The 72,089-nt window shown below is 39.3% G+C and overlaps 1 protein-coding gene across 6 annotated transcripts; it reads left to right on the forward strand.

The window, feature by feature from the left end:
- The first annotated feature begins 35,086 nt into the window (after positions 1-35,086).
- Positions 35,087-59,997, forward strand: KCNJ15 (potassium inwardly rectifying channel subfamily J member 15). Of its 6 annotated transcripts, none has more exons than XM_010723564.4 (2): positions 35,087-35,437; positions 57,907-59,997. In XM_010723564.4, the coding sequence occupies exon 2, from the start codon at positions 57,923-57,925 to the stop codon at positions 59,048-59,050; it is 1,128 nt and encodes a 375-aa protein (XP_010721866.1). In that variant the 5' UTR covers positions 35,087-35,437; positions 57,907-57,922; the 3' UTR covers positions 59,051-59,997. The 6 variants fall into 6 exon arrangements, with proteins under 6 accessions (XP_010721866.1, XP_085064572.1, XP_010721859.1 ...); XM_085208446.1 differs by having other exon boundaries at positions 35,091-35,226; XM_010723557.4 differs by lacking the exon at positions 35,087-35,437 and adding an exon at positions 35,444-35,511.
- The last annotated feature ends 12,092 nt before the right edge of the window (positions 59,998-72,089 follow it).

A 72,089-nucleotide genomic window follows, 5' to 3' on the forward strand; every position in this document is an offset into this window, starting at 1 on the left:
TGACTTAAGTGACTGAAAAATCTGCATGTGGTGAAATTGGCCTGACTTTACTGTTTTAAACAGGATGAGTTACCCAGGGTAGTTGTGCTGGGACTGGAGGCTCTACTGTCACTTCTTTGCTGAAGCCATTAGACCAGTGTCATGGTTTTATGATTTTTTGGTTATTGGTATTCTGCATCATAACGTCATGTATTATACTGGGAGTTAAAGTGTTAATGCTCCAGTTCTGGGTACCTGTCTCAGAAGAGGAGAGAGGACTGTTCCCCGGTGGACTGTTCGCTGTGTTTTTATCATTTTTGCTCAGGGGAACAGATACAAGGTCTTTGTAGGTCATGTGACGGTCCGTCTTCATCAGGGTCTCCTCCCTGCTCCTCAACTGGACTGCGCATCTCACCTCAGTGTTATGGTAAGGCCTATCCACCTTTTGGATATACTCTCTCATTATATTTGATTTATTAGCTTCAATTCTAATTATATTGTATTATAGTGTGTTATCTTGCATTCCGATATTATATGTAGTAAATTAGTTTGTTTCTCCTCAGATTGTTGCTGCTGTTTTTAATTATTTTGGGGCCCCTTGTTTCCCCTTTCCAGAGGCACAGATTTTGTGAAATCCCTTCACCCCGCTAGTCATGCAACCAGGCTGAACCAGCCTGCAAACTGTTAACAACCAGGAACTTCCATTTCATCAGAACTCTGTCTCCCTGAACTCTTCAGACAAGACCTCGATACTAAAAGGAGGATTAGAGATCCCACCTATGGGAGCCAAAGCCTAAAATCATTGAAGTTATTTTATTCTCAGGATGGCTAAAATTTTGTAGAACCTAGCCCTTATATACTCAGGGTGATCAATCTCTTGTAATCTCTACAATAGAATATATGTTGCTGGTTGAAGAGCTGTCCAACTCATTGGAATGCCTTCTGTGATATTTTGCAGAAGTCATCCACTGCTGCTTGCACCAGTGCTGTAAAACCATAGCAAGAGGACTGCTTCCCCTTAGAGTCAATGAAGAGTGTTGGTGTTTAATACAGATTTCCAAATTTCTGCTGAGTTTGAATGAAATGCCTCATTGCAAAAGATGATGATTGCAGACAAAGGTCTGTTTGTTCTCTAGTTCCTTATAGCTGATTCTATAGCAATGGCAGAAGTGAAGCTCCAGAGACCATCTCCTCCACAAAATGATATGTGGTTGACATGGGTTTTCAGGAAATGGCTTCCTCTTGGTTTCCCAGTAGTTGGCACAAAAGAATTGTTAAACTATTAGCATGAGGGAGATTGAAAAGTATTTAGGGCATTAAGCACTGTTCTACTAGGAAAGCATTCTGCATTAGTGGTAAAAATTATTTCCATCCCATTGACTCAAGCAACCAGATCACCGTCAATGCTAGTGGAAAAGAAAATGTCTGGAAGATATTCAAAGTGAGGGGAATTGAGGGATTTCTGATGTTGACAGTCAGTAGAAGGTAGTTTTTCAAGAGTAGATAGATCTATGTGGTTTTTTTTATCCCCAGTTCTCAGTTTAGAGCTTTGTTTTGCTCAGTACATGCTGCAGTTCATTCTGCAGCAGTCCCTTTCCACGTGAGAGGTATTACTTCACTCTTTGCCTGGACAGCAGGGACAGGTTCTCTATTATTATTATTATTATTATTATTATTGCTGTTGTTTATTTATTTATTTTGCAATGGTGCATCTTCTTTCTTCTATTCCTTCTGTGGCTTTTCTTCTGGTTCTTCTTCTTCTTTCTCTGCTAAAAGTGAATCACATAACAATGCTTATTCTGGCCACAAACCTGCCAGATGTTTTTCACATCTTTTATTTAAGAACTGATCATTAATGCTTTGCATGCAGGGGGGAGAAAAAGGCATAAGGCAAAAAAAAAAAAAAAAAAAAAAAAAAGTTGTTAGCTTTTTTTCATTATCTTTGGAAACTCTAGAGAATAAATATATAGAGAGGATTTTTCAGTACTGTTGTTAGAATTGCTCAAAAAATGTAGCAGTCAAACAAGAGCAGTTAAAAACAAAAGAAAAAAAAGATCTTGGTTGGCAAAACAACTGCATAGACAAAATGCTCTGCAAACTAAGTCATGTATATGATTCTCCTTAGCGTGTCCAACCAGGTCAATAATTAGGTAGCAGATCTGCCAGGAGCCATTGCTTTGAAACCTCAGCAAAAGATCCTAAGAGCAAAGTAGTAGTAATACTCATAAGATTCTGGAAAACTCTCAGTCAAAGTAAAATACATTGAACCACAATCTACACAAGGATGCTGAAATTTTTGTGACTCTGGGGTTTTCAGCTGCTTTGCTACTGCTCTCCAGGATAATGCCGACACAGACTAATGTTTTTCACCAAATGGTGCCCCATCCGCTACTACACCCACTGCTGATTGGCTATAGCTTGTTTTCCAGTCATTTCTCTGGCTTATATAAACTTCAAAACCTACCTAACTCTTTTTCTCAGTCTCACAGCTTGCTCTCGTAAGTTGCCTTTGAAGCTTTCTCCTAGAGGTGAGCAGTGCTATCTGAGCATTCTGGGTAGATTGTGGTACCTTACTATCTTTGCTTTGATATAAGTAACCTTTCCTCTCTGATGAGAGCTGTCAGTGCTACATCAGCAGTTCAGAGCCCGCTAGCCCTAAAGTAGCAAGCAAAACAGCAGCTGGGTGGTACACGATATTTTAATCCTCGGTCTGCTTTACGTTCATAAATGCAGTGGGAAGAGAACATAGTACACCAATTGTATTTAATTGATTTTATTAATCAAATAGAAAAGCAATTTCTAATGATCAGGGAATTGAAGGAAAGGACAAATTTGAGACTTTATTGAAAACAATTGTAAGTTTAATTTTGCTTGATACAAGGTTTCTGTGAGCGCTGCCAGACCACAGTTGCCAAATGCCACAGAATTTAAAGTCATGTTCAGTCACATACGACTAAGAAATTAAAATTATTTTTAAAACTGGATACCGATGTCTGCATGCAGACCTGTTCCTGATTCTGCTGGTTTCTTAATTTCCCCCTCTGGATTGTCCTTGTTGTTTTTATCAATTACAGTGCAACAGCACAGGTGTAATTCAAAGTGAAAAGAAAGCGCTTGCCCCTCATCTGTGGTACAGCAATTTTTCATGCCTCTGTTTCATAGAATCATCAAATTATAGAATCACAGAATCATAGAGTCATCATAGATTGGAAAAGACCTCTTAAGTTCACCTAGTCTGACTGTCAGCCCACCCCCACCATGCACGCTGATCATGTCCCTCAGAGCCACATCCACATCATTCTTGAACAGCTCCAGGCATGGTGACTCCACCACTGTCCTGGGCATTCTGTGCTCCAAGAAGAAATGTTTCCTAATATCCAACATCTCCCCTGGTGCAACTTGAGGCCATTCCCTCTCATCCTATCACTGTTACATAGGAGAAGAAGCTGACCCCCACCTTTCCACAACTTCCTCTCAGGTAGTTGTAGACAGTAATAAGATCTCCCCTGAGCCTCCTCTTCTCCAGACTGAACAATCTCAGTTACCTCAGCCTCTCCTCCTAAGACAGTATCCTCATATATCTGTGTACAAAGTCACTGAACTGCACTGGCGTGTACTGGCATTGTGTAGGGCTATTTCAGGGTCATATTCTGACCTCTGTCATTCTACAACAAGACATAAGTGTACCTGAACTTGCAAATGGTCCAACTGGTACTTCTGTATCCATTCTGGTCACTGCAGGATATATTTGTGCAAGTATTATTTGCATCTATGTAGTTCTTCCACAATAAATTCTTAAGAATGGATGCAAGGAGTAATCTTATGATCTAGCTACTAGACAGCGTAGAAAGAGGAGAATTTTTGGAAAGGGTGGTCCTTCAGCCTTCAGCTGATATAACTAAAAAGGAAAGAAAAATAATCTTGTGAAACAAAACATGAATCCTTAAGCTCTCCGTAGGATTACACAGACTTTTGTGCTTGCTATAGGAAGATGAATCAGTGGCTAGCTTGTGGAATAAAAATATTAGGAATTTAGCTAGACCTTACAAAGTTGTTGAAGCTTTTAATAAAATCTCACATTTTTATATATATTTGCATGATGAATTGTAAGTCTTCCACCATAAAACATGCCACTCTTTCTGTGATCCCAACAAGAGAAGCAGAAGATTCCTCGATTTGTTTTTTCAAGGCTTAATCCACGTTATAGTAAATCAATGGAAATTTAAACTAGCAAGCATGCAGTCTGTAGCACAGCAGATCTAGGTAGTCAATTTGTATGTGGAAGTGTGTAATAAGGAGGGACATTTTAAATGCAGTGTAGCTATTATATTACATTTCTATGGATGGCCAGCTAGCCAGATATGCACATAACTGAGAGGAAAGCATTGCAAGCTGCTAAGATGAGTTGGGTAGAATTCCATGTTCACCTATACTGGGCAGCCAAATATTCTGTGTGCTACAGCATGTAAAATTCATTTCCAGGTGCAACAGGCTGCTAGTCAGAATCTCATCTTTCAGTAAAAGTAAACTACACTAAAAGTTCAGGATAATAAATAAGGCAGAAAACAATCTCTTTGAATACACTTTTAATTCTACTTTCTTTTCATCTCTTCTTTTTATATCTTCCAAGAGTGAATGTGTACAAGTCTATGGGGCCCGATGACATTCATCCCAGAGTCCCAAGGGAGCTGGATGATGTGGGTGCTGAGCTGCTCGCCACTGTATTTGAAAAGTCCTGGTTGTCTGGTAATGTTCCTGAGAACTGAATAGAAGGAACTATCACTCCCATTTACAAGAAAGGGAATCATAGAATCACAAGGTTGGAAAAGACCTATAAGATCATCTAGTCCAACGAAGGAGGACTTGGAGAACTACAGGCTGGTGAGCCTCACCTGTGTTCCTGGGAAGAGAATGGAACAGAGAACAAGTGGATGATACAAAAAATCAACATGGCTTCACCAAGGAAAGGCCATGCCTGACCAACTTGTTGGCCTTCTGTGTTGCAGTGACAGCATTGGTGGACAAAGGGAAGGCAATTGATGTCATCTAATCAGAGCTGTGAAAGGCCTTTGACATGGTTCCCTACCACATCCTTATTTCTAAATTGCAGAGATATTGTTTTAAAGGGTGGACTAGTCGATGGACAAGGAATTGTCTAGAAGGTTGTATCTGGAGGGTTGTGATCAATGGCTTTATGTCCAGGTGGAGCCAGAAGACATTCTCAGTGCCATACATTTTTCTACTATACAAAAGCACTTTTAGAGCAGTCACTAATATGTTTTTTTGTCTTAGCCTGCTTGGACGTTAGGGCACTACAAGATGTCTCTTAGTTCCTGTTTGTAAGTTAGCATGTCCTAGAGGCATTTCCAAATAAATAGTTTGCATGTGATTAAATTGTTAGAGAGGCTGAGAGTTTCATAAAAATGAGAGCTGTTACCTGCTTTTTAGACCTAGTGCCAAAGAATGTGCCTAAGCACTTTGAATTTTACGGTACGGATGGAGCAAGTGTTTTGCATATACATATGTTTACCATTTGGAAATAAAAGCAGTATGATTTTTAACAAAAAACCTACAAAATAATTTATTTCCTATTAAACAATGACAATTTTTTAACAAATTTGCTTTACATAAAACTGCACATGCCATTTGAAACCAAACATGAAGATGATGTCTTAGATAACCACAATGGACTGAAGATAATATTGGGTGATCTTGATCTTTTTGGTTAACCAGATACAAATACAAACCTTTCTAACCCTGAACCCATGCTTCCCACTCAGACATATTTGATTTTTTCTCTCTCCTATAGGTTACTAGTGTTCTGGACATTGGAAGCCAAAAAAAGATTTAACAGAACTGAGCCCTTACTTGAGTATAGCATGTGCTTTATTTTACCACTACACATGTAAAGACATACCTACTGCCCTACTGGATCAATATCTTAGTGGGAGAACTTGAACAGCATGCCTGATTCTGTTTTTAGTCAGCTGTGACCAAACTGATGCCTACTGCATGAGTCTTAAAAACATTGGCCTCTCCTATCTACCATACTTGAATTAGCTGCATAAATTTTTTAATATGGATGGAAAACAAAAGGATATTCAGGAGATTATGACACTTGTTTGCAAATCTAGACCAAATCTAACAAAATTTTCATCCAAAAGACTAGGGGTTTAGCATCAATTACTTGAGAAATAATGAATAAGCAGCAAATATTACGTAGAAAGAAATAATCTGTAGGCAATACAAAGTGGAGTTGGGACCATCACCATAACTATCCTTGACCAGATCATTAGATTAGAGATGGCTCTTTACAGAACAATGCATAAGGCTGAATACTGAATGCTCATGTTTACAGTCCCCCTTCCAGACACTTATGACTTGTTTTGAAGAGAAATAGATTATTTTTAGAGCAGCATGAAACAGAATGGTGGATTACTAAGTGCCTTTTTCACCTTAGTACAGATATTTGAGAAGGAGGAATAGCATTGTTTTAAGATATATAAATATTTTAATGAATCATATACTATGTCATTCTCCTTCTTCATTTCTCTCTTACGGGGGAGAAGATGGAGGTTCTACTCAGGAGTTCTCTAGACTGCTTTGCAAATGCAATGATTTTTTTGTCCTGAACTGCCACTTCATACTTTATTTTCTAAAATAATTTTTCCATACTATTAACAATCTCTAATTACAGTTTCAATAATATATGTCCCGTATCATCTAACTTTTCTTTCATTCAGCAATTAAACCTCTTGGCTAGGCTGCCGTACTCATACTGAAACATACCCAAAGAATGGGAAGTGGGTTGCCCCCTGGAGTTCCCTGTCTGCATTTCTCTGGAGGGAGCCAAAACCACTAGTTTATGTGGCTACATGGGTTATTTTAGATAAGATGAATCCCAATGTGGCATGAGCTCTGAGAAGAAATTATTAATCCTCGTTGCTTGCATTTTGTTAGGATGTTGATACATCTTCATACTTCCTTTCCAAAATGTCTGTGGAGCCATCTGATCTTGCAGATGGTCAGCTACTGTTCCCTACTCTGTAAATGAAGGCTTGAAGTTCAGCACCTTTGAAAACCAGGTGTATGATGTGGCACTGTGTACCTTGAATTCCTGTCATGTGCATCCAAAGGTAAGATTTAAAAGAAATGAGACAATAAAAAGAAGCAGATGCTTCAGAAATGTTGTTCTTAATCTTTATTTGTTCTCTCAATTTACAGTTGCCAGATAGCTATATTGGAGTTTGTCAAGGGCTTTGAAATCATGAACGCACATGCTGCAGTCAAGCAGTTTTATCTTGATTTACATGTACTCTTTGGATTTCTAATACTTATATTACTGCCTGTTTGTTACATGTGATAGCTACAAACTGATGGCCCCACTGCTGGCACGAATACTAACTAGGTTATAAGCTTACTCCTAGCAAACTCTATTGTTTGTAGCTGATGTACTGATTGGGCAGTAAGAAACCGGATGATGGGCAGTAAGAAACCGGATGAGGTTCAACAAAAGCAAGTGTAGGGTCTTACACCTAGGGAGGAATAATTGCATGCACCAATACAGGCTGGGGGATGAGCTGCTGGAGAGGAGCTCTGCAGAGAGGGACCTGGGGGTCCTGGTGGACGACAGGTTGGCCATGAGCCAGCAGTGTGCCCTCGTGGCCAAAAAGGCCAACGGCATTCTGGGGTGCGTTAAGAAGAGCGTGTCCAGCAGGTCGAGGGAGGTGATCCTCCCCCTCTACTCTGCCCTGGTGAGGCTCATCTGGAGTACTGTGTCCAGTTCTGGGCTCCCCAGTACAAAAAAGACAAGGATTTCTTGGAAAGAGTCCAGCGGAGGGCCACAAAGATGGTGAAGGGCTCGGAGCATCTCCCCTATGAAGAAAGGCTAAGTGAACTGGGTCTGTTTAGCCTTGAGAAAAGAAGACTGAGAGGGGACCTGATCCAGGTTTATAAATATCTGAGGTGTGGCGGCCATAGTGGTGAGGCCAGTCTCTTTTCAGTGGTACGTGGAGACAGGACGAGGGGAAACGGACATAAGCTGCAGCACAGGAAGTTTCGCACGAATGTGCGTAAGAACTTCTTCACGGTGAGGGTGACGGAGCACTGGAACAGGCTGCCCAGGGAGGTTGTGGAGTCTCCTTCTCTGGAGATATTCAAGTCTCGCCTGGACGCCTACCTGTGCGACCTGGGGTAGGGAACCTGCTTTGGCAGGGGGGTTGGTCTCGATGATCTCTAGAGGTCCCTTCCAACCCCTACAATTCTGTGATTCTGTGATTTTGTGATGTACTTCATGCAAAATATTTTTAGTCCTAATATCATGTCTTTCTATCAGGAGTTGGTGTAGGAGGGGATTTAGCATGATTTGAGCAGTGCATACTGGACAGTTTGAATTTTTCACTCCTGATTTACCCTGGCCAAACTCTTTAGAAAAAGTCTTTAACTATTCCTTGGAGAGAAAGAGCTTTTGCTTGAGATACAGTAAGCTTAACAACACAGGATCATTACAGATTTTCCTGGGGTTTGTATTTGTCCACTCTTGCACTTGAGATCAACAATTTGGATCAGAGGCATTTTTATGTTTGTACATTTATTTTCACCTTGCAGTAGAATAAATAGAATATTTGAATTTGATTATTTCCAGTAAAATGTAAACTGGAATATAAACCTTTCTTATTTCTGGGATTTGTTTGCCAAGAAAGAGAAATCAAAGCACATGCATTTAGAGAGACACCACCAGCAGAAGAATCAAATTAATAATCCAGGATGTGCCAGGGCTATCCAAGTGGTCCCTGTATCAGTGATATTAGAACTCTGCTATCTCCAGAGCAGCGGATTCCGAACAAGTCAAGGAAGGGAGTTCACCCTCTATGTCGGTGTATGAAGCTAATATTTTCCACCATTCGTGACGTCAACATGATTTCAAAGGTGCTCTAGCTAAGTATCTAGCATTTCAGACATTCGTCCATCATCTCTAACATATAACCTAAAGTCCTCCATGTACAAAATGTGATAGAAATGTATTGTATCTGCTTCCAATAATCTGGCAAAAAATGCGTAACTCTCATTTAGGATTTCCAGCACTTTCAGTCCTGGATATAATCTGAATTTGTTATTGAGTAAGAATGAAAACTAAGGGCATGTTTTGGTTTCTTTTTCAACTAGGTTTAAGTACCATTTGTCTATGAAAGTATCATTCAACAGTAAACTGCTGTAATAGTTTCCCAGCAATGAAAGCTTGGTCTGAATTAGTCAACTGTTATAAGAAGTTTCACTTTGTAGTAACTGCAATATTCATTTCTAAAACAAAAACCAATTGCTTCGTGCTTTACTTTGTAACCAAAAATGTATTTTCTATCAGCACAGTGTCACTGATAAATCTAGGTTTGCCTGCTTCCTGAAAGTAGCATTTAAAACAATGAAATATTCTGTTTCAGTGTGTTATTTGTACTTCATTAAACAACTGAGAACATGAATATTATTCCTTGTCCCTCTGTCTACAGCTGCAATTATTGCTCTTGACTTTTTACTCACCAGGCTGTGATTTAACAAGTCATTTAAGCATGTTGTTAATGTTTGAATATGCAATACTTTATTATTTTATTGACTGAAGTTCTTGCTAATTTTGGTCTCAATATGGAGAGGACTACTGAAGAATTCCAGCTAGTTTTCATCATGGAAAAGCTTATTCTAATTTCAGTTTGTATGCCAATAATGCAGAATAGTGAAAGCGAGGATGATCTTTCACCACTTAGAAAAATTAAAAATCATTGAGGTACAATTTTTTCTAAAATCATTTAGGGAACACTAGCTGTAACTCTTGATGAAATGTTGACATGCAACACATATATAAAGGGTGAGAAAATACTGTAAAGGAAATTATAATTTGAGCATTTTATGGACAAAAAAAAAGTGACAGAGCTCTCAACAGGTGTTCAGTATAATAAAAAAAAGCATTTAATAAGTGCTTAAATTAGTGAACACAGTTTCCCTGTTGAAGAGTAATTTTTGTGCTAAATTCAGTAACTATTCTTAGCATAGCAGTAACAGTCCGCTATGCATTAGAGCAATCACTTTGGTTAGTAATCAAAGAGTGAATAAAAGAAACAAAATCAAAGCATTAACTCTTGCCCTAAAATCTTTTTCCTCTCCCAGTATCATTACTCTGCCATTTACTGATTTCAGGAAATACAAATGTTTATAAGAGACTGACATGTTCATTCATCAGAACATGCAACTGCCAGACACGCTAAGGGATAAAAATGATTCACTGAACATCCAGAAGATGGCATAGATGTTGCAAGCCTAGTGCAGGGAAGTCTTCAGATGCCATTACACAGGGAAAAACAGTCTTCTCACTACCATGTCTTCACACTACTACATCTTCACACTACCTCATCAAAAACTGGTTCACAGAGAAAAGTGATCAATTTGAGGAAAAATTTAAGGACCCTGGTGTTCAGAGTTATGGACGCTGTCAGGGAATGGACAGAGCCGCTTGCAAAGTCTGAAATCTACAAAGAGCAAGTGGCAACAAAGTGGCTGAGGAAGACTACAGCTAGGCTTAGGCTGCCTGTAAATAAAGCACAATGAGAGAGGCCTGCTTGCCCAACTGTAGATTTAGATAGGAAAAGCTTTGAAAGGGAAAGTCAGTTATTTGGGTGCTAATATGATATGGATGTGGATTATTGTAATAATATTTTTATTAGATTTTAATAGTGTTATAAAAAGAACTTGAATGTTATCAAGTATGGTGCTATTATCATTTTTGTGTTGATAAGAAGGTGCAACAGGTATATATTTTCACTATTTCTAATCTCATTTGTTCTGCAAAGTAAATATATATATATATATATATATAATTTTGAGTGACTCCTCTAGTGTTTTTATCAAATCAGAACTAGCACAGAGGCAGAATTGAAAGATAGTCCTTGACTGAAAGAATGTACAGAATATGTATTATACACACGTTATGTTTTAATCTGGCAGGTGGTTCAGCATGACACAGTTGTTTGCTCACTCCCCCCCTTCCCAGTGGGACTGGGGGGGGTGAATGAAGAAAAAGCTAAACAAAGTAGAACTGATGAGTTGAGATAAAACTATTTACTAAGATAGAGAAAGGAAAAGGGTAATAGTTATGACTATATATATATTTGAATATATGTAACAAGTGATGCACAAGCAATCGCTCACCACCCCCTGACTCCCAGCTAGCCCCCCAAGCAGTGAAAGAGAGAGCAAAATGAACTCCCAACCCCTTCAAAACTCCTTCCACATGATGTCATACGACATGAAATATCTCTTTGGCCAGTTTAAGTCAGCTGTCCTAACTCTGTTCCCTCCCAGCTCCTTGGGTCCTTTGCTGTAAATGGCCTTGGCTCTTTACAATGCTGCTTAGCAGTGACTGTAAACATCAGTGTGTTATCAACATTGTTTTTCTCCTAAAACCATAACATAACATCATACCAGGTGCTCTGAAGAAAACAATTCCATCCCAGCTAAAAGTAAGACAACACAATAGATTACTGAAAGCTTAATGCTAATCATCAGAGAAAAGGTGCAATTTCATTAAGTCTTGTATGCATCATTTATATGAGATCAGGTCTGGACATTCACCTCTGTAGTCCTCAGGGTGAGTCATGACCCAGAAAACTTGAAAGAAAGAAAAGATAGGACTTTCGCTTTTCTAAAATGTAACAGACTTCTTTCCCCCATGCTCCTTATGTACAACCACAATTGTAGTCCTTTGCTTCGTGTAACAATGGGAGAAAGAAGTGAATTAGATGTGGATTAATGAGTAATAGACGGGACTAAAGCTTTCTGCTTTGATACCAGCATTGTGTAGAAGCACAGATCAGTCACTCAGACCTGGATTCATACAGCAAGACAAATACCACACATTTAAGTTTTCCCAAAGACTTTCTTTGTTGAAGTCCACTCTTAGAAATATTGACATTTCTTACATAAATGTTCTCTTGGTACTTTAAGTTCTTGAGAAGTCCTGACAGCACTTACATCATGGCTGAGCCATGCCAGCATTCACAGGAGGGCTTCTCATCTTTTTTTCATCTTTCTTGTGATTTGCTTGATCCAACAGTCTTCCCCCTACATCATGAGCTCTAGCCGATATCTAGCTGTCAAGAAGGATCTTATTTTATATCCAATAGCTTGAGATCACCTATTGTGAAACATTTCATTTAGAATAATCCACCAGGAAATCAGAAAGCATCAAGGATTTTAAACTTTCTCCATAGAAATCTGATATCAACAAAAAATTACCAATCAGCTTTCCTGATACATGGTGTCAAAGACACTTTGACCTCAATCTTTGTTATGATTATGATGTTATTAAAAATAATTCTTAATGGAAGATAATCCAGTCTAGTTTAAAGTGAAAAATATGAATAATAACAAAGAAAGAAGAAAGCAGACATCATGCGGTTGTTTTTTTTTCATGCTTTTCAGTAGAAAGCCTCCTACTCTGAAATACTACATTCTTACATCTTCTCGGTGACAAAAACATCACTTTTAAAGCACAAGAACAGGAGTATCTTCTAAGGAACACAGTAGTATTTTCAAACTAGGGTAGAAGTGCTGGACTTCTTTTGTTATAAAATCAAAGTGCACTCCGTTCTGTTCCATCATTAATACTGAAGCTTTCAGCATGAGATAAGTCCATTTATTATTGACATTTCTTGTTGTTACCAAACAGATAATAGATTCTCACACAAGAACAGTTTCTAATTAAAGTTGAAAAACCTGTTCCTATATTCAGTAATCATAAATGCTGTGTTGTTTCATGAAAGAAGGAACAAATTTCCACTCTTAGTCCAAATAACATAGAGCTGCCAGTTCTGAAGATAATTAACCACAAGTAACGAAGAAAAACATACTTTTAATCCTGAGATTACATTGCACATCTTGATTTTTTTGTTGTTTTGTCCAGAATTTTTATGTACAACTGGCATTCAATGAAATTCCAATAAATTAAGAATATATTTATGAAACAAAATTTAATGACTATATTTCAGCAAATTAAACAGTTTCTTCCATGTAAATGTAGCTGGCATTATAAAAGTGTTGGGCTGAGATATAGCATTCCTTGGTACATTTTGTCATAGACCAATTTCTGTGTTTGCTTTGGTGTGCACCTTGATTCATTGAGTGGAGCACAGATTCCTCTCTTGTCTTTTACAACCTTTTTTATCCAATGTTTGTTGATTGACTTGTTATATTAAAGATTCATTGTAATTAATGTCAGTTTAGATAACTCCTTAATAGAACCTTCAAACAACCTATGGATAAACTGTGCATATGCACAATATCTCCATGAAGCCATTCAAATAGCTCAAACGTGAGCATGGTAAAATTCTGACTGCTTCAAAAGAAGAATAACTGCCTTTGTTCTTCTTTCTAATGACAACTCAACAACTGATTTGCAATAACATGAAGAAAGCTGGTTTGAAATAAACTGGTGAAGAAGTCACAAATGCTATCCAGCTGGACCTGCCCTGCTATGCCTCTAAAGAAAGGAATGATGATATGCTGAGTAAAAAGAATAAAAAGCCATGAGTTGAAATGGAAAGCTAACTTTTTCCATGGTCTCTGAAAAAACTTATTGAAGTAAGTGCTAAATGTCAGCAAACTAATTTCAGCATCACTACTAGTACAGCTACTACTGAATTGTACAATCTGAAAGCTTTCAGTTTCTCCAATGATTAGAACCCTGATCTTTAGGAGAGCCAACTTTGATCTCTTCCGGGTCCTACCTGGAGCTATCCCGTGGGCTAGGGTGTTTATCCCTATCTGGTAAGGGAAGTCTGTGAGAGCTGGTCGGCATTTAAACAGCTCTTCTTCCAAGCTCAGGATCACTGCGTCTCTGTGAGCAAGAAATCAGGAAAGGGTGACAGGAGACCTGTGTGAATAAGCAAGGAGCTCATGCACAAACTCAAAGGGAAGAAGAAAGTCCATGAAATGTGGAAGAAGGGTCTCACCACTTGGGAACAAAACAGAAATGTTGTCAGGGCCTGCAGGTATGCGACAAGGAAGGCTAAAGCCCGCCTGGAATTGAATGTGGCAAAGGTGATAAAGGATGATAAAAAGCTTTTTTAAGTATGTTAACAGTAAAAGGAAGACTAGGGAGAATGTGGCTCCCCTACTAAGTGAGGGGGGTGTTCTGGTAACGGGAGATGCTGAGAAGGCAGAGATACTGAATGTCTTCTTTGCTTCTGTCTTCAGTGAAAAAGCTCTCCCTCAGGAATTCCAGACCCTGGAGGTTAGTGAGAGGGTCTGGGGAATGGAAGACTTCCCCTTAGTCAGGGAAGAGGCGGTCTGAGAGCACCTAGGCAACACCAATGTTGATAAATCCATGGGGCCCGATGGGATGCATCCTCAGGTGCTGAGGGAGCTGGCAGAGGTGATTGCTGAACTGCTCTATGTCATCTTTGAGAGGTCTTGCAGAATGGGGGAGACGCCTGAAGACTGGAGGATAACCAATGTCACTCCAGTCCTCAAAAAGGGTAAGAAGGAAGATCCAGGTAATTATAGGCCTGTCAGCCTCACCTCTGTCCCTGGAAAGGTGATGGAACAGCTTGTGCTGGATGCCATCTCCAGACAACTGGAAGAAAAGGAGGTTATCAGGAGTAGTCAGCATGGGTTCACCAAGAGGAGTTCGTGCTCAACCAACCTGGTAGCCTTCTATGATGTTGTCACTGGTTGGGTGGATGGGGGGGGAAGAGCAGTGGATGTAGTCTACCTTAATTTCAGCAAGGCATTTGATACTGTCTCCCACGACGTCCTTATAACAAAGCTGAGGAAGTGTGGGATAAATGAGTAGACAATGAGGTGGGTTGAGAATTGGCTGACTGGCAAAGCACAGAGGGTCATCGTTGGCAGTGCAAAGTCCAGTTGGAGACCTGTAACTAGCGGTGCTCCTCAGGGATCGGTGCTGGGTCCGGTCTTGTTCAACTTCTTCATCAATGATCTTGATGAGGGGATAGTGGCCACCCTCAGCAAGTTTGTTGATGATACGAAGTTGGGAAGATTGGCTGACACACCTGAAGGCTGTGCTGCCATTCAGCGACACCTGGACAGAGCTGAGCAGTAAGAAACCAGATGAGGTTTAATAAAAGCATTAGCCTCCTTTCAGTTGTGTCTTTTATTTCCTTTTCCTACCGCTGGGATCTGAGTACCAAAGCTACACCCACAAATTTCTGTGGACCTCTGACTAATTGACTAATTCAAATTTGGTTGTTTCATACAGATTACGAAATCCAGATAGGGATAAACATATTAAGAAGTCCACATATTTAGGAAAGTATTTAAGTATACATTTCTATGAACTTAGTCTCAGTGGAAGAGCATCACCTGCCTATGTACCTTGTTGAACAAGGCAATATGTCATTGTGCATGAAGTTCTTGCTCAGGTTTGATGATGAACCAGCATCTTCATTGATTGTAACTCTACTGTTCTGCTTGGAGCGTTTTTTTCCTACAGGAAACTCCTTTGACTGGACTGGGATGAGTCACTGCTCCTGAAATGTAACTGCTTTTTGCAGACAATGTGAAAATCACCAGTGCACAAGACCACTCACAGCTTCTGGTACGTGGCATAGCTTTATATCAATAACAAGTATAAATTATCATTCATATTGAGAAGGTTGCACCAAAATAGAACAGAACCTGGTTTAAATTCAACTTATTTGGTGAAAAATAGAGGAGAGAGAGGGTTGTGAGCTGAATCTATGGGCTGCAGAGGCCAGATGAGGACTCCTAAGTAGGAAATACAGAAGAAGAGCCCAAATTTTAGTGATTTCCTTCAGGGGAAAAAAAAAAAAGTCATGAAAATCTTCTTACTGTCAAGAAAGAACTAACAGAGACTGAAGGAAGGATGCAGGATCAGAGACTTCTGAGTACAAAAGTACTTCTGGGTGAGATTTAGTATTCAAAAGCAAGGCGTGGTTCAAAAGCAAGGCATGGTTCTTTTACATGTTTGATATCAAGGCATATTTTGATACAGCAAATGTGTTTGACAGAATTTAGATTAAGATGTAATAGTGTATGTTAAAATATATTAATATGGAAGATGGATTATGCTTCAAAATGCAAAAGAGACTATATTTTGTCAGTGCCACATACATCTATACATGCAGTTATAAATAGTCTCGCTCCTCAGACTGCATGGTAGAAGAGGTAGCAGATGTCTGTCTCGCTAAGTTTATTTTTAACCTGACATTGATGCTTTTCACTTCATGAATTATTGTGCTGTGTGGGGTTTTCTCATGCTGTTTGAACATTGTCCTGTTTCTTCCCAATTTACATGCTGCATCAGGACTAGTTGAAAATGTTTCCTGTCCCTATACAGTAAATTATTAGCAATCTGTCAGCTCCTCTGCTTAGGCACGGCACAGGGACAGTCAGATTTATTGGGTTTTTACTTCACACTCCTTCAGCAATTGAAAACTGAGAAAGGAGAAAGAGCTCTTATAGCACCAACTGAATTTAAGAATACTTCAAAACTACAGCACCATCAAGTTAAAGGAAAGCTTACTGAGTGCTCACTGCTATAACATAAGGAAGAAAGCTCCTGAAGCATTATTGCAGGCTGCAGGAAACTAAATGTCTGTAAAATGTAGACTGCAAGTGTAACAGAAAAAGGACCAAATGAGCAGTCAAATTGCATAGAGGACTTTATCTGGGCACCCTCTGGTGCTGCCTCAGGCAAGAAAACAGAAAACTCAAGCAGCTTTATCCAGCCATCACTAAAATGCCTTGTTTAATTAGTTACCTTGGGCCTCTTCAATGAGCACAGCTTGTTCCACAGCCTGGGGAAAACATCCCCTGGGGAAAAGTACTGGGATTTTTTAAGGCTTGATGGCCTGTGCTTTCAGTCTGAGGCTCAAACAGCTGCTGCTGTTTCTGAATACCATCAGCTTCACAAAATATAACTAAAACATTAATTTTACCAGGTCTACGCAGGGCACCTGAGGTTTCTTCATATTGCCTTGGCATATGATGTGCACACAGTAACCATATCCAGAGATAGGGCAAGTTGGAAGGAGCTGAACTGCGCTTCTGTCCAGCACTTCTTTGGAAATAGACAACTATTAATGCAAACAGAGGGAAAAGACGTCTTTGCTCCACAGAGCCTTCCCTCCCCCTTTTCACAGTCCACAGTCTTATTGGATTCTAGATCTCCTCAATTAACCAGATTCACTACTTTCGTATTAAGATTCAAGATGGGGATCTCAGTCAGCTGCCTCTCTGTTTTCTACAGCCAGCTTCCTCTTGCTCTGGTATGCCACTCCCTGGCTTAACTCTTTTACTTTCTAACATGCATAAAAATTAGAAATACAGGAGAAAACAAGCAAAATTTGTCAGGGATCATTAGTAACATTTGTCCATGCCACATAATGGCTGATGTGGCATTGTGATTACAACTCCGCATTGATTGTCCAGCAAATGAAGACCTACCAGCCTGTAATTATTTACAAATTACCTCCTGGAAAATATTCCACAATTTAAAATATCTCAAGAGCTTTTTGTATCTCAAGTTCTGAAAGTCCACCTTGATCAGGTCTGGAGAGTCACTAAAACATAGCACACACAAGATAAATAATACATGGGAAGTTTATAACCAAAGGGCACAAAATCATAATTCCTTCCCATGTGCTTAAAAGAGAAAAAAGGAAATAGTTTCTCTCTGTCTTTTTTAAAATGTCCCAGTGTGTTAACACATCATTTACTCCAGGCACAACTTAAAAGAGGGGTTGAAAATACAAACCTATTATGGATGTCTAGACTCAGAATCACTCCCAACACCTTAATATTATTGCCTGTGTATGGGAAAACGATGGGTGTATGTCCACATTCATTCAACAGCACATTCCTCCACATTTTCTCTTATTTGTTTTACTCCACACAAACGAAGCTCTCTAGCCACTTTATAGACATATAATTAGACAGTTCCCTAGCCTTTAAAGCATTTTTTGTGGAGATGCCTCAAAAGGCATAGGATTGAGGCATGACTTATATAGAGGGAAGAAAAGCACAATTGACCACAAAGAGCAAATTAGAGTAATAGTTAAAAATGAACTGCTAATTCAACCACATCTTCAATGGAAAATTCATATTACAATGAAAACACCAGCATATTTCTTTCTCCATTGTGAGTTTAACTTGGAACATCACCATGACTTCAAAACTGGATGAAAAGCAAAGAGCTTTGGAGTGAGAATTTCTAGCATCTGTTTTGCTATGGCAGTGCTAAAGGGAAAAAAGCCCATTATGTTAAAAGATAACTGAGGATGTTTGGCCAGTTTTCTGACCTTGATCTTCATGATGAAACTACAACAATCTGATCACTTAATTCTAATTTATTTTTTCTTGGTGCAAACTGTTACTCTACACCTTCTAATTATTTCTGGTATTATTTCAGAGATATTTCCGGCCCCTACTATGAGAGTCAGGTCTCATTTTTGTTGTTGTTTGTTTGTTTGTTTTCCAAAAGATTACAGGATGTATAGTTTGAAAGCTATCAAATTAAATAAAAATTATGCTACAGTTTAAACTGGTAATTGTAATTCCTAAGTCCCTTGCTTAGGATTAACTTACTCTGAGATGAATGGCTGATTCAGCACCCTCTGCCACAGTGGAGCTTATCCACCACTCCATTGGATGCCCTTGTGTTCAGTCCCTATGATAATGGGCAGATTCTTACAGAGTGATTCATGCAGGCATGAATGTCAGTGAATGAGCCACTGAAGAGACTTTGTCCCCATGGATTTATAAGAAATTGATCAGATCCTCAGTTAACCTCTGGACCTGAAGAAGGATGTAGAAGCTGTCAGGGCAATTATTACCTAAGGGTAGGAATTCAGCCTAGCTTAACAATTCCATCAATGTGCATTTTCAGGATTTTCTCACCACGAACAGTTAAAAAGTAACCAGAATGCAGTTCATATGTAATAGGAATCTTAATGATGTGTTAAAAATTGTGGAAGTTGTTCTTGAATTAAAGATTATGATACCACGGTGGCTTCAGCTACACCATAGACAGATTTTGTATTTTCAGACTGCAGGTTATTTGACAAATAAGCATTGAATCTTATCTCTTGTGATATCAGAAGTGACTGGTCACAAGCTTTCACTCATAAGTTTTGCACAGGATTATCATCTTCCAAAACATGATTTTTGCTCTTTTCAAAATAGAGCGTGGCTTTATAAATAAAAATAATGTAAGATTTCAGTTGTCTGCTGAAACTCTGAGTTTGCCTGCTAGAATATCATACCACACTGAGTTTCAGCTTTAATAGAAGGGATTTTATATTAGCCATTGCAGTTAATGATTTTGTCAGTGTCTTCATAATGTAGTTGTAATATCATTAAATGCAGTTGTAGCTGAAGACAACTGCCCAGTGACAATAATAAGGAGAATACCAGCAAATAAGACTTTTCAGTTGATAAATGAGTACACTGAATAATTGAATTTGTATCCAATTTATCGATGATAAAAGAATGGAAGTTGTTCACATAGTGATAGAAAAGTGTTAATTTCTTCACATGTACAACTCATATTAATCAATTGGACATCATTAACCACTCACAAATTGGACCATCACAAAGTAGGTTTCAGGAAATCATTTTCCTAGCAATTCATTCCCTTCCCCAGTGTAGTAGGTACATTAAGAAGAGAAGTTATTTTTGAAGTGACTGGGGAGCAAACCGGTTTAGTGGTTCTTAATCTGAACTGTGTATGTAATTCTGATCATTAGTTGCACAGCTCTGCTTCTTCATCTAGCCAGTGTAACCAGTGAAGCCTTCCTGCATAGAATGACTTATCGTGAACTATAAAATCTGTACCTTTCCCACTTCAAGATCAATATTGAGAACAGTGTGTTTTGTGGACAGTTATTACATATAGACAAGATCAGACTCCCTCACAAGTTGAGCCTGTGATGCTTTAATTTATCATATGTCAGTTTCCTTTACAACAGGAAGCTTGTGCAGGAGAGAAGAAGCCCAGATTTGACATTCCGCCAAGCAGCTTTTGCATGGTTTGGGCTTAAACCCGAGCAAAGCCTTATCTGATTGGGGATGTTCATCCAGATATCCACTTCTTCGTGGTGGGAATATGTAAGCTGATAGTTAGTCGAACTATGGGCACCATCTCCAACCACTGCAAAAGTGTGCTAGTTAGAATCATAGAATCACCAAGATTGGAAAAGACCTCTAAGGTCATCCAGTCCAACCATCCACCTATCACCAAATATTTCCCACTAAACCATGTCCCCCAGTACAACAAACAGTAGTTGCCACAAAGGGTACACATAGCTGTGCCCCTTTTGCTGACAGAAGTCTGCAAAAAGATACTTGTGTTCCTAATTGTGTTGCATTTTGGATGCAGCCTTTCTTCTGTTGTTTGCTTTTAGCTAGGTCAATGTAGAAGCTGTTTTGAGAACATCAAGTGACACCTAAAGCACACTGTTAATGAGGTCACTAGTTAGACTGCTGGATTCCACTTGAGCCAAGCACCTAAAATTTGACTCTTAATAGAATCACACCTGAGTAATCACAAAAGTTGCTGCAGATCAGTTGGAGATCAAGGCCTCTTATTCTTGTCCTGTTGTTTTATTTCTGGTTTACTAGAGAGTGTGCAGCCTGGTGCTTTTCTGAAGTCTCTGGTTTCAGTTAGAAACATGATAGTGAGTAGGCTGAAATGAATAAATAGGTGTCTGCATGCAAATTTAAACTATCTCAATGACTGGTTTTGAGCATGGAACTTCTTTTCCCAAGGAAAACAGTGCAAAGGCAGATCTTGCCCTGTCTTATATTGTTAGAGAAGTTAAATGTGAGAGACATCCTTTTTCCCATGTCAGCCCATTCAGACAGTTTTCTCCTCATGGAAATCAGGTAAAACAGTAAGTGAGACAGCTAAGTTCTAAGCAGAAGATCTACCAGAAGGGTCACTGTAGCTGCCTTATGATGTGAGAATCTACCACCAATACTTGCCCTTATACCCACTGCTACTCTAACCTGGATGCCCAGGAGTGATTGCCAGGATGTCTGTGGCATTTTGCTTACACTCTGCCTGGATGTGATAACACAAGTGTCGAAGAAGTCGGAAGGAGATGGAAACATATAAATATGCAGTACTTGAAATTATATAGTTACTGTGCTTTTTTGACCTTAAATCCTTTTCATTCCTCTCATATCTCTTTAGACATGTCTGAAGGTGGCTTTGTTGCCAAACTATCTTCTTAGTATTTTTTTTAAATATACTAAGATGAAAATCAGTATACATCAATGTAGACACTGATAGGTTTTCATATGCATATTCTGTTTAATGTAAAAGTCTTGAAATTTAACCAAACTCTAAATTCTGTAGGCCCTGAAAGACAAGATTCCTGCCTGCCTTTCCTAAAATAAGGCTGTGTTTGAATAGACCTAAGAAGTTGCAAAGAACATCCCTTAGTTCACTTCAACAGCTGAAAATCACAGACATTTCTCATTTGAGTTTTCAAAGATACTGTACTACATACACTATCAGGTGTTTCCAATAACAAGGTCAGTGCTTTCCGACTGCAGAGTCAACTTTGACTGTTGCGTTGTACTGAAAGAAAGGCAAGGGTTTGTCTCTGTTCAGCTAATTAGATAGTAGGATACATCCCTGTTTGTTGGACAGCCAGCAAGCTCCAAGAAAGAGAGCATGCGAGAAGGGCTTTTAGTTCAGCATCTCTGTGTGGCAGTGTTCTTGTACGTGCACACAAATGTGGAGAGTGTGTGGTTACTCCAACATATTAAAGTTGTGCACATTGTATATGGAGAAAATGTACACGAAAATATAAATGACAGTAAAGAAATGTGGGCTAGAAAAACTGTGCATGTTCAACAGGAGCAGAAGTGAGTCAGTTTTTTTTTTCTTCTTTCTTCTATTGTTTCTGTGGTAAATTGTTAGTTCATTTAATTGAGAGTTCTCATAAGAAATGCCAATGAGATATTGCCCTAATCGAGATGGTTCAAAAATAAACTAATAAAATGTACTGGAATTTTAATATCAAGGATAAAAATAATAAAATTCACAAAGAATCAACATAGTACACAACCTGTGCTTTATGCATTTAATTTATCTGCTTGGTACAGAGGCAGCATCTGTTTTCAGTGAGATGCTGCTTTTTTTTTTTCCTAACTGAACAGCTGGGATAAATGAAATAGTAGTCAAAGACAAAATTAACAGTTTAAGGGCCATGAGTCTGCTGGAATGAGGGGAAGGGAGAACAGTTGAGGAGGACAGCGACAGAAGGAATTGTAACCTCCAGATGTCCCCATAATAACTCCCAGGCATACGGTCTCATAATGTGGTATGTGTTATACTCCACACTAGACTGCTCTATCTCTGACAAGTTCCTCATTGCGCTAATTCCTCCATTATCCCTTTCTTCCCACAGTGCTGCAGAGAGAAGACAAGTGAAGGAGAACTTCCTCTCATTCCTCTGCACACCGTTGATACTGGCAGCTCCTGACAAGACATGGGCTAGAGTGTTAAGATAGGAATAAACCTGTCTAGCTCTGCTCTGTAACTGGAGAGCCAAGCATTTTGGCCTCAAGTCATGTTCTTAAGCTTCTCCCTGGATTCCAGCTTCCAAAATACTGAATACTGAATTCTCTTTATTCTTTGCTCTCCACTTCTCTGGCTTACCACCTCAACCTTCTTCAGTAGCTGAGAGCAAAGAAGCTACAGGAGCAATAGGGAATGAGTCTGACTAGAAGAAATGACAGAGCTGGGCAGAACAAAGGTAAAATGAACTTCTCAGCGCTCAGCAGCTGACGGCCAATGCACTCAGGAAATGCTTTCTAGAAGAGGAGCCCCTGTCTGCTGAGTGAGGCAAAGAGGAGGGACCAGAAGAAGATGGACCGCTATGGAAAGGTATTTGTGGGTGCATGGCTGAATGGAGAGAGTGAGGGGTTGGAAAGACTGGCAGTGAAGAATAGAGTAATGAGTTTAAATATACTTTATTATAATGAATAAAATTGTTTTTTTAATTATCCCAATTTAAATGTTCAAGTGCTTACTACACTAGATTGTCCTAGAGAATCAGAGCTCTGTAATGGCTTGATAATCAAGTGTCTCTATGTAAATACCCTTCCCAGCCTTGCATTTTCTGTTAGAGGGTCTGAACCTCTCTTACACTCATGTCTATTCATACTACCAGAGATGTAAAAAGAGCTGAATAGAATTGAGAATAACACCTGGAATATTCTTCACTTCCTGCTCTCAATGGCTGTGCAGCACTGAGGAGAACTTGCTGCTGTTTTTCACCTTAGAGAGAGTTATTTGTTTTAGCCATGCCACATGGAAGTGGAGTCAAGGTATCTGACTACCTACCCCTCCATTACTCTACCTTTTGCACACATGCTATGAGCCAGTCCCTGAAGCATACAGCCTCGTCCCCAGCAACAGGATCCCTCTACAAGGATCTGGAATGTTTTGGATGATAAACCCCACATAAATGCAAGATGATTGTGCTGATAGCATTCAATACCTTGTAGTTATGCATTGCAAGGGCTGGAGATGACTTGTCTCAGAAACAGTATTTGCAGTAATAGCTTTGCACAAAGACGACGCTTAGAGATAAAGTGGCAGTTAATTCAAAACAGAATCTCAGACTTAGCCTTGCCTTTTCCCCCTTCTTTGAAGGAAATGAGAGGTGACACAATTGGATTAGATACACGTTTTAGACTTTTCAGAAAACAAGGTATTATTTACCAAAAAAATTGTAATAGTTCCAACCTGATAAATGCAGTATATTGCTTTTGGCATACATATCAATTCTTAAACACTATTTACCAGAAATTTTGTAGAAACTCCTTTGGACTTTACATAGCCTATTAGGTAAATATGGACTTTATAGATCTATAGGAAAATGTATAGTTTTACAGAAGCTTTTTAAAGTTTGGCAACACCATGCAGCCCAACCCTCTTTATTTTATAACAACGAGATTCATTTTTTATGGCTCAATTGCCAAAGTCCACAAAACTCAACTTACTCTTAACATGGCAGTAAGAGAGCAAGAGAGACAGAGATGTACTTTGATTGGCAAATGAGCCAGGATCAGAGACGCAAAAAGGAGACAGTCTGAGGTGAAGTGGTTCCAGAAACCTGGATGGATCAAAGGACTACTTCCTTCTCCAGCACCATGGTATCTAGAACAACAGAAGGCAAAGATGTCTGGTCTACCTTGGAAAGTGTGAACAGCTCACTTGCAGAGAGCAGCCCTGTTCCTGTAGCAGAGATGCACACAAAATAAACATGCTACCTAGCACTGGCGTGTGCATCGAAATTCATACACAGGTGCATATCTCAATGCAGATATAGATATCAACTACAGTTAACTTAATTGGCATTCATTTCAGAAGTCTCTGGAAACAAGTACAGTTGCTTGTCTGAGGCGGACCATTTCTTTTAGCCCTCTCTTTCTAGCAGCCAGCTAGTCTAATCTTTACTAGAGAAGTTTTATTGCTTTATTTGCTATGGAAGTACAAATCAGAATGGATTCACCTGTTTTGGAGTGTGTGCCCAAACCCAGAACTGGCAGGACACCTTGTAATATGCTGAGTCCAAATAACGTTATGCCAATGCTGAAATTGAAATGTCTCACTTCATTTTGATAGCTCCGGATTTCTGGATGTTCAACTTACTGGAAATCTAGAGTGATTTCCATGGCCAAGCTCCATAATAATCAGAGTGGCTTTCAGTGTTCTTCTGGACAGAGTGGGTGCCTTTTCGGCTAGCCTATTTTGTCCAGAGAGATAGAAATTCATGTCAGCTCTTGCTGTGTGGCCAGGACCAGCTGTTGACAGTTGACTGTGGTTCTCTTGCTGTCCAAAGTGAGCAAGTCTTCAGCAATCAGGTGGGAAATCAGAGTTGTCTTCAGAGACAGACACACTTGTGTGGTTCTCTGAGCTGCCTGTATGAAGTTTGTGCTTCCCACCAACCTCAGTAGAATCTTACTGATGTTATTACATGGAAACATAGATTCAGTCAATGTAGAATGCTTTTCTACTTCTGTTCTCCTGTGGAAAGCACCTCCAACCTCCCATGTCCCATTACAGTACTAAACTAAATAATAGATCTTGGAGGTAGTCCTCTAAGAGACAGTTTTTGATAACATTTTAGACCACTGACTTGCAATTATGAGGAAATATCACTACAGATCAGCTGGGAAATACTCAAGGAAGTGATACAAAACAAAGTAAAGGAAGTTATTGGACAGTACGCATAATTTATGACAGTGTAGACAAACAATAAAACAGGCAATGTGGGGAAAATGTAAAAAGTCGAGTCTAAGGTTAAAAATAAGAAGCAAAAGTATCTTTAATAAAATTAGCAAATCACTCCAAGGGTGAACAAGAAGAGTAAAATTTAAAGGAAGATGAAGAAAACAAGATGTAAGAGCAGCATACCAGTATGCTAACAGTTAATTTCTGTGAATAGAGTTGGGCCAATGATACCAGTAATCAGGAAAACAAAAACAAAACCAAAAACAAAAACAAAACAAAAAAAAAAAAGAAGGAAGCTGTGAACAACACACCATAAAGGTATGTGTTGAAGTAAATATGAAAGGAAGATTTTGAAACCTGCTGCAGCCAGGTTTAGAAGCTTGCAGTCCACCCTGAAATGCAAACAAGGTAGACGTGCTTGAATAGGCATTAGCTCAGTTCCTTCATCAGAAGTCTCTATTCCAAGAAAGAGTTAAAAGTAGATGTCCTGCAAGAAGAGATAAATGGCACAACTGGCCTTTTACAAGCTGGAGGAATAAATTCTACCAGGGGATAAAAAAAGTTTGAAAAGGTATACTGGAGCAAGTGGAGATATGAAGTAGCTGAATAAAGAAAATAGCTGAATGAACCCTGAGGAAAAGAGTTCCTCTCATTCCAAGCAATCCAGAGGTATAAGTTCATTGTCCTGATGAAATCAATTGTCAACAGTCTGTAGTTAGCTATGGAGTAGGGGAAAGAGACAGCATGACTTCAAATCAGTGTCAAGAGCATTGCTGGTCAAGAGTTCTACTCTGGCAGAACATGGGAAAATTACAGAGAGTGGAAGCAAATGAATGTCACTGTTTCTGAAGGATTTATCAGGGGAATGCGTTGAAATGTGTTATGAGGAGTAGAAGAATCATAGAGAGTTCCACATAAATGCACGGATTAAAGCTGTACCATAAGAATTTATGGGGGTCAAGCAATTGGTTCACATAAAAAATTAATGAATGACAAAACGGTATGAATTCAGCATCTCTCCTTTTGCTCTGAATCAGGTATTACAAATCGTAAATGTATTAATGAACAAAAAGTTCCACATGTAGGTGCAATTGCACATCTGACAGATATTTTCAGATACCATTCAAAATAGGAGGAAGTATTTAACAGTGATTGTCATGCACATAAATTAGTTGCAGCTTGGAGAGAAAATTATAGAAGATACAGACTACTTTGCAAACCTTGTAAACTTCATTTTTCTAAGAATTCTGTTGTGTTTGAAAATTAAAAATACTGCACTGAAATGTCATATTTAGTATAAAATAGCATTTATCCAGACAGCGCATAAACCACATGACTTTGTGAACTGAACAACATTATCAAGAGCAGTAGATAATTAGGCACCAAATGGTTGAAACAACAGCAGGTGTAAAGTGAAATCATTTGAAGACAAATGAAGAAACAGGAAGGAGGGCAGGAGGTGAAATCAAGGCATGGGAACAGCTAAACCTGAAAAGATTATTACTGTGGGAATATTGCAGAAATCAAATAGATAACAGAATGTCAGAGATAGTAATGCAAATGAAACCAAGGTCAGTTAACCAAGAAACAGGCTGAATGGGCTGCTCTGAATAGGTTCAGGTAAGTGGGCTGGCACCTTGTTCAGGGATGTGGTCAAACTGGACGCAGTGGAGGAACAAGCAGCAATGCTGTTCAGTTCCTGATATCTGTTAAGAGCCTGGGAGATGACAAAAAAGAAGGCTTAAAGAAACTTAAAGAAAGAACCCCAGGCTGCCTGAAGAAATGCATAAATTAAGGCTTCAGTGTAGCTTTTCTTTGGTCTTCTTTGGTACAGTAATGGCTATGTTTTACTGATGCCATTCTGTTTGCTTCTACAAAGTCTGTTTCAGATTTTCATGCAGCTTGTGCCTTGAAATCTGGTCGAAATCCCTGTAAGAACAATCCTTAGAAAATGAATATTAATGAATATTAATGGTCTACTCATCGGTGTAAAAAGATCATGTTGCAACCAAATTTTCTCTGCCTGCAACTTGGCACCAAATAAAGCTGAAGCCTGTAGAGTGTGCATGATTATAGAATAGACCTTCTGAAACAGATATATTTGCACTCCCAGAGACCTTTTGACAGCTCTAGTTTTTATTGTGGCCTATAGGGAGACTGGCTTTTCCTGTCTGTACAGTAATTTTCAGACATATTTTCCGTGAACGATAAAATCAGGAGAGTGTGTGGGGCTATATGAGGCCACCTGGGTGCTGTGTCTTAATAGCAGACATGGGATTTTGTTTTGGAATTGTCTTTTGTTTTGAATGGTGCTGGTCATCTCTGTTTTCATGAATAGTCTGTGGTCTGTAAAGGCCTAAGAGAATGTTTTCAAGCATGGGAGCCAATAGTTCAGCATCAATATCTGTACTTTAAGGCTCCTACAAAAAGTCTGCTTCTGAGAAATGCAGGGCATCTAATGTTCTTGTCACCAATTTACCTAAACTTTTAGTAAACCAGTTAACTTATGGCAACGGGTTGTAATGCATATTGCTTTACTTTTTAACAATGTGCTTGTGAAAAGCAAATATCTCAAACACAAGACATTAAATAGACAAAATAGATCATTTCCTGTTGTGTTACTTGTTGTATTGCTGTGTCTTGAAGACCCTACTTTACAATACTTGTCAATATTTGGCTCTGTATCATGGAGATCTCAAAGACTAAAACTTTCTGATATGAACAGTGTCAATAATTCACATTAAAAGAGCCTTTTACTCATTGCAGTATCACCCAGTTTGATCTCTCCTGTCATTACCTGATGCCATTTGCAAGCCTAAACAGTCAAAACTTGCAAACATTAAAACAAGGATTGTTTTCCATGCTTTTAATTTTCTGCCTTACATGATGGATGGTAGTATTTATTATAGCTCAAAGGAACAAAGCAGTTGCTATACAATTTGCCCCAGGCAAACTGTCCTGGCAACAGCCGAAAAATTATAGCCATGGTTCCTGAAAAGATTTTGCTCAGACTTTCTGAAAGAATTCACCTTTGGGGCAGGGAGCAAGCCTGGAAAAATGCAGCCCCAAAGGTCAGCATTTTGAAATACTCATAGTATATGAAAATAGGAGGCTATGGAATGGAAACTATGGTGCAATCACAGTGATAGTGGGTGCAGTCAACATCCCTGTGCCATCTTCTTTTCATGAAGCAATCATTTTCTGCCCCTGTAACACCGTGAATTATATTTTACTTGCTCTCAAAGCTGAATTCAGTAGGTATACGATAACAGCTCTGCCTTTTACAAAATTTGATCTTAAGTCTGTTTAGCACTCTCTGGTCAAATGTTTGTACTTTGCTCTTGGAAAACCACTTTCATAATCTTTTTGTACTAGAGATGCCATGATCTATACTGCAGACAGTAAGCCTGATGATAGTCTTTGTACATATAACCTGTACCTCAGACTCTGTACCCTCCCCTTTATTACCTTCTTTTTGTGCATATTCAGTAGTGTCATAAGTTCTATCAGTCTCAATAGTTGTCTATAGGCTCAGTTCATAATCCTCTTTGATAAGTTTGGCAAAGTTTGTGTGTCAATTATTTTCAATTGTCCAGAAGTTATTTTCCATAAAGACACTTTTAAAATACACGAAAGTTCTCATTTAATTTGGTCAGCCTTTTTCATACTGTTTCCTGAGAGACTGCCTAGTCTGGGTATCTGAAGCTGGTAATAGTAATGCCATATTTTTGTCCCGGATAGTTATGGGCTTTCACAGCTCAAAGAAATTCAGTAAGACAAAGTCCAGAATGAGTTTTCTCTCAGGGACCTTATTGCTGCTCATGAAAATAAAATTCCAAGTGAAAAAAGATCCATTATTTCTCAAGTTGCTCCAAAGTGGAGTTCCATTTAAACAACACTGAGTTTCAAAGGTGGGGAAAAGACTAAATTAGCCACTGGATTCTAACCTAGACTGTCAATGTTAAGAAATGTGTTTGAGAATTAGGAGAATTCACAGAACTCATTCTAGGGATTCAGTGACCTGAAGTATCTGAAATCAGATTGATTTCCCTTCCTCTTTCTGTCAAGCATGTTGTTGAAGAAATATGATGAGACAGTCCTATGAGGTATCAGACATTAGTTTTTCTTTGAATGAGGAATGTTTTTCACGCCCATTGGAAACACATCAATACATGAAGGGATCCAGTGGCCAAAAAGTTTGAGCTTTCCAACATTTCCCAGAAGGATTTCTGGTCATCGCAGTGGCTCTAATTGTGAATAATGAAGTTCATACACCCCAGAATCATGGCTTGAGGAGAAGCCACAGGAACTCCAGGGGGACTGCCCATCATGGATGATGTAGAGGAAAATGTTAGATTAGAGAAAGTTTCTTCCCTTAGTAGTGGTCAAAGGTTCTCACCACTGACTGCTTTCAGCCCTGTTTCTCCCAGAATCCCCTGGAGCAACAATTCTGGACCACAACCACCAGCCATTTCTTACATCAGAAATCCTGCTTGTAGCTGAGAATGGTTTTTGGATTTAAGTGCTGTAGAGCGTACTTTTCCATGACAACAGATTTTATTCAATTGCAACAAAACAAATATTATATTAGAACTATAACTTGACTATAACTTATAACTAAGTGACCTGGAGAGCTGTCTACTCTTGCTCCTATAAGGAGGACTATGAAAGTGGTACAGGAAGCATCTTTGCCTGCAGAGGTTCTACCAGCAATGTGAGCAGATCATTCCCATAGAGAGATTTAAGTATCCTTCTGGCTTGTGATGCAGCAAACTGAACATGCACCCACCGCAGTCTCAGAAAACAAAGACAAGTGGCTGGGTTCCAGGAATCTGAGGTGAATTTTGGCTGCTCCAGACATCTTGACCAGACTGGGGGAAAAAATCCCTCTTGGATCTGAAGCCCATTTGCATTTTCACTCTGGTGTGGAAAGTCAGTTTGAATTTGAATTCTTGCTTATGAATCTGTCCCATCTCTGGGCTAGAACGAAAACCAGAGGAGTCTCACTTCCAGTGTCAGGGAAAATGCAGCCAAAATTGCATGGGAATGAATGGCTTTTCTCAGGGCGGTCTTCCTTCTCTAGAGTTTCCTGACACTTGGTCATCCATTTAAGATCTTGGACATAACATAAGAACACTTCTGTCATCAAGAAGCAACACCTCTGGGCAGGACCTTAAACATGGAAGATAAGTTCACCATTCAAGCCCTTCTGTTCCTACCCTGGCAATAGCCTTCATGAGGTGGTGAAACCCCAAGGCAGTCAGATGAAGAATACCTTCTCTAGTACAAAAAGATAAGACACATTTCAGCAATTGCAGTGTTCATGAAGCCAAGTTATTTGAGCTGAAGTTGAAGCTTTTGAAAGCACTAACTGCTGTGGTAACACGACTTCCAAGAAGGTCACTGCTTGCTTCATTGAGAACAGAGCTGGGTGCTTCTCAGCCAGATCCTTCCGTGTGAAGCTCGTCAAGTGGAATAAAATCCCGTTCCAATTATGTGCTTTTCATGTGCTTAAATTTCCCTTAGGAACAACACTGTCAGCCACAACCACTCCTAATGCAAAGAACATATGGTAGAGGGCTTGTACAGAAACCATTGCTTTAAACTGTAGCAGGCTAGGTAATGTGCCATGATTTCCTTGCTGCTGCCACTGTTGCAATGTCAACACAGAGGTTACAAAAGAAAGAAGATGGAAAAATGTGCATCATGGTTCCTAATAATGCACATTTGCAGTGAGTGCATGGTTACTGATTTCCTTGGAGCGGGAAACTTCATGTAGCCATTTGTACATACATGCGCAGAGAATCACATTCCCTAAAGCACTTAAAGTTTTAACTAATTTCAGAGGAATGTGTGTAATGAGTTCTATTTTATCAAGAATTTTGACAATCAGGAACAGATGAATGTTTTGATTCACAGTTCACTTACCTACAAATGAATACTTAAATTCACATAAGAAAAATATCAAAAATAAAAGACTATTTTAAAACAATTAAAGAAAACACACAGTAAAGAAAATGCAAACTTGCAGAAAGGTTTCTCTGTGTTTAACAAGATCCAGCTTTGGGTTAAATACTTTTGATGTCTTGTATTCAATGTTCTGGTTTGAAAAGTATATTTTTCTATGTCCATATAAGAAAGTCAGTAAAACGTAAGCTGTAGGGGATCTTCTAAAAAGGTTATGAGTAGGAAAATAGACTTTAAGTTACTTTCTTATTTTTTAATTAAATTCCTTCATGTGCACAGCAATGTGCTTTAAAAAAAAAAAAAAAAAAAAGAAATTAGAAATAGTTTTAATCCTGGAGGTGTCTCATACTGAATTGCTTGGTATAATTCAAATAATGCTTGAGAAAATGTTATTTGGGCTTAGTTCTGCATCATGTGTTATATTTTGTTAGCGGTATATGAATAGTTTCTCATGCATTTGTTTTATAGTATTTGCTTTCAAATCAAGACACATTTTGAAGTAATGAGCCCATAGACAATTTAGGCAACATTCCTACTGGCTTTCCTTCTATTAGCTGAAGGCCTTGGTATTATTGATGCAATTTTTCAAAAGCCCATAATAAAAGTAGAAAAAATAGCTCGTGTAGATTAAGGTGGAAAGCCAGCTGGTACATGCAGAAAACATTAAGTTCCAATAGTTAAGTACTGAAACATAAAAGTAGTGTTTCAGCTGCAGAACTGAAATTGCTGTAGAATGCAAAGCACCACAGATCATAGCAGGGTGCTTCTGGCCTGGAGCCAGCAGAACTGAATGCTTTACCAAATTGTTTTGATTCTGAGGGTGCACTAAAAAAAAAAGTGCTATTACAAATAAATTTTTGTGCTTTTCCTCCATTTTCATTTTATTTGTTGCTGAATAACTGTTAAGATTTGCTTTGAAATACTACTGCCAGTGTTACAGAGGAAGTCTGAATCTGAGGGACAACAACAACAGCATTGGGCACTTGAGTGATTTCTCCAGGAGCTGTAATCCTCAGTGCTTCTGAAGATCTGGGCTAGGGACACAGGGGTGAGCTTTACATGAATATTTAAGCATATAAAATTACAAAGAGATACTTAGTGATTCTTAGATGACATGTAGGCTCAAGATATCTTGATCTTATTTTGTGCAAGGTCTGTTTCTAGCCTGGTGTCTGGTTTTCTTTCTTTGTATGCTGCACCTAATGGCTTTCAGCTCACGAATTTGGGGTTTATAGGAACAACAAATTTTTTAGTGTTTTGATCCTGAGAAGAACAGATAGGACTTGGAATGTCACTGTGTCTCTTTCCCTTCCTGATGTGCACATCCTTATGAGCTCAGAAAGTGCCAAAGCACTTTTTCGGTAAAAGAACAGAGTTTTGGATTCAAGATAAGTTGGAGGTACAGGTCTGATATGTAGGACTAACTTCTACCACAGTATATTTTATTGTCTCTTTAACTATACTTTTTTCTAAGCTATACTCCATACAATTTACTTTGTACATAAAAGCTGAAAATACCCTGAGCTAAGCCTCTTATCATCACGGGACTTCCCGCTCAGCTATATTGATTGTAGACATTTGGATAAGTATTTAAACATATCTAGTCCAAACTTTCAAACTCTTACCACTTGCTGCTATAAGGAAACAAGTTTATGAGCTCTAGCATAGTAGTAAAACTTAAAAAATAGCATGTGAGTTTACAAATTTTGAAGAGCATGAGCTAACAAATTAGCTTGCCTGGAGAATTAGCCCACCTCAGCAGCAATGTGGGAACAATCCAGCAGCATATGATCACTCACTGGGAAATGATGCTTGTTTAAGATTGTTACTAATAAAGGAGCAACAAGAGCTGAGCACAGACAGTTATTGCCAGGCAGCTGAACTCAAGAAACCCACATACTGTTCTTCCTCATCCCTTCTGGATGTGCACTGAGCAATGGACAGCACATTTAAAACAGAGGGAAAGTGGAGAATGAGAAGTTGGATGATATTCTGTATGTCCACGAGGCATGACATCAACTCAGTCATCTCTTGAAACTCCTCTGTATCTCCCTGGGAGACACCATTTCCTACTAAGAGCCCTGATCACGCATGTGCTCTCTGCTAAATGGATGGATGAAAACTCATGTTTAAAGAAAAGCATATAAATTTTCAAGTGCCAAGTTGAGGAATGTCCTTACTTCTTAAATTCCATTCCTCTGTCCCATTGATCTGTCTTCCAGAATGTGACAGGGATACACTGGGAATTAGCAAAACAGCACAGTAATTAAAAATGGAACTGTAGTATGCTTGCACAAAGTGTGAAATGCCTCATTCTATCCCAGTATAACCCTCTGCTCATGACCCCCAACATACATGTGATTTCACAGGCAGCATGTTGCTAAGGATGCTGATTTGGAGAACATGTGGGACTAGCATATTATTAGAGTATTCATATTTGGTTATGATTTGAGCAGTTTCCCAAACTTTAACAGAAGAAAGAAAAGGAAAGTTGTAAGTGGGGAGTTTTAATAACGTATAATTCAGTTACAACTAAACATAATTTCACTGGATAGTGAAAAAGAATTTCTAGTATAGATGCTTCATCCCATGACATTTTAGAGGGCTGTGTAAATAGAAGTGCCTATCTGAAAACAGAAAAATCCATTCACAAACATTTATTTTATAATGAAAACTGATAGGAGCTGTTGCCATCTCCCTCATAGTAAATATAGAGAAAGAGATACCAATGTAACAGGTTCATGGATTTGGGGAACAATCCAAGTCGTGTGAAATTCCTCAGTCTCTGGCAAAGGAAGAAAAAAATCTCATCTAATTGTTGTCCTTTTAAATGCAAAACAGCTGCTGCCTACTGGCACTGCCTGAATGCCTTCATACTTGACCACATGACAGCAGAATTCCATCCTTTAGTTTCCTATGGTTGCATATCATTACATTAATAATGGCTGTTAATAAGTGTCTGATTATCAGTGCTGTTGAGGAAAGGAGAGATTTTACTTTTTCTAATGTCTTCTCCATGAGCCTCAGTTGCGCAGAATCTTGCTAGTATACTATTCACCCTGGGCTGATTTCCTTTTTCCCCTGAGCATAAGGGAGTGAAAGCAACCTGGCATCATAGTACTGTGGGATGGCTCTGCAGATGATTCTGTTGTACTGTGTTGGACACGCTTGTTGAGATATGTAGTTCCTGGAAGAATTACCTCTGGGAATATAGACACAGATGAATGTTGTCTAAGGACAACCACATTAGTCTTTCTAGTGCTGCATTGCCTTCCCTTTCCCAGCAGCTCTTTTCATTCTGTTCTGGAAATCCTATTGAACTCCAGTATGGCACGGCAGTATATAGGCTCTGTGGACAGCAACAACTTGCACCTCTTCCTCACTCTACTTAAAGTACCCAACTTTCCCCTACTCTAATCAGCACTATCTGTGTTTTTTCGATCTATTCTTATTTGAGCAGAAAAGCACTGAAGCCAACCTACAATTAATCATCAAAGAGGAAGAGCATCGTGGCTAAACAGATTGGAAACTTTGGTGGTCAGGGATTTTAGCTGCATCTGTGGCTGTTACAGCTCAGTACATTACAACCCTGGTACAAATGTATTTCAGATGAGTTTCAGCCTTCCTTTTGCCAACAGGAAAATGGTAATCAATAATGTTGACTTTTAATTCTTCTTGCTCTTAGCATTATACAACCACTTGCAACCTTATTTATTTAGGCAATAAGGCCTTTAAGGGACTTTGATCAGCTTGGCTAAAGTTTCTTCAAAGATTAACTGACGTTCTTTAAAAGTACATCAGTTTCCTCTTAAGCAGGTATTTACTTACCACGTAACTGGGTGTCGAGTGCTGTGTAGTTATAAAGTTTGCCGGGCTCAGCTGTAGATTTCCTTAAGACATACTGCTGACATCACTGAGTCTCCTCTCAGACTTTTTTTTCTCTTTCTTTCCCCCTCCCTCCCTCCCTCTCCTCCCTCTCTCTCTCCAGTCTCTTTATTCAGGTAATTTCAACTCAGACTTATTCCAACTTGTTTTTGACTGACAGTGAGGGAAGGGAGACTCTGATGGTGTTTTGATTTTTTTTTTTAAATTTTTTTTTAAACTGTACACACATGCTTTATTGAAAAGACATCCAACCTTTTATAAAAAAGATTGTTTGACTTGTCATGACGATAACATCTAGTAAGGAATCTGAACATTGCTCTTTTACAGGTAAGAGGTATTTGTCAAAAATGCATACATGCTTAACTCTACTATGGATACTGTCTGGAAATGAAAGCTAATGAGTAGGTTATTTTTCTATTTCTTGTTATATTTATTTCAGAATTTAGAAACTGTCTGTAGAAGAAAAATCTGTTTACAAGCTTATATCTTCTTGTGAACTTGGAGATACAGCAGTTTAGCAATGATACAGTAAAAGCTATCTTGGTTTGGTCTTTCCACTAGTGCAAGCTCCTGAATGTAAGGTTTGTAATGCATATGACTGATATTTTTGTGTGTTGGGCAGGGGGGCTGGATCTAACTTTGTAAATATTCGCCTGTCAGATACTTTTTCTTAAAGAAATACACAGCACTTTGGGGGCTTTTTTGTATGTTTTGAATGTCTTTCAGCCAGTTCTTGTTTCTTTTTCTGTGCAGAAATCAGTTTTAGTTAACATGCTAGGAAAACTTGCCTAGAACTTTATCCAGTCCACGTTACCTATCTGTATAAGAAAAGATTATGTAAGTTTTCAGTGGTAGCTACAAGGAATGTAAACATGTCTCAGTTGGAGAACATCATGCATTTTCTTCCAAATTTTGCATGTGTCTTCACATTACTGCATTATTGTTTACAACAGGTTTGGCTTATCCTCAGTAATCAGAGTCCGAGCCCGTGCTGAAAACTCCCCTCTACTTCAGTATAGCTTGTTTTTGCTTCCTTTTTATTTTCTCATAGAGATCATGCTTTAAAGAGATTTACAGATAAGTTCCTTTTTTTCTCCATGATGTGCTGACTGCAAAAAGGAACAAAGCTGGTTTTCCTTTGTGAACCAGGAGGATTTATATTACTTTTCAACTAAACTTGTTTCCACACTTGCCTTTAGCTGTCCTGCAGTTAAAGGCATTGTTAGGATCTTTCTGATTACAGTGTCTGAGTACCTGTCTGCCAAACCTTTTGTCTGTATTTCCCTGTGATATTGTTAGCTGTGATTTCTTCTCTCAAAATTAGAAGGAAAAGGGGAAAACTTGCTACTACAGATAAGTCTTCTTTATATCCTTTGTTGTAAAATGTCACTATGCTCTCTGCATTCTCTAGTAATCAGCTTATAGAAGGGGGGAAGCAAGCCTGGAATGTAACTTAGTGCAGCTGGTTATACAGTACAAACTGGCATTGCTTTTGTAAAGCAGAGTGTAGTCGAGACCAAAAACTTCCCCAAGAATTTCATCCTGGTAAATGAGGCATGGCCTAGAGACAAAAACAGCAGCAGATGACTTGGGCTTCAGTCTTCCAGCATACATACAATAATACTTCAATCCTGTTACTTTTTATAGAGTTTCAAATGAAAACAAATAGTTCATTTTTACCCTGGCTCCTCATGCAATGAAACAAACAAGTCATCAACACACAGCCCTGATTTGAGCTGAAATTTCTGTTTGTCCAGATTTCGCTAAAGAAGTCTGGAATATTATTCTCTCCTCCTCCTAAGACACATGGTTACATGGACAGGCTGTGTGCTTTGGGAACAGGTAGAAACCAAAGCTGTGAAGTACCAGATGGTACTCTTGTGAGGGGCCAAGAAAAACAGAAACTTAACTGTTTTGCATGCTGAACCTCAGAACATTTTTGAAATAAACTTTGATTCAGTTTGCTTCCAGGAAAACCAAAGCTAATTACAAGATGATATTTTTCTTTCTTTTTTCTTTTCTTTTTTTTCCCCTTTTTTTCCTTTTATAAATTTTTTTTTTTAATCTATGGAGGGAAAAATTCTTTACCTTTGTTGGCTGTCCTGGGAATACAAACATAAGAAGAAAAAAAAACAAAAACCATTGGCTGGAGCATTGAGCAGTTAACGTCAAACTTTTCAGTCCAAACAAATGCACTAAATGTTAAATGTCTGAAAACTACCTTCCTGCCAAGCTGTTCCTAACCCCTTGGAATGGGACAACATTCATGACTTATCTGAATGAGTTACTATAGGCTTGAAGCTCATTTTAGCACTCAATGTATTTTTTTCATTTATTTGGTAAATAGCTTGGCATAAAGTGCATACATGCTCTTGGGACCAACAGGGCACAGTTGAAACAGGAAGCTCTCTTGTATTGGCTGTATACGTACTATACCGCCTGCTCATTTTAAATCTGCCTAGCTCCAATGGTATGAAATTCACATGTATGGCAGCCAAAAACAGTGGATGTGTTTCTAATTGGGCCGGATGAAGGAACAAAAATGGCAAGTAATAACCACAGTATCTTTCTCACCTCCTGAGTATGAAACTGTCTTTGTATGACTGGCACACTCTGAGGTTCATGGCAAGCTAGGAGTCATGCTTAGGCAGAAAAGTAACAAGAGACAACATGAATGTTCTAAGTATTATCGTCCTTTACTGGGCAAAATAAATACTTGGACAGAAAGAGGGTAGACAAATGTTTTGGGATAAGACATCTGCAGTAATTTTTACCCAAGGAGACAAAATCCCATTTTTCAGTGGATCCTTTTGCAAACCTTGTCTGTCTTTGGTGAAAGGGTGAAATCATACTGCTAGGGTACAGGTTGGACCCAGCATATATCTCAGGGAAATATTGTGGTGCTATGCAGTTCCTGTGTCTGCCAAACACCACTGGTGATACTAGGAAACCTTGCAACCTTTTAGGCTTGAGAATCCCCTTGACCTTCACACTCAGGTGATCCATTCTGCTTCACTGGTGTCAGTGGTCAATGCCACTATCCTTTAATTTTTCAGTGATTCATTTCAATCTAGACATTATGTTACAAATCCTTTTCTCTCCCCACATTGTGTCTGCTCATGTAAGAGAGCATGCTGCCTTTCTGTTGACTCCCAGGGTGGCTTCTTGATTAAAGATGTCTTTATTTCACTCAGTTCAAACTAGCACCTGCAATTTGACCTTCCGGCTATACTGCATTTTAGCTGACTCTTAACCTGAAGGAGAAGTATAAAGCTACAGAACAGAAGCTTAGTGCCTCTTAAAACCTCATTTGACTCCTTATGGGTTTGTTTTTCTCACAGAGATTGTCAGGTAGAGTTGTCCATGCTTAGGGAGATATGCCTAAATATGCCACATTTTCTTCATAAATCAAAAGTGATAAAGTAAAATAAGTATTAACTGGAATAATGGTATGGCCTGATTAGATTAATTTAATCTACATTGCTTTAACTGAGGTAATTCACTCTTGGTTAGACTGTAGCTTGCAGGATACCTCTCTTGTACACTTTGAACTTTTCCTTATCTAAAATTGACACTTTTGGATTGAGGCTATATGATAAACATGTTTGTCTGTTGAATAAATTATCATAATCTGTAATGAAACAATATAGGAAATGGCACACATGCTTTGATGACTTCATAGGAATATTATTCGTATGAACTGAACAAGAGAAAAGGGGAAAATTTCCCTTTATACTCGCCTGAATTACACAGCCTGACCAAAAAAGAAAAAATTCAACAAAAGGTATTTTTGTAATTTTCACTCATAACTGCTTAAGTGCTTTTTGTTTTCTTCCTAATGATTATCCTACTCAAAGATTCTTACCCTTACTCCTGTCCTTACTCCCACTAATTTTTAGGCCAGCTGTTCTCTTCTGAACCGCCGTCCTACCTTTCACCCAAGCAAACAGGCTTCAGTTTCCTGCAACCTTATCTAGCAATAATGCTTCCAGAAAGTTTCCTTTCTCAAACACTTCAACACCAACTTATCAACAGTCTTCTCTCTCCACAATAAACAACCAAACCACAGTTAGTGCAGCAGTGGATAAAAGCTGTGCTTTCTGTGACTTTCACAGCAATTTAGCAAGGCTGGTCTTCATTCACAAAAAGGTATATCAACACATTTGGGGAGATGTTTGATTGATACAGAACACTCAAAATTCTAATTAATCTTCTTGGGCAAATGATAAAATATTCATGAACATGCAAAGCCTTTGATGGAAAAAAAAGAGTCTTTTAAAGCAGCATTTTATTTTATGACCCTGTTGGGCCTCATTAACGTGTATACTTGGTGGCGTTGCTGGTATATGGTGGTTGGCCTCTTGCCTGTTTTAATCTTAATGGTTTTAAATCACAACCTCTCTTCAGCTAAGATTAAGTCAAAAGGCAATAGAATCACAGAATGGCTGAATTGGAAGGATCATTAAAGATCATCTTGTTCTAACCGCCCTGCCATGGGCAGGGCTGCCATCCACCAGCTCAGGCTTCTCAGGGCCCCATCCAACCTGGTCTTGAGTGCATCCAGGGATGGGGTACCACAGCTTCTCTGGGCAGCTATGCCAGTGCCTCACCCTCTGATGTGTTGAGATGTAAGGAAGAAATCAAACCTAAATCTCCTCCCTTTTAGTTTAAAACGGTTCCATTTTGCCTTACCACTATCTGCCTGTGCAAAAAGTCAGGCCCCCTTCTGTTTATAAGCACTCTTTAAGTATTGGAAATTTGCAATGAGGTCTTCCTAGAGCCTTCTCTAGACTGAACAAATCCATTCCCTTAGCCAGTCTTCACAGGAGGGGTGCTCCAGTCCTCTGATCATCTTTATGGCCTCCTCTGGACCTGCTCCAACAGTTCTACATCCTCCTTTGGGCTGGTGGCCCCAGGCCTGGGTGCAGTACTCCAGATGGAGCCCGATGAGGGTAAAGGGGGATAATCCCCTTCTCCCCACTTGCCATCCCTCTTGTGCAGGATACAGTTTGACCTTCGAGGCTGCAAATACACAATTCTGGACTTTATCAAGCCTTTTGTCCATCAGAACACTCAAGTCCTCTGCAAGGGCTGCTCTCAAGTAGTTCTTGTCCCAGGCTGTACTCAGGTCTGGGATTGTTCTGCTCCAAATGCAGCACCTTGCACTTGGCCTGGTTGAACCTCATTTGGTTCTAGTGGACCTACTTTTCAAGCCTGTTCAAGTCTCCCTAAATGGCATATCTTCCTTCTGTTGTAGCAACTATACTACTTATCCTGGTGTCACCCAAAAACCAGCTGAGGAGCACTCAGTCGCACTGTTTATGCCTACAAAGATATTAAACAGTATCGACTCCATCTGTGAGTTATAAATTAACATAGTGAACATCAGCTCACTATGGGTGCTGGCCTTCAGCATGTTGATTACCTATTGTGAAATATGCTATCTAAAAGGTGCTGAAAGGTCTTGTCAAGGCATAAAAAAGAATCAAAGACTGAAATGTTCTGCAGTGTAAAATGCCTCCAGAAGTATAGAGGTGAATGAACACAACTTAGGCAGGTGTGGGAAAGCTAACAATGCCATTAATGTCTATGTATAATAGGCAAACAAAAGGCTTCAGATCTGGTTCTTGTTCATGCTGTGGCTCTTTAACCCTGTTCTGGGAAATGCAGAGGCTAGAAGGTGATCTTCAACTGGTGGTGTCACATAATAACTGTCATACTGCCAGGAATCCTAATAATGTACCCTATTTTTCCATATACCCTTGCTCTTGCTGAGCTGATTCCGTGAGCCTGCTTCAGGCTACAAACCTCACTTCCTTTCCTCAGAACAGACCACAACGTTATGGATGTTTCATCCAAGGTTTTTATGAATGCCTTATCCTTGAACTTCATTCCTGGTCAATTCTATCATTGCAGGTACACATTATATGCATATATATAACATATAACATATAACACACATATAACAAATTTGGAACAATAATATCTAAAATTTAGTGTTGATTTCTTTTTCTGTCAATAAAATAACCAAAGCTATGACTTGATTCTGTCACAGAACAGTAGTTATTGATAGTAAATATCCCTCCTCTACCTAAGGTCTTAGGTGATAGGAAGCATGCTCTATTATTTTAATAGTGTTTATATGCCAAAGTCCAAGAAAACAGTGCAGCAGAATGACCACAGTGATACATTCTCCTATTACATGTAGATACAAGAATCTGAATTTGCAGATATACTTCTGGTTGGCAAAAAGTGAAAATGTAAGATCGGGAGATTTAAAATGCTGCACTACACCTTTAGAACTTTTAAATAATGACTAAGTGTTCAAGGAAAAGCTTTTGCTTCTGTTTGCTCTAAATGATCTTGAGAAACTTCTGAACCATCCAAGTTGCTACATAAAGACTGAAAGTGTCACAGAAGTCAATAACCTTTGTGTTCTCACTAGAAACTGATTTAAGCATGTTCTAATAATACTTACTATATGAGCTTAAACATTAACACTGGAATCCACAAAAAAAGCTGGGAAAAGGATTTGATCCTCATTCCACAGCTTCAGAAGAAAAGAGCGGTCAAAGTTTTTGAATTTGCCAAGTTCCTAAAAATCCGGTGCTTCTAACAGAAATAAACTGGTCCAGTTCTTAAGCTTTGCTCACCTTAAGACAAGACATTGTTTTGAATGATTCTGCTTTACTCTTTTCTTCACTTGGTTACTAGCTCTGTTTTGCTGACTGGAAACTTAGGCATGGGAAAAAGCAGGAGCATATTTGAGCAGCACTATAAATAGGAAACTGGCGGTGAAAAATGGTAGTAGGGGTGATAAAGATGTAGGACGCTAATGGGTATGAAAAAGCAGAGCTGATTACTTTCATGGAGGCCCAGACATCATTTTTGAAGGTTCAAAGGTATGTATGAGGAAACCTTTTGCAGAGCAAGCAAGATGAATGCACACTTTGGTAAGAGACATGGCGAGAGTGTATGAGCTGATGACATCAACAAGCAAGCTGACACATTTCATTGACAAGAACTTGTAAAACAGAGCAGACAGATCCCTGTACCTTGTTTTAGATTCCTGGATAGTTTGCTTTTACAGATGAATGTTGCTCATCTGTTTCAGTACGTACATTCTTTTATAGTAACTAAGCTATATGTTTGATGGAAACAGTGCACTGGCTTATTTAATCTTGTATTAGATTCCACATCACACAATTGACATGGGATTTAACCTGAAAAGCTTCATCAGTATAAGTTAGATTTACATATATTTATTTAGGATATTCCAACTTAAGATATGCACATGTATTATATAATTTATATGTGTAACCAGAGTTCTTCTAAGAAGTGTGGGTGTACCTTTGCATACACTGGAACAGTTGATTTCCACACAAGAAATAAACTTGCCACTTCTCAGGACCTGCTTTGCAAGTGTAAGGTAAAGTAACTGTCAGCTGTGTAAGAGTTAGAATTCTGGGATCAGATCTTAGGGCACTGCAGGGAGAACGGCACCTACGGCGGAGAAGAAGAAGGGACAGACAGAGTGCAGTTGTCCAACTCTCCATTAATGCTGGTGCTTTAAGAGGACTAGCTCAGACTACACAGAAACCTTTCAGATTGCTAACATGAAAAGAGAGAAATTTCAACCTAAAAGCCCAACAATTGATCTCACAGCACGTTCACCTTTAGAAATGGCTCAGTTTGGTAGGTGATTGGAAACCAAGTTTGAACTACTGTCTCACAGATAGGTTTCTGGTTATCTCAAATTTCCAAGCAAACTTTAAGAAAAGCAAATCTCCAAGTTTCTTTCAGACAAAACTCAGATAATGAGGAAGCATCCAAGGCAGCCAGAGCCTTCCTGGAGAAAAGATGTCTCCCAGAAAACAAATCATTTGTTATCAATTCAAAGGGAAAACATAGTTTGTAATCTGAATACATTATTTCTTATCATACTGTAGGCCCACAAAATGCTTTGCAGTGAGCTGAACAAAGAATAGGAAAACTTTAGATCTGCTCTAAATTACTTCAGATCTAACAGCAAGTGAGGCATGATACAACCCAGACTTGGTACTTGCTAGGTGAACACAATGACAAGCAGATGTTTATTAAAGTTGGAATTTTTCTCAAAGTAAGTGCATTTCAAGGACTTGTTTGGATAGTGGTGAGCTGATCTGGTGCCTAAACATGAAGGGAACAAATATCCCAAGGCATAAGCTCTGAGTATCAGGGCAGTAGCTGTGAAAAGATTAGGCTTAATATGAAGAGATGTTTCCACTAATGAAGGGAAAAAATACAGTCAAAATTGTAGAGAAAAAATGCATTTTTTTGATGCTGGAAGTTTGAGTGACATATCCATGAGATAGATGAGGACTATGCACAAGACACTTATTGGAAAAGGGCAAATTAAAAGTGACTGAGGTGAAGATTTTGGAGGTATTATGATATCAAGTTGCCTGCAGACCAGATGTCTGAACCATACAGTGAGTAGAGCAGAAGCAGCACTCTTGGCAGAATATGTCCTTTGGGAAAGAATGAGTTTGACAGGGTTTCACCACGGCATTGAAAGAAGGAATTTTCTGTACTGACATTAAGCTGCTAGTTGTCTGGTTAAGTCACAGTTTCTGAGAATTTCTAACAATGACAAATCTTAACTTCATTTGAAATAAGCTATTGGAATTTTATATATCCATAGTCGTGATTAGTTACTTTTGCAATCATTTATCTTTAACAATTGTCTACAAAATAGTCAATAGCACTAAAATGACGTATAGATGACTACTGTTTGGTGACACCATATTTTTTCAATGAAAACTGAGCATTTAAAAATTAAATATTACAGCAAATGTACAAGATATTAGAGATCAAAAAGTTTTATTTTTTCCACTGAAAGAATGATCTCTTATGGGAGATGTAGTTGATTTCCTCATATCCCAGTTATTCTTTATGCCTAGACTCCACAGTTAGGCTACATTTTCATTCGTGCATCAAGCCTTACAACAAGGCAACAGAAAGTAATTGGGGAATGGTGATAATTTTTGTTAACATAAATCAGATTACTTGGAAAACATCAAAGTAATTTCTGAAATTCATAGCATTTGGAAAACGTACAAAAAAAAAACAAACCAAAAAACGTTTGCGGTATTTGGAATGTTTTAGGAAACTATTCCTAATAGAACATGAAAAATGTCCTATTCAGTCTAATTACTTCAGTGATCAAAGCTGGGCTTTCCCAAGTTTCCAACTGTAAAAGATTGTTGAGCATTTGAAATCACATGGGATCATAAAGGAACAGTCATAAAGATAAGGTATATGTAAATAAACAAGCAAAATAACCCCCTTTTGAGCATAAGGAAACGTAATGACTTTGAACACCAGCATGAGCTTTTTTATTGTTTGGGCACACTATCGCTGCTTTTTTTTTTTTTCAGCATGTTGTAATGTAACAACACAGACTTTTCACAGAGGTTCCCAAGAAGCTATAGAACAAAGGAAAATGACTTGTGAATTACACAGCTAAATTCTCAGAGTTCAGCAATGTGGACAGGCATTGCTTCTGCTGTCTTCTGCTAGGAAGCACAGTAACTTATTGTACACTTGTCATTGAACCCACCAGGAAATCCAGTTGGCCTCTGCAGTTACAGATGTGAGGGATTCTTCCTCCAAAAGCTTTTTTCAGCTGAAAATGCCTATAAGATCAGATGAAAGATTTTGTGCTTTCATGTTAACTTTGGACTGAAGAAATCTGAAAACAATTTTGAAAAGTAAAAAAATGCATTTTGACTTGTGGAAGTTAGATATTTGATCTTTTGAGTAAAGCAAAAGCTTGTTCCTCACATGATTTAAATTAGACATACACACACATCTATACAAATGTAAAATCAAAATAACAGGTTTAATTTCAATTTGAACAAACAGTGTCTCCAGTCCAGAATAGCTTTAAAAAAAAAAAAAAAAAAAAGGCCAGAAAAATGTTTTTTTGGTTCAACCTCAGCACATTTTTTGTTGTTGTTGTTGTTTTGATATTTTTGGTTTGGCGAGAAAATAAAAAAACCGCTGACGTGCACCAGTAAATTTATGCTATTTCCTCCCCCTGAAAAGCCACAGTCTCTGCAGCAGACTGAGGGGTCTGTGTCATGGAAATTGGCAGGGGCTGAGTAATTTGGGAAAGCAATGAGGAAAACAAAGATTATTTTCCCTCTGATTCCTTGTCAGTTTATCTGCAAAACATACAATCTAGGGCTGTGTAACCTCATGCTTAAACTCAGGAAGCATCTTCTTCTTTAAAAAATGTATAGTTTAAAATATTTTTTTTTTCCACAGTTTAACAGTGGTAGTTAAGTTCAGTACAATGATAGCGTTTTCTTGGCAAAAGGCTATGTGTTTAATCTAGCTTAATTTCATTTCTGTTCCCTCACAACTAAGGGATACAGCCCATGTATTTAAATCCACAGGCTAATTTCAGCTTAACTTGGCAGGTGAACAGACGATTCAGAAATGATGTTCCAACAGGCTTTATGAAAGTAGGTGGCTCTGTAAGCCCAAGAGATGTTATTAATTCCTTTACTGAAAAGAAGAAGTCAAGGGGGATTAGCCTTAAATGGACATCAGAGAATCCACATGGAAGATAGTGCCACAAAAAAGACTTTGCATTGTGTTTGCATATTATTATGGCTGTGAGGTTCACCCTGGAGATGCAATGGAGTGATGGAACCGCAGCTTTACTGACCATTTCCCCATGGCCTATCACCTCATGAGCTACAATGGTCCTTCTAGCAGGGAAAGCATAGACAGGAGTAGAACAGTGTTGGCCCCGAAGCCTTTTCTCTACAAGGCTACTACTGGTGAGAAGAGGATCTCTTTGTTCTCAGCCCACCACTCTCACCGAGATACTCACGGCCTGAAAAAGACTGTAAAATAAAACAGCTGAGAATCATCATTTCCATATAAAAGATGCTAATATATCTCACTATTAAACTTTGAATTAGTTTTATCCATCTCATAAAATATCAGTGCACAGAAGAGTTCTATCAAAACACTTCATTTGAACAGAAGAAGACATATATCAGCCAGCTGCTTACACTGTTTTTACCTTATCATTATTAGTGTTTAAATCTCCTTAGCACACCACATTTGCAGCTCTGAGTCTCAAGAAAGCATTAGGGATCAGCTCCCATGCACCCCAGCCTGTAGTATTCCCGTGAATGCCGGGATTCTCTCATGTTTCTCTGAATTAGCAGGTATAACTAAATTACTCAAGAGACCTTTCCTCCATCTTCTCTGTCTGTCCTCTCCCCAAAATGTGCAGAAGTGGAAAAAAGGGTATTTTTCCATTCATTGCATGGAGAGAAAGCTTGGCACACAAGTGAGCTATGTACTGGAATTTGGGTGGGTCTAGGAAAAAGCACAGACTCCAGTGGAAAACATATATGGGTGTGTGTGTGTGTGTGTGAGAAAAAGCCTTTAAACCTTAAATTAACCACATCCATGAATTGGTCAGGAAAAAAAAATAGAGAGGAAATTGCCATGAAGTAAAACTTTTGGACATTACTGAAAATACATATCCCTACATCACTATGAAAGTGTAATTGGCATTTTTAATTTATCCCTGACCACTCCAAAGTAGCAGGTGAAAGCCCTTGGTTTATATACCGGTGCAGTGTTTTAAGGGTGTATGGGACCTCTGTGACTATTGGTGTCATCCCTGGGGTATAGGGCCATCCTCAACTAGACTGGTGAGAGGCAGCTCATGTCTGGGGACTGCTGCAGAATCAGGATGAGAAGGAACTAGTGCTAAGGCATGAGAGCCCTTTGGGAACACCAGTGCCCAATCAGAGAATTTGCTGTGCCACTTTGGGCAGAGCTGGCAAAACTCAAGGGAGACTTTAGTGAGCAAGGGCATAGTCACAGGTTGTGGTTACTGGTCACTGCAGATGCTTCTGAGACATGCTGTTCAGAAGCTTATTTTTTATTATGGGAAACCACAGCACTAAAGGAAACACATCTAAATGAAGAGGATTTCACTAGTGACTATAAATGCACCAAAAGCTCCCAGATCAGTACTTTGTATTTACTGCTCGTGATTTACAGAACAGACAACACAAACACACATACCATGAAGTACTGTTTTAAACAGTGGAAATGACCATGTGATTTTTCTATAAAAGCACATACATATTTGCCTATGAAATATCACATCTTGATTTTTGGGGGCAGTACCACCATCTTGTTTTCAGCATTTAAAAGTTTTATTATTTTGTTTTTTGTTAAGTAGCTATCAAACATTTGTTACAGATCAAGTAGAACTTGATCAGTTGTAGACATTTAGCGGAAATACATACTTGATGCAGTTTGAAATCTCTGTAGAGATTGGAGTAGAAAATGGAGTAGAGATTAACACTTTTGAAGCTACTGTGCACCTCAAAAAGAATAATGGACATACTTTGTAATTCACAACAAAGTAATACACTATTAAAAAATAAGCAAGTAATCTGTATGCATCTGCTATGTCAGTATTATCATCTGTGCTTTGTCTATGAGAAAAAGATGCCTAATTTAAAAATCACTAGGTTAGGGTAAGGGAAGTGCATACTTTGTCTCACAGAGGCTGCATTTTGCTAGCATTAAAGAGAATCACTTTCTGAAAACATTTTCCACTGCATGAACTTGTTTGCACAGGTAGGACAATTCTTCATAACCAAACAACTTCCTGAGAAAATGAACTTGTAATGAGTTTTAAGATGAAACCATGACAAACCCATCCCTATTTCTTGGAAATATCCTTTGTATTATTGCAAAAATCTCAAGGCTGGATTCTTTTGTGTGTTCTAGTCCAGCAAAGAAGCCATAAATCTGGCTTAATTATCAGATTACTCTGCTCAGCATAGATGAAGCAGTACAATACTACACTGTACAGGAAGAGAAACGCAGAAATGGTCACCAGGGAAAATCTTCGCTGAAATATAGGCCATCCTCCAATTGGGTCAGGATGGGTTACTTCCCCAGTTAGATTTGATTCTATCCACATCAGGCTTTAGATGATCAAAATTTAACCAAGATCTTTGAGTACAACAGTTTTGCCCATTGCCAGCTTCCTTGCCTTTTGCAGCCCTAACCTGATTTTCAGCAGTACTGAATCTTTTACATATTTAAAAGAAGCAGATTTTCTCAATGGAAAATTCTTTTCATAGACTGATATTTAAGTTTTGAGATTTAGTGACTGTATAGAGACTGAAAACTACAAACAATTGTTTTGTGAGGTACTAAGGTCATTCCTCCAACAGCATCAGCTCTGATTTTATGGGCTAAAGAAGTGCTGTGGTTTACAAGAAAGGTGGCTTTCACATGCAGAAATCACATGCAATAATTCTGACATAGCAGAAGACTGACACTGTGCAGGGAGCCTCACCTCCTTGCCACACCTACACTTAGCTATGAGAGCCACAGTGCACTATGACTAATACAAAAACAAAACCCAACTTGACTGGGATACAGTACAATGAATTGGCATCACAAATGGTGATTAAAAAGAGAGCTCTTCATCTGTATTGTACAGTTAACGTAGAAGCAGGAGCCAATGCCCTTGCTCATCAGAATGAGACAAGGCTGGCAATGGGACTTGGAATACCAAGTTGTGTTTGAGTCTAATGGTACCTATAGCTCAAGACAGGAATCAGAGGCACAAACAACTCCAAACAATTTGAAAATATTTCCCTACTGTCTAACAAATACTTTTAATGTACCAGCCATAGTAGCTGATATGGGAAGAAATGTCCCTGAGGAAGGCAGACTGAAGACATTTTTGCCAAATTTTATGAACAATCAGAAGAATGTTAACTTTTCTCCTTGGCTTTTGTGTTACCATGAGCAGAAAAATTACTACTTATTTTCAGCCACCTGCTGACAATTTAAATTAGAAATCTACAGTAAGTGTGGCTTTTTGGTTTTGGTTTCATGTTTGTTTTTAAATGAGACCAGATTTTTATTAACCAAGAAATGAATTGGGAGAATAAACAAACAAATGAGCAAATAAGAAAAGAAACTAGATGAGCTTTCTGTCTCGTAAGTCCTTCTTCACATCTGAAACAAAATGAGCACATTTTAAACCATCTGCAGGTTGGCAAGTCTGTTGCTCTGAGTTTAACTTTATTAATACTACAATTATTCCGTACTGGAGTAGGCATTTGTTATCAGACATATGGTCTGATTTTTGTGTGGTCCTGTGTGGGGCCTAGACTTGGATGTGATGATCCTTATGGGTCCTTTCCAACTTGGGGTATTTTGTGATTCTATGATAACTTGTGAAGCAGTGGGTGAGTATGGTAAGGCTGAAACCAAGGTGCTGCCCTTTACCTTCCGTGAAAGAAAACAAGGACACGGCCAGCCCATGGTGAGCAGGGAATAACAGTTACAGCAAACACAGGTGGTAACCCGGTACTGTACATTTGTGCTCTGAGCTGACCTGAGAGATGACTCCCTTCCCTGCAAGCTTGGTAAGACTTAGCAATGTTAATGGTAGACAAGTTCTGGCTCATTATTTTCTATACGGTTGTAAAGTCACCACCATGTGACTAAAATACTGGAAGGAAACATAGTTACTGCTTGGTTGTGTACAGAAACATGAAACAGTCTTGGCACATGAGCTTACACAGTAAGATTATTCCTAGGAGATTTATACCAGGTTGTACATAAACATGAATAACAAAGGTAAGATATGCCTCCGGGCAAGCTACAAAACCGCCTGAAATCTGATAGAAGAGCAGCAGAGCCTTTCTGTCTGCCTTTTCTGCACCAGCCTTCCCACCACCAAGTGCACTGGGGAATGCACCAGCCAGGTGGCCTGTACTCAGGGAGGGAAGGCAATGGGAACTGGGAGCTGTGAGAAAGCACATTCTCACAGGAGCTCCAGCAGTTGGCCTGGGAAAGGCTAGTTCCCAAAACAGGAATTAAGTGCTTAAGTAGGACTTAGGTAGGCCTTAGTTGACTAAGTGAAAAAGTATTCTGCAGAAAATCTCTGCCCAGCTTCTGTCTTATGCTGGAAGTGCTTCAAGCATGCAGGTGCTTCCATTTCTGGCTCTCATTTTGATGGGTGCCCAATGGTTATGTGTTTGGGCATGCCACAGTGTGCCCTGTAGGACACCAAAAGGCTCAGTGTTTACCTTCTGTCTAAGCAAGATGAGCCAGAAATGAAACATTCCTTGGCTTGAATTCAACCTCCTCTCAGTGTGTCCTCTGCTCCGCTTCTCCCCACTCCCAGTCTGTATTTGTGTTCAAAATCTGACTGCTGAAGGGGGTGGGGGTGAGACTCCTCCCTGCACCTGAGGCAAGTTTTTCCCTCATTTCCACCCTTGCAGAAGAGTTCACTAATATGGAACTAGGGAGATGGGGAGACTCTACACTTCCCAATGAAGATACTCAACTGCACAAATACAAATTTTAAAGGCAGAAAGCAAGGAGGCATCAAGATTAGTCTCTGGCCAAACTGTTAGGGTGCTCAGCTAGCCATGGAGAGCATGCATCTCAGTCTCTGCACTGAAGAGTGCATACACACTAACATCCGTGAAGAAAAAGACACCAAAACTGTTTTAACATGGATGTAGAAAAATTCCAAACTATATTTTCTTGGCATTGGCTTTGGAAATGGCTGTTTCATTTTGACTGGCACATTAATTAAACAAAGTAATAAAAAATATGTGCTCACTTGTGACCAGTTTTGAGGAAACATCCCAAACAGCTGAAACTTTGCAAAAATGGAAGCCCTTGCAAAAACAATCATGTAATGGAGAGGTCAGGAATAGGTGCTGTGAACCTGCAATGAGATACGTGAGAAACATAAACTAGTGTGCTGTCTTGTGAGAAACAACTCTGTATATACAACTACACATTTCTATGGTGGCACTGTAAACATCACTAAATTGAACCCTTCTGTTCACAGAGAGCAGGAAAAAGGAGAGGAATGGGATATTATGCAAAAAGGAGGAAGAACAAAATAATGAGATATACCCTTATAGAAAAGATTATTGTCTCAGGGAGAAAGGAGGACAGAGTCTAGCTACTGAAAGCCCCTCAGAAAATAGGACAGTGGGAGGTATTAGGATCTCTGATATTCTAGTCCTGGTGCTAGCACTGACTGCTACTAATAAATGGGATAAGGCATGCCCAAAGTGGTAGTGGGTGCCCCATTCCTGGAGACATTCAAGTCCAGGCTGGACAGGGCTCTGAGGACCCTGATCTAGCTGAGGTGTCCCTGTTCAATGCAGAAGAGTTGGACCAGATGGCATTTAAGGGTCCCTTCCAATTCAAATCATCCTACGATTTCTGCCATCCTCTCTGTAGCTCATCCTTTCCTGTGTGGTTTTGCTGAGATGCTTACTTGTGCCAGAGGTGTTATCTGAGAAGTACCTAATGCTCCTACAGCTGACTGAAGATTTCAGCAATATAGCATGGAAGTACAAAGTATCAGTGTGATAAGCAGAATGCAAAAGTAATGCTCCTGTCAGCCTCACAGAGTAATGCTGGCACCTAGCTCCTTAGAAATGGAAAAAATGAGTTCATAAAAGTCTGTTTAGACTTGTTCATATAGAAAGAGCCACATAAGATTTGCACAGAAAGAACAGGGAAAGGGTTAGTGGGTGGGAAAAGCATCACATCGGAGGCAAGTTTTGAATGCTTACCTGTGATATGAAGTGTTTGAAAAAGAGAGTTTGAAGCATTAATATGCCAGCAAGGGAGACATTCAAAAGTCCTGAATTTTTCACTACTGAAGAAAAGATATTCTTAAAAATAATAGAGCAGAACAGGTTTTTGGTGAACCTTTCTCTCTTTTCCAGCTGCATTATATAAACCATATTATCAAGCACAAAAAAAAAAAAGACGTTTCAGAAACTGATCAGTTTACTTACTTTGTGAAAGGAGACTTCAGTGTACATGAAGGATTCCAGATGGAAAGCTGTGCATGGCCAAGTCCCCTGTGTATCTGCAGAACCCACAGCAGAGGCTGGAGGGCAGGTTTTAGGAAAAACAGACAGCAGTGCGCTAGCTGTTGGTGTATGCTTTCTCTCTGCTTGGAGGCCTGATTAGGAGACCTGTGAAATCACTGGAAGTTTCTCCGTTAACCTCAATAAGCTTTGAGTAATCTCTTGCCTTTTCTATTCCTACTTGGTTGTTTTCCTACTTCTTGCATCAGTGTAGTTTCCAAGGCTCATCTGTGTAAATCAATAGCTATTGCAAAGCCTCACATCCTGCTTTTGAAAAGAACAAGATTCCTGTACAAATCTCTCTAAGCAACAGTGTACCATGACTTCTTCAGCTAAAATTCATCTTCTATGGCCAGATGTCAGGCAGGCTGCCTAGGAGAGAAAGAGATGCATTTGTGTTTTTACTTTCTTAATACTGGTCTGTCAGTGATTGCCCCTGGACCTGCTGTGAGTGGTGGAAAGCATGCTCCTAGCTCCAACACAATATCACTAACCTCAACCTCCAGTGCAATCAGATCTGCAGCACTCAAGGTCTCTGGGCAGGCTTTGCTGTGCCACCACTGTCACCTGCTCCTGAGTGTCACCATCCAAGAGTTGTGCTTTGCTGATGAGTGGCCAGGACGAGGTGTATGGACCTAAATGCACAGCATCAGGAGCTGATTTTGATTTGAGGTTACATTTACAGTTCTTGTAGTCTGGTCTTGTGGAAAAAATCAAAAAGAGTGAATGAAGCTGTGAAGGATCTGGAGTACAAGTCTCATGGGGAGTGGCTGAGACAAATGGTTTAGTCTGGAGGAGGCTCGGGGGAGACCTTGTCACTCCCTACAATCATCTGAAAGGAAGTTATGGAGAGGTGGGGGACAGCCTCTTCTCCTGGGTAACAGAAGTAGGATGAGAAGGAATGGCCTCAAGTTACATCAGGAAAAGTTCAGGTTGCATAGTAGGAAATATTTCTTCGGAAGAGCAGTGAGGCAGTGGCACAGGCTGCCCAGCGATGTGATGGAGTCACCATCACTGGAGGTGTTCAAGAGCTGTGTGGATGTGGCACTGAGGGACGTGGGCAGTGGGTGTGGTGGGAGTGGGCTGACAGTTGGACTGGGTGATCTTAAATCTTTTCCAATCTTAATGATTCTATGATCTATGATTTGTTTTTTAAAGGCAGCGTCATTCACAATATGATCAATTCCCAGACTAACACTATTTTCTGCTGTGCAAGTAAGTGTTGGTCACTACCTGGGTTGAATGGCTCTTTTATGAAGGGTCCAGGCTGTTTGACTGCAGTGGCAGCTGGTGGAGGAGTTGACGCATCCTTTCACAACCACTGCTACTACCCCTCTCTCGTTTTTTTTGTGTTCCAGAAGTCAGACACAGAGAAGGATTTTTCTGGTTGGTGACCACACAGCAGAACCTCGTGTCTTCCACAGCTCACACAGCCCAAAAAGAGAAGGGTATTTATGCTAGGCAGAGCACTGAGAATTCAGGAAGGACTTTTTTAACCTACTGAACCACATCATACCTAGGAAAGATCTGAAGATTGTATATTACTTTTCAATGTTTTCTTTCCTCAGCCCTTTTTTTTTTTTTTTTTTTTTTTTTTTTAATGCCAATCTTGCTAATGGTTTTTGCTGGTTGAAAAAACAGTGCAAGTTTTGCCCTGTGTCAGAGTGGCAGTGAAGTGTGTAGTGGTGTGTGGGGGTTGCTCAAGTGGCAAAGCATATCTGATCTGAAAACAAGAAAACATCTGAAGCCGTTTGAACAAGTCATGCTCCTGTACACTTCTAATCCTTTGTGTCTGCCAAAAGAGATCTTTCACAAGCAGATCTGGCTTCATGCAGCAGGAACATTTTTCTGTGCATGCAAGCTGGCTTTCACTTCTTGATAATGTGGTCTCTGGAAGCAGAATTAATATACTTGTTATATCCCTGGCTGCTGAAATTACCTTCAGATCAAGGTATTCATGGTTGGTGGTTTGGTATGTAGTTCTATGTTTTATTGATTTTGTCTGTACTAAATTCCCTTACAAGCATGTGTTCTGATGGGGAGTCTCCTTCGGCAGTTCCAAAGGGCTCATGAGGAAAGGAGGTAATTCACAGGACATGAGAGTGCTAGACAAGCCTGAGATTACTTCATTTTCTCCCATGAAGTATCTGTTTCCTTAACTTTTTGTTACTTCAATTCACTTATTTGCAGCTACAGTTTTAGGTTTTTTTGGTTTGTTTTGTTTTGTTTTTAGTAACAAAAAATAAATTATTGGCGTAAATTCAGCTAGCTAACAAACAGAAAATGTTCTTTTATTTTCAAAATATATACTACTATTATTATTCAGACTAGTTTGCTTGCATTACTGTGGTAGATGTGCTTTCTAACTTAGAGGGAAAATGGTAGAAATAAAACAAACTAAAATCTTTCAGCTGAGTTGCTGGGAACAGTTGTTAGGGCATAGAATATCTGAGGTACCTATAGAAGGGGTGGGATGAGAAAAAGCAATGCAAATGCTATGCTGTGTGTTTTACGTATACAAAAACCCACTAAACATTTTTTCTGGGATAGCCACTGGTTGGTTCACTAGAAAGCATTGCGGTAGTGGATGGCAGGGGAGAAATCTCTGTAGCCTGGTTTTACTCCACTTCTGGCTTCATCACAATTTCTTCCCGCAGATGACTCCTTCAGGCTGCTGTAAGTGATAAGGAAGGGCCTCAGCAGGGGCAGTGCTGCTCAGAGGCAGCATGACAGATCCGCTCTTCCCGTATCAGTGTGGCAGAGAAGAAGGGAAGTACTTCTGCAGGGAAAGGAAACTAACATGTATTTCTCTGGGGAGGAAAAGAGCACTAAAAGAATTTAGGATCACACAGGAAAAAGTGATGTAAGAAAAAAATAATAATAAGGGAAGTAAAAACAACAACAACAAAAAATCCTACAACCAAAAAAAGCACCAGAAATTGGCTGGAATCTATTTCAGGAAATCACTCTAAAGGCAAGTAGCTTTGTCACATACAGAAATACAAACTGGGAAGAACAGTAAAGATGACAGGGAAATTCTGACACAGCCAGACTCCAAACTAATGGCTCTGCCATGCTATCCCTACACATGCAGACTGACTTTGCACATGGATATGTTTTAGAAACACAACTAAAAATGTCTTTGGTTTTGAATTGAAGCACAGTCTGGAACATGCCAGACGTGGCATGTTCCTGGGAAATATGTTTTGCCTTGCAATTGCCTTTCTATTCCTTGTGTTCTTGGGGAAATCGTTTTGCTACAGCACTTCAGTTCATCTATAATATTAGGTACCTAATTTACTAGTTTACTAGCTCTGGAAGTGTAGTAGGAGGCAACATCAGTATTTTCTCTGGTCAGGGTTCCCCTAGAAGGAACAACACATTTCAGAGAAAAAAAGAGGCACAGATAAGAAATCTTACCAGGCTATCATATGGATTGAAACCATAGAGCTTGATGATACTGCAGATGAACAGTAGTACAGTGTATCCCTACTAAGTCTGGCACACCAAGGAAGTATCATTGTCACAGCACATGTAGGGCAGAGCTGATCTTATCCTTCCCAGAGTCTCTTGTATATGGAAGCCCGTGTGTCCAGGACTGTACATGGTAGATGTACAGTGAGTGCAGTGTGCAGAGTGCCCACATACTCCTTGCCTTGGGCCACCATTGAACCCAATCAATGAACTCTGCTCTCAGCCAAGCCTAAAAGCCTTGTTCCTGCCCCACCACCTCAAGCCCACCAGCTGCAGCACCGAGGAGGAAAGGTGGAGTCTTGGTTGCCTCTGTCCTGATAACCTCCTGAGGAGGAGGAGCCAGCAGCCCTGGGGAGCTTGGTCCCAGGAGCAGGGTCCAGGTAGGCTGAGCAGGGGGCGTAGTAATGTTTGTGACTGGAAGTAATGGCTACAGGGAAGTGATCTTGAGAGGAAAAGGTACACTTGTTTTGAGATGGACTTTTGCACACATTTGATGTCTGTGGCTCAGAGTAAGGCTCAGTGTGGGAAAAGGTGCCTCTTCACTAAATGACATATATTTTCCTAAAAGATTTCCCATTGGAGATTATGTGCATTTACCACACTGACAGTAGCGCTCCACTTGGAGTTTATCTAAAAAGCAGTTACATGTATGCTCCTTCCCACCCTAACCTCACTCCCCCCACTGCCATTTCCTTCTGTTGTTCTTTTTTAGATCACTTGAAGGTTTTTTCCTGTTTACTATCCGGACATGCTGTGCATGCTGTGTTGATTTGACTGTCACATAAGGAATCTCCTACTGGGATCACTGATACATTCCTTTCTTATAGATACAGGTATATACGTACATGTCAACGGCTCTTGGATGATGGAAGAGAAACGCTGGTGATAATACCAAACTGGAATGATCTACAGGTCTTAATGGGCATTAAGTTTAATTAATTACCCTTTCCCAGAAAACCTGCAACAGTGTGATGGGTATAGTCATACAAAAATTCTCTTTAATTGACATAACAGGAAAAGTACTTCAGTGAGCAATTATGCTGATGTCCTGGGTTGGCACATGTGTGTACCACAAATATATCTTGTATTTCCTGCAAATTTCTTTTAAGTGGCTATAAGGAAGACGCTTTTTTTTTTTTTTTTTTTTTTTTTTTTTGATGGTTCACAACAGCGATTCACTTACTTAAGGCTTTTTCTGAGAAAATAATGGAACAAAACAATGCTTTTTGAATGACCTGCCAAAGCACAAAGGACGCAAGGGATGTTTTTTTTCTTTGGTTTTTTTTTTTTGTTTTTGTTTTTTGTTTGTTTGTTTTTGTTTTCAGCAGGAAGTTTTGTTGTTGGGAACTTCTATAACATGCACTGTCCTTGCTCTGTGTAACCACTGTCTAGTCCTGCAAGCCGGGTCTTGTTACTTGCCTCATCAAACTGGCACAGGCACTGTTCTGCTTCACTCTGAGGGCTTTGTTCTGTTCTGAGTGTCCTCACACTTACTCTCCATCCGGACTGATGCACAATAAACAAACTTCAGAAGTCGGGTGGTCCAATGACTGCTGGGTTCGCACAGGTCAGGGCCCACAGCTAAGAATGCTGACTTTGTGAATTGCCTTTTTTTTTTTCCTTAGATTGCTTGAAGTCAGAGTGCTATAGAGTACAAACAGTTTTGAAGCGTTTTAGGTGTAAATATTCCTTTCCGAAACTCGACTTTGATGTGTTCAGGTCTGCTTTGTTTCCCTGTAGGTTAATTGTAGGTTTGCGACAAGGAATCAGATCCGACTGAGTAAATCACTTGTGGAAGTTAATTGTTCAGAGTGAAAGCTGGTCTGGCTCATTTTGCCTCTGTCACAGGAAGAGACAGAGGTGGTGTACTGGATCTGCGTTCTAAACCAAGCACTGACGCGACTTTAATTTCGATCAGATGTCTCTCTTCAGGGCACTAAAGAAAACTTTTGCAGTAGTTAAAAAGAGCCTCTTCTCTAAAGAAACGTAAGAAAAAAATAATGTATTTTACAGAAATAAAGTACTAATATAAAATTTCAGCTTGATCAAATTTCTTTTGCAGGCTATTTGAAAAGAAATCTACTTCTCCATATTTGGCAGTCACCAGAATCAAAGAATATTTTCTTTTTTTTTCCTTTTTTTTTTTTTTCTGACAATATATAATACTAAATTCTTTTTAATCTCAGCTATTTTACAGGAGAAACTTTATATTCCATCTCTTTTAATTCACTACTCATGCATTCAGATTGTACCTTCTATGCTTGTACCTTCTATTTTTCAACACTTTCAAATGCTTTTCAGAACAAATTTTGTGATTTGATTTCATTAAGTAACGGTCTTCTTTTCTTTTCTCCTTAGGACTGAAGCAGTGAGGATGGAAGCCACTCAGATTAATATGTCCCGCGTCCCACTGGTTAACGGAGGCATCAGCACTGTGCTCAAGGCACACAAGCCCCGTGTGATGTCCAAAAGCGGTCACAGCAATGTGCGCATAGACAAAGTTGATGGCATTTACCTACTCTACCTTCAAGATTTGTGGACTACAGTAATAGACATGAAGTGGAGGTACAAACTCACCTTATTTGCTGCTACATTTGTTATGACCTGGTTCCTCTTTGGAGTTATCTATTACGCCATTGCATTCCTTCACGGAGACTTAGAAATAAACAAGTTCACCTCAAAGCGGGAGCCATGTGTCAAGAATGTAGACTCTCTTACGGGGGCATTCCTCTTCTCTCTGGAGTCACAGACAACCATTGGCTATGGATTTCGTTTCATTACAGAGGAATGTCCACATGCCATTTTCTTGCTTGTGGCCCAACTGGTTATCACCACCTTGATTGAGATCTTCATCACAGGCACATTTCTGGCAAAAATTGCAAGACCTAAAAAAAGGGCAGAAACTATTAAGTTCAGCCACTGTGCTGTCATTACTAAACACAACGGAGAACTTTGCCTGGTGATCAGGGTAGCAAACATGAGGAAGAGCCTTCTAATACAGTGCCAGCTCTCTGGGAAGCTCCTTCAGACATACGAAACCAAAGAAGGGGAGAGAATCCTGCTTAATCAAGCCAGTGTCAAGTTCAATGTTGACTCCTCTTCAGAAAGCCCATTTCTCATTTTGCCTCTAACATTCTACCATATTTTGGATGAAAGCAGCCCTTTAAGAGATCTCACACCTCAAAATCTCAAGGATAAGGACTTTGAGCTTGTGGTGCTCCTGAATGCTACAGTGGAGTCCACCAGTGCTGTCTGTCAAAGCAGGACTTCCTACATACCTGACGAGATCCACTGGGGTTATGAATTCGTGCCTGTGGTTTCTCTCTCTCCGAACGGAAAGTATGTGGCAGATTTCAGTCAGTTTGAGAAGATCAGGAGAAGCACAGATTCTTCTTTTTATAGTATGGACTCAGAAAAACAAAAATTGGAGGAGAAATACAGGCAGGAGGATCAAAGAGAGAGGGAACTAAGAACAATGTTGTTACAGCAGAGCAATGTTTGATTGAATGGACAAACTATCTTGATAAATTCTTTCCAAAAACTGAAAGAAAAACAAACAAACAAACATTTTTTTTCTGTACTGTATGTCTATTATAAAACCAGCGGTGAAGACTTTTTCAGAAAATAGCTTTGGCGTAAACATATGCCTTTGTTTGGCTGAGTTGTTAATCAAGTATTTTATAATTAGGTGGGATTTCTTTGTTCATGATCTTAACAAAGTTGGATTTGTATCAAGTCTCTGCCTCATACCAACGCTAAAAGCAGACACACCACTTTCTGTTTGGAAAGTGAAACTGGATGCACAGTGCTGATTCCTTCAAATATTTATTTGACGAACTTTTACTGTGAGCAGAGACAGCACATAGTACTGCTAAACAAAAATGTGCTCTGTTAAAAAAATGTATACTTAAAATGTATATTTTCATACCAGGTCTTACCTTTGAGGGAATTCCTGGTGAGGAAAATCAGACAAATTGTCAACCATGGGAAGAGCCTGCAGGGAAGGGATAAACTCCTTAAATCTTGAAGGAGAGTGATGGAGTGGTTATGCTGGGTGATCTGGAAGGGAGTCCTCTTTCTCTGCTGCACAGAATGTGTTTTGTGATCACTCCCTTTTTTAACCTTGATAATGGCTGATTCATAGCAAAAAAAAAGGAGGTAAGGGTAAGATACACAGAATTGTAACAGTAATCAAGTAGGGTTAAAGCTGGCTTTGAGACACCTGTTTTTATCCAGTGTAAATAGTTTGTAACAGCAGCATAACAATACATTTCTACAGATTGCTTGCTTTGCTATAGCCCATATTTAATTTGGTTAAAAGAAATCTGTATTATGTCTGTAGACAATATTTACTTTTTCTGGCAATCATAAAGGACCAGCATTCCTTTCATCCATTTCATTTTTGGTCTATTAAAACCATTCCACTAATAAAGGAATTTAGTTTGAGCAGCTCCCGATCTCTTTGTGGCACAGGGAGGGGGTGTGGTACCTTGCAGATGTTGAAAAAGTTGAATGCCTCACATATGCAGGTATGTTCAGAACACAGCCAAGGATCTCAGCAGATCACTACAGTGGTCAGATTATGGGTAGTAAATCAGGTAGCAGTGATATCCATGCAATATGTATGTTCCACGTAGATCAGCTTTCTAATGAGACTTAGAAATTATTTCTGACTTGCATCACTTTGGCAATTTTATGAGTTCTAGAGATTATGCTTAGATTCTGTGAAAACTCCGGCAAACAAAACCCTTATCATGAAGAATGGCTGAAAGGAGGTTGTAGTCAGGTAGGGCTCAGCGTCTTTTCCTGGGTAACAGAAGTAGGATGAGAGGGAATGGCCTCAAGTTACATCAGGAAAAGTTCAGGTTGCATAGTAGGAAATATTTCTTAGGAAGAGCAGTGAGGCAGTGGCACAGGCTGCCTAGGGATGTGATGGAGTCACCATTGCTGGAGGTGTTCAAGAGCTGTGTGGATGTGGCACTGAGGGACGTGGGCAGTGGGTACAATGGGGATGGGCTGATGGTTGGGCTAGGTGATCTTAGAGGTCTTTTCTAACCTTAATGATTCTATGATTCTGTGAGTTTTGTGTCTGTGGGACATGTCTTGGCCTGAGAGCCACCAAGACCTGCAGCAATGAAAGAACTTTTGCCATCATCATACTTAGAACTACTGCATATAACTTCCCAGCACTTTGTGGCTTAGATCTAATACACAGTGATGATTCCTTGGAATATTTGACAGTGTTTTACTGTGAACAGAGATGGCACATAGTACTGCTATGCAGTCCTGCAATCTGCAATACAATATCCTAAACAATAAGTGAACTGAATTTTGTTCCTGAGGAGGTACCCAGTTAGTTGAACATAGAGTCTGTGGCGCCAAAAATGAGTACCAAGAAGAAGAGAACAATTCCTTATTGTCTGGGTAAGTATACAGATTACAGTTAGATAGTAACTTCTAAAGTCATTCTCTAGGCAGTAAAATGACTTTAGAACAACTTTTAACAACAGCAAGTGTCCTGACTCTTCTTCAGGAGTACTTGTTGATCAATTGATGAACTAATCACCTCCCTCTCATTCCTTCCCCATCGATGGAAATAAAGATTGCAATTTGAGTCTTCCATAAGAACGTACATCCATTCATTTGTTACTGCACTTTCTTGGTAGTATCTGAAGAAAACCTAATTCCTTGAACCCTGCAGTGGATACATTTGTCAAGACCTAAAAAACTTATGTGTTTCTTGATTATTTTATCTAGAAAGTCCTGTGGGTATCCAGCCGCAGCAGTGCAGTTGAGCTGAAACTTTGAGACAACCAGTTAGTAGACTAAAGATCAAACTGCTCCTGTTTTTTTAGGATCTGAACCTTGTGATGTAAGGAAGTAGATAGGGAAATATGTGCACCAATCCTAGTGTTCAGTTGTTGGGAATCACTAGTCCATTTCGGTCATACGGTTATCCTGAAGAAAACAGTCATCACAAGCAAAAGTCTTGGAAAGAAATACAGCATTACAGAAGTGATTCTTTCTGAACTTTCAGTGATACAGTTAAAAAGTAATTAAAAAGAAAAGCAAACAAATAAATAAATGGAAACAGAAATATTCAGCAAAATGAAAGACTGAGCAATAGTATACACATGGTAGTATAATATATAATGTACTTTTGTCACTTTCTTCTTTAGAATAGTTTTACTCTGCAATGAGCTGTATTTCTCCTTTCTATTGCTCTATCTGAACATTAAGAACGTGTAGATGTGACTTTGGTGAAATCTGAAGCTGTAGAGTACTGAACTGCAGTAGAAAAACATCATGACGTGAATCTGATATGAATCACCAAAAAACCACAACCTCTCCGTGGTCAGCCCTTCTGGTTATGTAAACACAGCTATGGTGATTTACATCAACTGAGGACTCACAGGATGGATAACCAAAAAGAAACACTGTGGTCATACCAAAACTGCCTTGCCCACAATTCAAGATTATTCTGTGCATTTGGTGATTTAGGGCAAAAAGCCTCCCAGTCTGGTGTCTGTTCATCTCTGTTCATCCAAATTAAAACTGAATTGAAAATTTCATGGCCTAAAGAAAGTGGTAGAGAACTATGTCCTGTGTGCGCTAAAAACATGGGCACACCCTTCAAGAAAATCTTCCATCCCAGTCACTGTACAATTCAGAAGAAAATAGTAATAAAAAGTAAATATATATATATATTTAATTTGCAGAGAAATATGACATATTTATATTTCTTTTTCTTATGAGTTACAAGTGAGCATAGGATCACTTTTAGACTCACTTTGCCTGAACTTGTACAGCAGACATGAATGGGTGCATATTTCAGCTCATGGACCATTTCTGAACTATTTGCTTTTGATTTGGCTTCAATATTTCATTGTTCTTTTTTTTTTTTTTTCTTTCTGTGGAAGTAGGTGGTTGAAGACACATCATTTTACTTCTGCTGCTTCTCTGCCATGACTTACACAGGGAAGAAATGAACTCCTAGCAACTGAAGGCTGACCATGTCAGATCCACCAACCTTCACACGTTTTTCACTTCATCACCCAAAATAATGCCAATGTTCGTGGAAAGCCAAGAATTTGACACAGGAGGATAGCAGTCTTCAGAAAATGTGGCTCTCCAATTTTCTGAGTAGCAGTGGGAGGGCCAATAACCATTAGGCCTTAAATGTACCAGTAGGGAGATACAGAATGAAAAGACAGACTGAAAACAAAACAAAACAAAACAAAAAACAACACCAAAAACGTATGTACAGCTGCAATCACAAGTGTGATTGACCATTTACTACTTCCATAGGATACCAGGTCAAAAAATAAATATCTCCCCAATTTTCTTAGATGACTCAAAGGAATGGGAAAAGTGAATGCAAGTTTTGTATTTCCACAAACATTCTTGATGACTACTGAATATATTTGTTTAGTGTTAGTTTGATGACAGCCTGATCTTGAAAGAGAACATGTAAGACTCTGTGATGAGTCTATCAAATCCATAATGAGGAAAAGCTTATAAAAAGCATAATGTCTGGCTCTTGCATATATACAGTTTGGCTGCAAAGCAGTCGTGTCCTGATCACCCTTGTGTTGTTGGGATTACATGAATAATAGAATGCTTCCCTCACTTGGCTGCTTAGCCTTCAGCAGATACTCTCTGCAAATATTAGATTACCAGAGCGGAGATCTTTCAATGCAGCTGGTACTAGTTGAACATCCTGTACCTAAATGTCTTGAAAGAGTTTTTTTTGGAGCATTTCCAGGATGTCATATATTCTCTTAGCAGAGACTGTTAAGATCTGTCCTGTCCTGTCCTGTTAGCACACAGCAAAACATCATCATTCCACCAGTAGCACAACTTACATATGCTTTTTGCATCTCCTCTTAATGATAAATTCTACAGTGGTCACTGTGCACCTTACCATACCACACAAATGTTAAATTAATTCCATCTTTACTATCTCCTGTAAATGTTTATCTGGACAAAATATGACACAATGACTGACGTTAACAGGATTGGGAAGAGGAAAACATTTTAGGACATAGGATTTATGACTCTGACAGATACGTAGCTGCAAATATTTTGCAGAGGGCTAAGATTGTGCTGCTCTACCTGCCTGCTCCGCTGCTTTGCTCAGGGTCAGCATCCTCAGGATCAACAGGAGGACAGAACAGTATGTGGCATTACCATAGCTCTAGCTGAGATTCAAATGTGTGGCATACCAGAACCAGCTCATGGAGTAGCTACATTGGTGATAAGATCCTGGATTGTGGAGGCACAAGATGCCTGATCTGTTTTCCTGACTTTCACACACAGGAAAATTGTCTGATAGGGGCAGCAACACAGAGCCATCTTCAGCCACAATCACTGCATATCTGCTCTTTCTTGGGAACATACTAGCTTTGAATTAAAATACAGTCAGTGTGACTTCTTATGTGTTAAGAAGGACTGAGATATCTGAGGAGAAGAGTTAAAAGGGGTCAGTTGACTCCAGTATTGTTAATAGCTTTTGCACTACGCCTCCCATAGACCTATTTCAAGGTCTTCTCCCTTCCACTTCTCGTATTAAGCATCTAATTAACTAGTGCTGGTTAGGATCATAATTTATTTATTTTTGCTTTACAACAAAGACATGTACTCAAGTCATAAGCAGAGTAAGATTTCACTTAAAAACTGTGGTTAAACATCAATTTTCAAGTTAGGGAACAGTTATTCATTCCTTACACAATGAAATTGGTAAAATGGTCTGTGAAATGTACCCTACACTATGCTCCAAAATAAGAAATATCTCAAAATAAATATCAAAGTCCAAGATCTGGAATGAATTAAGTGAATCATGCAAAATGGGCAATCTTGCTAGTTACTGGGAAAAAAACATTGTTATTTTCGGAAGAAAGTATTGCAAATGCTACCCTTACGGTAGGCATTTGGAAAGGACATAGTAGCCTATGAAAGATGCTTGTTGCAAGTCAGGATAGTTTCCATTGTGAAGATGTAGCTGTTTGCCTATCTGAAACAGAAGCTTAGGCAATGTTCATTTCCCAGACTAATTCCTGCAACAGAGTCACTCTCTGATTTCAGTCTTGAAGAATCATAGAATCATAGAATGGCCTGGGTTGAAAGGGACAACAATGGAGGGACCATTAGACACCCAGAAGAGGTCAGAATGCTGAATATGATATAATGAATAAGAGTAATTCTAAGTGAGTTGTTCCCTCTGTCTCTCCTCTGTTCTCTTCTGTGAAATCATTTTGAGAGGCTCTGTTCTGCACACTCAGTGCCTAGAAAGAGCAGTGAATAATAGATGACATCCCTACTAACTCTGCACAAACATGAAGCATCAATAACTTTCATATTCATATTAGCAAAATCACATTCATATTGTGATAGTTAATGTCTGTCAAAAATAAGGAAAACATCAAGTGACAGGTAATAAAGAGAGGAATGGCTAAATAACTTATCTAAACATTTAATGCTTTGAAACTGAGACTTAATTTCCTCTTCAAATCAGCTGCATCTAAACGTAAGACATGATTTTTATTCATTTATTTATTTCCCCTAGAAAATGGTCCTAAATATTTTATTTTCCTTATATCTGGGTAAATACCACAGCTGATCTTTTCTCCTTCAATTACCGTGCTTGAAAGCTAGAACAGAGACTCAAAATGTTTTTTTTTTTGGTAATAAGACATTTAGAAATAGTGGTCCAGGCAGAAATGATTGAATATTTCAGTTGATACTTTAAAAAAAATGTAGTTGGCTGTAAAGCATCTGCTTATGAAGCATTGATAGCCTGATCCCTGATCCTGGCAACTGCACTCATACTAAACTTGAAGACCTAGGAAAATCTTTAGTTCTGAGAGGAAATACCAGTTGAATTTATTCCCTGATAGACTTCTGCTGTTCTCTGGTAATACAGAAAAAGAGAATTTGTCTACACATGGAGGAGTTATTCCTGCACAGTCATTTAACAGCCCTAAGTAACTCAGACTGGAGTGATAGTACATTTGGATGCTGGGAGCCTGAAATGTGAATGTCTTTCTCTCCATAAACTTAACTGGCTTTCATGGCTGCTTCCATCAGAAAGAAAAAGAAATAATCACATTGCCACATGACTTACTTCATTTAACCACTCTCCCATTTTAAATTTACAGCTTCTCTTATTCCAAATACATTTATTCACATGTGCAGACAAGTCCCAGACTGTGAGGAATGGGTCCAGTTTCACCCATGGAAGTAGTCCTTCCCAGGAATTCTTTCTGGGTGTTAATGTCACTGAAATCCAGAGGCCAAATTCTTGGCCCTCATTCTGCAGTGTTCTGGCCTTGTGAAGAGGCCATAAAGCTGATCCAAGAAGCCAGCTGAACCTTTTCTCTGGCACAGAGAGGAGCATCATGAAGACCGGACTATTTCCACTGGAAAAATGAGTCTCATTTTCTTCAAGAAATGAATGTACTGTAATGAAATTTTACAACTCCTATAATAAGCCCATTATCAAGATTGTGACAAAACATGAAATAGCTTTAAACTTCCAGTAGTTTCATGCTAACACACTAGAACTGTTGCCAGCTCTAATTCTGTTTTGTGATGATCAGTTGTGTCAGATCCAGGTTTGTTTAAACATTATATTTTATAACCATTTGAAATTTTAGCTGGAATTTGAACTTAGACTTCATTACTAATCTATGGACAGAGATTGAACTGGTATTTCACAAGCCTGTCTGTGGAATTTCATATTCTGAAAAGGTTTATTTTTAAACCTGCATTCAGATATCATTTTCCCATTACCAGGGAATCTCACATGTGAATACAGTTGCTAAATAATAATAATGACTGCCTACTTAGCTTTTGCTCCGCTTTAAAGGACGAGGTTGTTCAGTTACTTATTAAAGCACCAAGGATAATCTACTGTCATTCCTTTGTAGCTGGGAAACTGAGGTACAGAACAGCAAATTGACAAGGGTAATCCAGCTAGTCAGAACCAGGTATTGATGGAGACCTGAGCTGTAGTTCACTGAGGCTGCAAATGTATCACACTAGGAATGCAAAACTTTTTAACACATTTGATGTTCTCTGAGATGTGGTATATGTCAGATTTTCTATCTCATCCTCCTGTCACTCAGGAGATCAAGTTCACACTGATGTTTTGTTCATCAAGATAAACATAACTATTATCAGCACTATTTTGATTCTCCTCAGCTCTGTCAATCAGTCCATGTTGCCACTTCTGACTTCAGAATACCTCTCTTGTCACTTTTCTGTATGTCTGGTCCACCTCTCTTTCATTGGCTTACTTTTCTCACACATATATGTTTTCCTAAGATGGACAAGTCGTTTGACTCCAGCCTATCAACAGTACAAGTGGATTGCAGCTGCTGAGTTTTGTGACTCAGTCTGCAGGACCAGGATGGACAGAACACAGGATCAGCTGAGAACCACCCACATAATGCATTCTGAACCTGTCCAGACATATGACCTGATGTGCTCTACCAAGGCATTGGGAAGCAGAAACTGTGAAGTGTTTAATGCTTCATTGGACTCTCTCTGCATTTCTTTAGTTATGTGACATTTGGAGTCACTGCATGGTGAACATGTACCTTTCCTACACATTTGGTAGTATTTGTCAAGCTCTGCAACTAAACACTGCTAAGTAGTGGTTAAAATGCATGATCATGCTCTCTGTCATTCTTCTCCTACCTAACTTCTGCCAGAGAGCTTTCTTGGGAAAATTATGTTCGCTGCTAGGTTTAGAGAACAGACAGCTGATGCAGGGCAAGAATATGTAAGCCTACAACCACATCTTTTCTTCCTCTAAAATAGCCTCAATTTTTAAGCAGTTACTACGGAATGATATGTGGGGGTGATAGGATAACATGCTAGAAGGAATTAAACCTAAGTAAACAGAGGGGTTGGACACTAAATGGAAATATTCTAAATGTGAAGAGACCAGCTCCAAATGCAGTCCTGGGATACAGAAATAGATTACTCACAGCTATGGATATATTGCCAGTCCCACTCCCGGGTCAGTACGTGCCATGACACTGAATGTGTATGTACATGGTGATCTGAAGTATAACTAATCCTGTTGGCAAAAGACATGGTACACCAGACATCATCCAGAGTCCCTTGAAGTCTAGGGCCCTTTCCGTTGACTTGAAAGGACTGGATCTGCAATGCAGGGACAGCAAGCCAAGCTCAGTGCTGGAACAAATGATTGAAAGCTCAATGGAAGCCAATGTAACTCCATTTGCTTGTGCCAGCAGAGAATCTGGCCTATAAACTTTGTTCTGCAGGGATCACAGGCTGTATAATTCATTCAGTGATTCAGAGTGTAAATTAAATTTTCATGGCCATCAGTATATCGGCCACGTTGTGCTCCAAATTACATTTTGACTATAAGAGACTGTTCATTTCTGCAATCATTTATATAAGTATTCGCTCTTTCCTGTTGAAGCAGTCATGATTTGCATACACGTTCAGTTTCCTTATCTAAAATGCCACTTAATCTTTGAAGCCTTCCTTTTCGCACAGTAGCGATACAATAAAATTGATCATGCGATTACAAGTCTGGTTTCCATTTACTAGAGTGCTGATAGAGGAGAAATGAAATCACATGATTTGTAAAAGAGCAGAGTGGAAATAACTTTGGACATTACTAGTTCTAGTAAATATAGCAGTGATTTTGAGCTGGCTCAGTACTGACCATTTTCAGTTTGAGCATTTGAATTCAGAAGAGACATCTGAAGTGTTGCATTTTGTGTACTATCTGCTAGAAGGTCTTGTTGATAAATCCCTTGCTCCTTGATTCATGCAAGCAAGTCATGTGGGCTGTAATGGCAACATTGATGATCACAAGACCATACCAAGAAAAACAATACATAGGAGGGCAATATATAGGAGGACCTTTCTGTTCTTAATTAAGTCCACAAAATAACTAATTCTCTTACTGGATTTGCTCATACCCGCAATCTACCAACCATCATCTGTGTACTGTGGCGAATGAAATGCTCCACAGATTTCCATCCAATTTTTGGCCAGCTGAATGAAAAATCTTAATCCAGATAGCAGATGTCAAGTGAGTTAGTGCTTTTTATGAATGCATAAAACACATATGAAAAAAAAGTATACATTACATGTTGGCAAAGGCAGGTAGTGAACAAAATCAGGGCCCCAAGAGCACTTACAAGCCTCATGCTAATTTCAATATGAGCAGGAGAAATTTCATGGTAGTGGAGAAAAATGGCACTTAGGAAGAAGCAAATGAATATTGAACCATTTCATTCTTATTTGTTAATTTGTTCTTATAAGTAGTACCAGTGAACAATGAGGAGGAAAAAACATATTAAAAATGCCTATTGCACCTGCTCCTCTAATCAGTTTGGAGATTTCTTCCCCTTCAGGCAGACAGCAGCCCTGTAAATAGTTCATCTGGCATCTGGCGCATCTGAAGGATGTGTGGTGGCAGAAGTTAGTGATGGGTGGAAATCTCTAAGAATGTTAATAAAAAGGTAGCCCAATTACTTTTCGTAAGCACAGTCATCAGTAAGCCAGTAACAATTGAACAGCTGTGTACGGAGCTATTCTAGAGTGATTAGGTTTAATTAATACAGAGTCGTTTATCAGACAGAAATGATTAAGCCATGTGATTTCTCATTCATATCTTCATGAAGAGGAAGAATCATGCTCCAGTGAGATTTTGCATCATTTCCTGTACTTCCCATTGTTTGAACAGGAACAAGGCCTTGATTGTGTTCTGCAGATTGTAGTGCTTGGAACAAAGTTAGCTAAAATGTTGGAATGATAAATGAATATCTTTCAGAATGCTTTTGAACTATTACAGTCTTCACAACTACATTTGACTTATTATCAGTCTAACCTGAAAAAGTTTGGGATCTGAAAGATTTATAAATCTGGATAAAACCTGGCTCAACTGTACGGTGAATATCTCTGTCCCTCAAGAGATGGGCACTGTAGGTTATGTGACAGTCACTACTTCAGGATTACAAAGCATATGAACAAAAGGGTAGAGATAGTTGAGACATTGTACTGAATGTTAAATGTAATTTTAAAGCATGCTGTTCAAGGTGGATGTTTAGCCTCCCTAAATACAGGTTCACATTGGAATTTTGACACAATCACATCTGATTGGCCTACGTGTCCTGGTGGCTAGATGTCTACATAGGCTCTTGCTACTGGCTTTCCATTTCATAGAATCATAGAATCATACAATCATTAAGGGTGGAAAAGAACTTTGAGATCACCTAGTCTAACAATCAGCCCATCCTTGCTATGCCCACTGCCCATGTCCGTCAGTGCCACATCCACGCAGTTCTTGAACACCTCCAGGGACAGTCACTTCACTACTTTCCTGGGCAGCTTGTTCTGATGCTTCTTCACTCTTTCAGAGTAGTTTTTCTTAATATTTAATCTGAATCTTTCCTGGTGCAACTTGAGGCCATTCCCTCTCCTCCTATCACTTACCTGGGAGTAGAGGCTGACCCTCTCCTTGCAACAATTGGCAAGGTCTCCCCTGAGCCTCCTCTTCTCCAGACTGAACAATCCCAGTTCTTTCTGCCTCTCCCCATCAGACTTGTGCTCCAGAACTTTCTTCACAGCTTTGTTGCCCTTCATGGACACACTCCAGGGCCTCGATGTTTTTCTTGTAGTGAAGGACCTAAAACTTAATGCAGTACTTAAGGTGTGGCCTCACCAGTGCAGCAAAATCCAGTGATGGTGTTAAACAGCCAGTTTGAGCCTTTATGTCTTCAACCATAGTCAGTTTTCTACCAGCCTTTTTATTTTGCTCCCAGAGCAGGCATTACATCATGATGGCTTTGACAACAGCAATAATCAGTTTTCATGCCCAATGCAGACCTCACAAGCCTTTCTAACAGTGATTTGATGAGACCAGTGAAGTCTCATCAGCTTAAGAAAAGCTCCTGAACCAAGGAGTGGCATTGGGAAATATTTATCGTGCCTGTGAAGAGTCAGTTGGAATTTCTGATCTGCAGCTTTCCCACAGCTGCAGGCACTCCTCCAAAATGGATCTGTCTTGAGGTATTTATAACGTGTCTGTCACCAGGGTAGCCAAAAGGAAATTCAGCACCCAGGTTTGCAGCTGATGCAGCTCATCATTGCCCTCTCAGGTTCACCACTCTGGCATGCCCACAACAGCCCCTTCAACACAGCTTGTTAGGAAAGCTTGCTCCTCCAAAATTCCTTCATGGAAACAGTGCACAAGCTTGGCATGTGCCCTGCAGTGCAGTGTTTCCTTCCACAAAGAAGCTTGTAGACAGATCTTTAATTATCCAAAAGTTTGTGCTACAGACTTAAGATGCTACATTTGAAGAGCCACATTTTGGCTGAATAATGTTCATAGTAGCTCTCCTGGCTCTTTCTGAATTAACTTCCAGTGTTTAGTGTCTCTAAAACTACTGAACTTGGCAGGTGAACACAGCAAAGATCACAAGCCAGTGGAGAGCATTGCACTTGGTCCTACAATGCCATGAACTTTTTCCTTCCTTAATCTTCTTTCCAGCCAAGTCTGAAGTTACTTCAACCTGAGCTAATAACCTGATCAGCCATTTCCTTTCCATTTTGTCTGCAGTTTGCATCCCTTTCTTGTGTTCTGCCCACTACCTACTTGTAGGGAAGTAATCTTATCTGAAAGATGAAGTTTCTGCTTTTCAAAGTAAATATGCAGTTGGACTGCTAGTAAATTATCTGTAAAGTAGCTGATAAAGGAAAATCACTCCCAAGCAGTTCTGGTCTGATCCAGTTCTGAAGCCAAGGTAAAGACCTGAGACTCTAGAAAGCAGCCAAGGAATTCTAACGTTTTTGCTCTCTAACTACAATATATATATGAAACTGTTTCTAGGCAAACTTGCTCGACATTTCACAAATCAATTCCACCACTGGGATTCATACTTGATTACATGTCTGAAGTTTGAAATTTCTGCAAAATAGGTTCAAGAAAAAAGTGGCATTCAAGTTGCAAACAGCTGAGGATTCACTGGGTAGCAGGTGTTCCTGGGCAGAGAAGCAGTCCTGTGCTACCCACCCAGTCACTGCCCACCTGCAGAGACTTCCTGAGCTTCAATGGCTGGCTGAGCCTTTTGTGAGAACCCTCTGAATAGCCTGGAGCTTTTACCCATTTTAAATAGTTTTGCAGATACATCTAGGGAAAGTTCTCGTAGAGGACAAAAATCCAAAGAATGGCAATTGCAACCAGAGATTGCTAATACTTTCTATTTCTCTATCTAAGGTTGGAAGTCTGGAGAAAACAGATCTGCAATGGCTTATGGCAGCCCACCTAATACTGCATGCTCGCTCTTCCTCTTGCGCATTTGCTGAACTCTGTAGGTCCAGGTTAGAGAGAGAGACAGATTTTGCCATTGTTTTCCCATGCGTTCCTTAGAGAAAGGCCTCACTGGCTTCCAGTATATCACCCACAAAGAAAAGTACTACTTCCATTCATCTGGCCCTCAATAGCCATGTTTTGTGCTTCCTTTGCCCACATGCTTCCCCTCAGAGACTAT

The sequence above is a fragment of the Meleagris gallopavo genome, chromosome 1, assembly GCF_905368555.1.
Source record: "Meleagris gallopavo chromosome 1, MGAL_WU_HG_1.1, whole genome shotgun sequence".
NCBI lineage: Eukaryota > Metazoa > Chordata > Aves > Galliformes > Phasianidae > Meleagris > Meleagris gallopavo.

Bases quoted from the DNA above. Each gene is read 5' to 3' on its own strand.
- KCNJ15 (XM_085242957.1), top strand. From the start codon at position 53,904: ATGCAGCAGGAACATTTTTCTGTGCATGCAAGCTGGCTTTCACTTCTT. The intron at 54,047-57,906 runs GTATGTAGTTCT...TTTTCTCCTTAG, and splicing joins TATTCATGGTTGGTGGTTTG to GACTGAAGCAGTGAGGATGG.